The 72,089-nt window shown below is 33.3% G+C and overlaps 3 protein-coding genes across 7 annotated transcripts; 1 reads left to right on the top strand and 2 right to left on the bottom strand.

Annotated features, from left to right (window-relative positions):
* Positions 1-1,512: 1,512 nt before the first annotated feature.
* On the bottom strand, positions 1,513-3,471 carry CIPK03 (CBL-interacting protein kinase 03). The gene has a single exon (NM_001281283.2). It carries the CDS (start codon positions 3,196-3,198, stop codon positions 1,918-1,920), a length of 1,281 nt encoding a protein of 426 aa, NP_001268212.1. The 5' UTR covers positions 3,199-3,471; the 3' UTR covers positions 1,513-1,917.
* Positions 3,472-38,582: 35,111 nt separating this feature from the next.
* Positions 38,583-42,721, top strand: LOC100253620 (protein MAIN-LIKE 2). 4 transcript variants are annotated; one of them, XM_010647081.3, is made up of 7 exons: positions 38,592-38,780; positions 39,977-40,091; positions 40,205-40,849; positions 41,136-41,303; positions 41,392-41,781; positions 41,866-42,130; positions 42,230-42,721. In XM_010647081.3, the coding sequence occupies exons 2-7, from the start codon at positions 39,999-40,001 to the stop codon at positions 42,460-42,462; spliced, it is 1,794 nt and encodes a 597-aa protein (XP_010645383.2). In that variant the 5' UTR covers positions 38,592-38,780; positions 39,977-39,998; the 3' UTR covers positions 42,463-42,721. The 4 variants fall into 4 exon arrangements, with proteins under 4 accessions (XP_002262668.2, XP_010645383.2, XP_059596862.1 ...); XM_059740879.1 differs by having other exon boundaries at positions 38,600-39,138; XM_002262632.5 differs by having other exon boundaries at positions 38,583-38,780; positions 41,866-42,721.
* Positions 42,722-43,445: 724 nt separating this feature from the next.
* LOC100852833 (RNA polymerase II C-terminal domain phosphatase-like 4) lies at positions 43,446-66,265 on the bottom strand. Of its 2 annotated transcripts, none has more exons than XM_059740881.1 (10): positions 66,135-66,265; positions 65,268-65,625; positions 64,597-64,739; positions 64,413-64,498; positions 57,659-57,774; positions 57,058-57,238; positions 47,742-48,031; positions 44,582-44,770; positions 44,457-44,495; positions 43,446-43,932 (listed from the first exon to the last, which is right to left on the bottom strand). In XM_059740881.1, exons 3-10 carry the CDS (start codon positions 64,737-64,739, stop codon positions 43,621-43,623), a joined length of 1,356 nt encoding a protein of 451 aa, XP_059596864.1. In that variant the 5' UTR covers positions 65,268-65,625; positions 66,135-66,265; the 3' UTR covers positions 43,446-43,620. The 2 variants fall into 2 exon arrangements, with proteins under 2 accessions (XP_059596864.1, XP_059596863.1); XM_059740880.1 differs by having other exon boundaries at positions 65,268-65,726; positions 66,135-66,263.
* Positions 66,266-72,089: the final 5,824 nt, after the last annotated feature.

Genomic DNA, 72,089 nt, shown 5'->3' with positions numbered 1-72,089 from the left:
GATAAAAAAGAAAAAGAGAAAAAGAATCCTAGAATGGAGGGTGTTGTTTTAACTTTTTATAGGCAATTTATTTCATTATCTAAACAAATTATATTAAAGTCTTCTTATAAATACCAATGAAAATAGGAGCGTCTATTTTCATTATTAATAAAGATAATAGTAATATATAAGCCTCCATTTTTCTCACTTTATTTAATTTATTTAAATAAATAAATAAATTTTTTTCCTGAGTTTTTGGAAAATATGTCCTATTAATGAGTGTTCCTAATCAAAATTTTAACTTTTTTTAAAATGAAATTATTCTTTTAAAGAGGGTAAAATAATTTTATTATAAATAATTCATTTGTCTCATTAATTGTACAAAGATTATCAAAGATCTCTAATAATTATTGTTAAACAAAAAGGTGAAAAATATTAAAAGATTTTCTTCTATATTTTAAGTAAAAAAAATTGATTTTTTTTAAAATATTTTTTTTAATAATTTAGTTATTTTCTTCAATAGTCAAATGAAATAAAAAAATCTAAAGGGATAAAATTGTTTATCCTAAAATGTCAGGTATATTGAAACCAAATAAAAAAAGAAAATATTAATTTCATTTACCTCTTTTAAAGTTTCAATTAAATACAATTAGTTTCTATTAGTTTAAAAATTCATCATCCCTTTTATTTTAAATTACAAGAGAGATGAGTGAAAATATCAAATGAGAAGAGAAACATGAGATGAAATTTCAAACCAAGGAATTAGGTGTATTTAATTAAAATTTCAAACCAAGGCCAATTAAAAAAAAAAAAAGGGAAAAAAGAAAAGAAAAGTAGAATAAAAAGGCATTCTAGCTTTAAGATGAGCACCAACCATTGATGAATGATGAAGTCTATAAAAGAGATGGTAAACTCAAATGAGCAATGCTTATCTATCCACGATGCAACACTCATCATTCCATTAATATTAAAGAATTTTAACCACATACCTTTTTCCATTAGGAGAGCCTAAGGTTTTCCTCCCTGCCATGATTTGAGTCTTCTCAGATAATAATAAAAATAAAAAGAAGCTCAAACTCACTCATTCAAGCCACTTTTGACGCATCCTGCCTTTTCAAAACAAAAACCAAGCCAGGCCTCAAGGATGGAAATAAATAATATTTTATAGGCACTTGAAATTTTGGAAGTATCCAATTTCTCCCTATTTACAAATTACAACTGCAAGATTTGTTTTTACTTTCTTTTAAGGCAAATTTTGTCTTCAATCTTGAAGATTGAAGATAAACACGTCACAGAAAGTTGTTGGATAACAAAATTTAGGAACAGTTCAAGTTAGAATTATGATTAATCATAGAAATTTTATAAAGAAAACCTGTCTCCAAACATACTCTCTAATTTTGGGGGGAATTCTACCATGGGAAGTGGTTGAAGAAGAGTCATCATGTCATGTACTAAACGGAATGGTTGGCCGTAGTGGGCCCGTGAAAAGGTTTTGGGCAGTTTGGACGAGCTCTACATCATGTTACACCAAAATAATTGAACCCCTCATAGTTCATTTCATTTTCAATGACAGTGGAAAATGATTTTTATTTTATGGAACAAACAAACAAACAAACAAACATAGTTTCCCCATTCAATCCATTTGCAAATTACATAAAAAAACATTATGCACATTTAACATTGAAACAGTGATGTCTTGAAACTGTTCCTGAATCACTCAGCACACACCATGATTCATAGAACCACACACAATCAAAATTATTCACAGCATCACCCCATGGGCATGGAATATGACTAAAAGGCAGACCCCAAAAAGAGTTTCTCCATACTCTAAATTCAAATAAACAACAAAGGATCGATGGGAAATGAAGAGGAATGATTAATATTTAAGGATTGACACAAACACTACCCACCCTTCATGTCATTTGGTTGAATGGTTCAGGCTGGGGTGGACGTCCAAACTATGTCCTTGAGAGCCGGCCGGAGCTCCTTGTTGCAGAACTGGTCGTACTCCAGGCTATCACCATGGTGCTTCTTCACCTCCACCACCAGGAAAGACGGCGCCACTGCGAATATCTCCGCTCCTATCGCTAATTTCCCTTTTCTTCCTCTTTCCTGCCCCTGCAGCCTCACTATCGTTTCGCTCTTCTTCACGCTGAATTTCCCTGCCTTCGCTACCTCCTCCAGTTTCGATATCACGCTGCTCGCTGGCTGCGTCGTCGCGAACCTCAGTTCCTCCTTTTGCTCTCTCTTCTTCTCTTCGAACAAAGGTGACAGATCGAACCCCTCCGATAGGGAGATGATGTGGAACGCGTTCAGGGTCTCCGGCTGCTTTGCTTTTCCGCAATTGAATGACTCGAATTCTTGTTCCTCTTTGGTTAGTATCGTTTTGGGCACCGACTTTTTGAACCAGGAGGATTCCACGATCTTGGCTATGGTGATTCGAGTGTTGGGGGTTGGATCGAGGAGTTTCGTGACGAGTCTGCGAGATTCGGGTGAAAACCAAGGCGGACACTTAAAGTCTCCTCTGTAGATCTTCCTATACATGGCCACAATGTTGTCGTCCTGAAACGGCAAGAATCCGGCGAGAAGAACGTACAGAATCACACCGCACGACCACAGATCGGCCTTTGCCCCATCATACCCATTCTTTCCAATCACCTCGGGCGCGACGTAGGCTGGAGTCCCACATGTCGTGTGCAAAAGCCCATCTTGCTTCAAGTGCTCTGACAGCGCGCTCAGCCCAAAATCGGTGACTTTCAAGTTGCCAGACTCGTCGAGGAGTAGATTCTCCGGCTTCAGATCCCGGTGGTAGACTCCGCGGCTGTGGCAAAAGTCCACCGCCGAGATCAGCTGCTGGAAGTACACTCTAGCAACGTCCTCCCTCAACCGCCCTTTGGAGATCTTGGAGAAAAGCTCGCCGCCGCGGACGAGCTCCATGGCGAAGTAGATCTTGGACTTGCTGGCCATGACTTCGTGAAGCTCAACAATATTGGGATGCTGTACCATCTTCATAACTGATATCTCCCTCTTCACCTGCTCCGTCATCCCCACTTTTATCACCTTATCCTTACCCACCACTTTCATCGCTACACTCTTCCCTGTCTGCAAGTTCCGGGCATGATACACCTTGGCGAAGGTGCCGTGACCCAGAAGCCGTCCCAGCTCGTATTTACCGTGAAGCAAAGACGGGCACGAATCTTTACCCGAATCCGCCATTGTTTATACACAAGAAACAACTAAATCAAACAAAATGAAATTGACAATATTACAATACTATCGACTCTAGCCGGAGCGATGCAACTACCCGTCTTCAACGTGTTTCCGATGACAGTTCCTACCGCCGACGGGCCTTTTGGCCCATCGCTCAGGATTTGATAGCGTAACTCTCCTCATCTCTCAGCATTCCCAGAGAGACTCAAGGCTCTCTTCACAAAATATAACTTGATTAAATTTCTAGGCTTCTGCAGATTCAGTTGCCGCAGTTTGGCCTCTTCCCCTCTAGTCTTCAGTGCTAGGGCCTCTCCTTTATATACTACTTTCATCGTTCGAAATTACACTTCCGTCCCTGCTCTGTTTAGACACATGTCAAGATCTTGACGTCAGGCTCTTCATCGCGCTGTCTGCAAATCACACGCGTCCACCTCGGAGGTGCTTCGTATGAAACTGCCACTGCGGATGATGCGGTATGGCTTCACCCATTACGGTTCTTACGATTCACTCCCGGTTTGCCACGTTACCCAGGTTCCCAATAATTCCGTGGACCCCAGATGAGACTGCAACTAGCTTTAGGGGCAGCCATGGAAATAAAACTTCAAATATCTAGGGCAGTAAAAGCAATAAGGAAAGAAAATGGGCAGATTAGATAAGATGAAAAGGAATATTCCAGCATCAGGAGTTCTGGGGGAGAATGTGGTAGTGTGAATTAACAACGGAATTACACTAGGATAGGGAGAGTGGGGCCCAGTGGTTGAAGTTTTGTCGGATTATAGAGCCGGCTGCAAGTGATACATACGTCAGCCAAAGAAAGCCTCTGCAAAGCCTGACCACCTTATCAGGTGTGGACGGTCCCACCCTAACATCATGCTAAAAACTTCTCATCAAGCACTTGGTTATTTGATATTTCACATTTACAAATAATTAATTAATTTTCATTTTTCGAAATTAAAAAAAAAAAAAAAAAAAAAAACCCTGGTTTTCTTTTCTTTTTTATCCTTATCCTACTCCACTCCAGTCTGAATTTGACAAAAGCAGTAATCTCATCTTATATGACATGTAATCCTTATCCTGCTTTTAATTAATGGTGAGAGGAGTAGTACATTTCTGCCAATATTCATGACTAGTGTGAGTACAGCGACAGGTGGATTACTCTTGTGCTTCGTCAGTAAATGCCCCAATCCCAATTAAAAATAATAGATTAAATAATAAATATTAAATTTTATTAAATACCGGTTAAAAGGTGTTTAATAAATCAATTTATTAAATATATTCGTAAAATAACTTAATAATTTTATCAAAACAAATCTAAATCAAATTCTAAAAACGTTTTCAAAATGTAAAAATAAAAATAACAAAGCATGTGCTTAGTCAGAGATGCTGCATACCAATCATCTGAACTTTTAGAGAGAAAATAATTTTAAAACTATGAACACATGTTTAGCACTGAATGGATCATGGATCATCTGCCACATTCAGAAAAAATATTAATAAATTTAATAACTTAAATTGGGACATTGTGACAAGCAAATAATATAGACAGTAAACATACCAAAATAATATGTCAGAGTAGCTGTGCTGCAAACATTGATTTTATTAATAAAGAATTTCAACCGCAAGCCCATAATTATTGAACAGATGGACTTTAAAATAATAATAATAAAATAAATAAATATTGAATTCTGATTTAATCCTACCCCATCAAACACAGGGAATAAAATAAGATAAAGGTAAGATTCATGCACAATCCTCATCAGCAGGACAAATAAATTAAAATATAAATAAAATATAAATTTTCACTAAACTCCTATGATTACGTAATCTACCATTAATATCAATCATATGACTTAATTATCGGTCCAAATTTTTGGGTCTAGAGCTGATCAACCTCGTTCTATTCAACACCTTTTTCTCTATACTTGTGTTTTTATACTTATTATTTATATTTTCTAGTCATATAATCTGTGGGGGGAACTGGAGATTGGAGGGCTGTGGGGAGAGGATGAAATCAGCCAAACCCGCCCACCTCCTTTTTGGCGGCCGCCGCAGCACAAAAGAAATTGCACATAATCACGTTAAGTGTGATTTAATTTCAAAACCTAATTATGCATGTTGTATTGTGAAAAAACAAAAAAGAGGAAAATGAAAGCCAAAAGATACCTATATGATGATAGGGTCTTTCTGGTTCAGGCTGCATCATCGAGACATCAACTGTTTTCTTTTTTCTTACGGGCGTGTGGTGGGCGTGGGTTCCACATTTTGTCCCCTCTGCTAAATTTGTGTCCATGGATTGATTTGTCGTCTAGTAGATTTATATTCTCAAAGGTTCGAACCATGAGATGAAATATAGATGCTCAATGTAATACCCCACATTGGATTGGAAAAAAGTTACTAGTAGATTTAAACCATGCTTTATTTTCTAATTTGGCTTTGGATTCACATTTTCCTCCTTAATATTAGATGTGGAAGGTCATTTGTGGCAGTGATTGTTGGTAGAGTCTCTTATCCATCCTTGAACGCCCTTATTAGTTAAAGGTTAGCTTTTTTGAAAGTTGAAATTCATAGTAACCAATGGTGTTTTTGAGAGCGGGTGCCATCGAGACTTTGATGTTCCAATTTGTGTTTGGACATGCACCCACGTCTCTTCTTGTAATCTTGTGTGGCACGCACTTGAAGTCAACTTTTGTGTGTGTATGTGTGCGCACGCTTTAAAAATGTACTGAAAACTTATCGTCAATGCTGCGTCTGGATTGACTTATCCATCTAAGGTTTTACTGCATATAGAGAAGAAGAAGAAGAAGATGAAAGGAAAGGCGGGTTTTGAGTGAATGGTTGGTATGAATTGAGGTTGGGGAAGGAGATGATAAGATAGATGGAGTATTTACTGATCACATGGGTGGGAATAGTGTAATGAAACTTCAACATCTGGATTCTCAATCTGAGACATAGAGCCTCTGTCACTCCTCAGGGGTCGCGCACAGTGGGACAAATAATGCTCACTAGCTGTTTCTTTTATTGTCTTGGGTCAGTGACTTCACGCCAATATGCCACCACCCCTACATGTGCTACATTTTTCATCCACATGCACGGTCCACAGGTACGGCTGATCAATTAATGAGACCCTGTCCTGCTTTCCCTGAAATCAACATATTCTATCTCCCACTATATAATTTTATTTTTTAATCGCATCAACTCTTTTATTGTTATTTTTTTAGTCAATAATTAGATATCACCCCACTATTAAATTGAATAAATAGACAACACTTTTTGTCCTTTTCAATTTTCATCACCCTTTTACCCTTTCTAAGTATAAGAAGTTGGCAAAGATAATAGTAAAAGTGATGGTAGGGATGGTAAAATCCATTTTATAAATTGATGTTGATTGAGGATCACATTGACAAAACATTCCCCTTTATCTTGTAAAATATAATAGGGGGGTGAGTCATTGGGTCTATTTCCAAATGAATGATATGAATCATCAAACTAGAATCATGTAATGATAGATAATGCTTCTTCATTTTTTTTTTATTTTTTTTAAGTTTAACAAGAACTTTTGAACCTATTTTGGTAATTTTGTTAAAAAGACAAATTATTTTATTTTATTTTTAAAATTAGGTTTTGTTTGAATTGGTTTCTGTGAATGTAAAAATTATATTTTACTTGATAGGGTTTAGTTATAGTATCAAATGATACCTTTGGGTACCTTACCGAAAAGGTACCACCAATTAAGTCGTATACAAATTTTTGTTCCATTGTTTGTATTTCAATTTTATTTGTTTATTCTTTTATACATTTGTTTTATTTATTTATATTTTTATTTAATAATTTAAATCTCATCATAAATATTTTAATGGTCTAAATCTCTTATTTTGTAGGTATCACTTTGGTACCATAACATTTTCCTACTTGATAAAGAGTTTTTTCTTTTTTCTTTTTGAATAATTTATTAAAAAAGATTATATTTTAAAAAAGATTTAATAGGAAAATCTATGAAATGTTATATTTTATAAAGTTTTATTTTAGTTTATATAGAAATTAAACTATTTTATAAGTTTCCCGTGCAAGTTATATTTTGACTTATAAAAGAAGTTATTTCATATTTTATATAATATTAATATTATGTTTTAAATTAATTTGACATCAAGTTTAGCTTTAGCTTCTAATTCAAGAGAACAAGAGGAGGAAAAAAATATTGAAGAAATTTGCCTCAAAATTAACCAATTTTGTAGGTTATTCTTTCAAGGAGAAATGGGTTTGTATCTTACTCTGAGCAATAATTGAAGAGAAAATCCCTTAACTTCATAAAAGTTTGTAAAAGCTACTCTTGAGCATGAAAGAAATAAACAAAAAGTCTATCAAATGCTCTTCCATGATCATCTCAAATTCTAGTAACTTTCGTGTTCAAATTTAGATTTTACATAATAATAAGGTTTTGTTTATAAAGTGTTTTAAAAAATAGTTTTGAAAAATAATTTTTAGAAATAACTTTTTTTTTTAATCTTTTGTAAATTAAAAGTCTCTTTAAGAACCCAAAATATTTTTAACTTATTTTTTATGATTTTAAATATGTTTTAAAAATAACTAGTAGACAACAAGGGGAAACAACTATAAGATGTTTTTTAAAAATATTTTATTTTCTATTTTTAAGAATAAAAAATTATGTGTTTTCTTTTTTTTTTTTTAAACAAAAATTGGTAGCGACTAAGCAAGACGGGCTCGTTTGATTATATTCCCTATTTTCTATTTTTTAAAGAAAAAATAATAATACATTTTATATAAAATATAAAAAATTCTTATAAAAAAATAATGGTTTTAAAATTTGATTAAAAAATTTGAGGTATCAAAACATTTCATACATCTTAAATTTTAAAATTTCTAAAATCCATTTTTAAAGATATAAAGCAGATCTATACATTTTATAGAAGATATTCTATTTTTATATAAAAAATATTTTAAAAATAAAAAATAAATTTGGACATTGAACAATTTCAAATGAATTTGAATTTGAAATTTGGAGACATGCCAATTATTTAATTTCTTCTTTAATGATGAAACAAGTCTATTTCAGAGAAGAAGGGGGGAGACATTGACTCATGCAAGTCTTTAAGTAGGAGATGACCCACTCCTTCATTATTTCTTTGGGTGTGGGGTAGGGGCTAAACTCAAAAGCCTTACAAGAGGACGTTCCTCATTGCTTTATTTCCTACCCACCCATACATACAATACATTATACATGCAGCACATTCATGGATCCTGCTCCTCTCCTTTTCCCTTTCATCTTCATCCCCTCCAAATTGCTTCTACCCAAAAAGGGTTGGAGCCCACCTCCTTCATTCCATCAATTGCTTTTTATAGGGCACCCTATCTCCATATATTATATGCATATTATTGGAAGCTAAAGACCTCACTGTGGGCTCCCTAGATTCATTTATACTTCATAAAAAACCTTAATTATTGGAAGCATAAGGCCAACCAGTGGGGTCCCCAGATATTGCTGATATAACATTTGTAATTATTGGCCCAAAATATAATTGCCATTGTTGTGTTGCTTTTTTCTGTTTGACCCTAAGAACACTTGAGTGATGTCATATTCCCATAAACAAAAGTTATCATTGTTATTATTATTTTTGAATCAGAGCAGAAGGGGTTGGATGGTCTGTGACTGTTGGGTTTTATCAACAGACAGGAGCATCCCAAGTGGAAGAAGAAAATATAGGAAGCCAAATGCATGTGCCCAAATACCTAATTAATATACTAGAAGTACTCTTGCTTGTCAAATCTAATGGTATATTCAATTATGATATTCCTTTTGTTCACGTAATTAGTGAAAAGAAAAGAAAAAAAAAAAGGGCCATAATGATCATGGCCAGTCTGTCAAATAGAATCCAAAATGGGAATGGCTTGTTTTTGCAAACAATCTCCAGTTTCAGCAGGGTCCCTTGGATCATGGGTGGAGGGGTTGCTAGGCTGAAAAATGAGACTTGTTTTTGTAGTTTCCTCAAAGGCCAAAAAAGGATAACGGAAACAACACTCAATGTATATTCCACAGCCTAGCTAGTTTTGAAAACTACTTAAAAAAATAAATTATTTTTAGAAAATATCAAAGATATCATTTGTGTATTGGGGATGGCATGATTAAAGATAGATACACTGGAACATCACCCACAGACAAATGAAATAAGACATTAGCTACTTAATTGACAGGTGAATAAGTAACCATATTGCATATATACTCTTGCAAAAATGGCATTAGGGACTGAATCCATGAATGCAAATATTGGAGCTAGCATGAGGATTCACCATGTGAAGAGATTCTTAAAGCTTTTGATGATACTCAGTGTGCCCCATGTTTCATGGCTACCAGCTTCACTGTACTCATCCAATGTATATATATGTATATGTATATGTATGTATGTATACACACATCAGTTGCTATATGATCATATATGTTGGTGTTATTCTCTACTTTCGTCAGTCACTATGATCCACCCATGTGCCCATAGAAGAGTCTCTTTCCACAATAATGCTTTAAGAGTAGATCTTCACTTGCATGCATGTGAACCCAAATGGGACCAGACTAACATGCTCAGTTCTCTCCATGCAACATCTAGGTTGTACGTCTAAACATGGTTTATTGGGGCACTAAAGTGTCACTCACTGCAAAAGTTTCCCTATAATAATTTTTATGATCTTGTTGTGTACTTCTATAAATAGAAAGAATAATCAGACCCTAGGTCAACAATGCTTGCTGATCTGGAGTACTGATGTGTGAGAAAGATCTTAATGAAATTAGTAGTATCTTCTTCCTACAATCTTTCTAATTTAGTACATTACGTATGACTTAATTTTATGAAAGAAAAATTAATTGGATGTGACATATGTGATTAAGAATTAGTCAAATGAAGTAACTTAATGAAACATATGTACCTTGAAAAATTATCATTTTCCTATTTGTCTCCAGAATTAAGTTCTAACCTTGATAGTCATACCAACTCTTGCTTATGGCCTGAACAAAGTAGCAATTAGTTAAGAGTGGGGATATGGGTTGGTCATGCACAAGTTAGTCATAGGTCACCAAGGGGTTCAAATAGATAAAAGGAGTCAGTAATAATGCAATTTCTTGCTCTGACCCATATATCCCTAGGTGGCACTTTTAATTTATCATCGGGTCACTTCAATTTGATAGGTTTAGTTACAAGCATATCAAATATATCAATTAATATTTTAACGTAAAATATTGATAACATAAAAAATTAATGAAAATTCTACAAATATTGAGAAAAATTCTAAAAAATTATATAAGAAGTAAAAATAGATATTTTAATTTTAATTTTTAAATTGATATATATATATATATATATATATATATATATATATATATATATATATAAATAATTTGTCATATTTGATAATAATATCTCTATGTCGATAAAAAATATAAATTTTATAAATATATATTTATTATTAAGTTTTATTATATATTATTTTACAATAATATTATGATAACATGTTTAATTTTATAATATATTTAATATTAAAATTATGATCAATTTTAATTTAAATATATTCAACGATATCAAATAAATAATAATATACGTATAATTTTTTAATAATATTTATATTTTTTATATTTAATAAATATATAGATTATATAAAAAAGACTTATTAAGAAAATTATGTTTTTATATTTTTGGTAATAAATTAAATCAAATGTAAAAATAAAATAATTAGAATTAATTTATTTAATAATAAAAAATCGATAAAATATATGAAAATATCAATGAAATATGAAAAAAATTGGTAAAATATCATTAAAATATCTGAAAATATCAATTGATGGATATATCTTCCCTCGAAATCCACGAATATTGAAAATATGGAAGATATATTGGCGATATATCTGGACATTTTAAACCTTGGTTACACTAGTTACTAAGTAGTCTATGCTATTTTGTAGCTAATTGATTGTCAAATCTCGTCCTTGATTATTGAGTCGTGGGGTGATTATTCTATAGCTAATGATCATGGTTGTTCAATGACCAAAATTCTACGAAATACCAAGATAGCCTTAAATATTCTGCAACTTTGATTAAGAAAATAAATTAGAGAAGTTAAGAATCGTTACAACTTTTATAATACTTCAGATATTGTCCTCAAGAAATGACTTATAAAAAGAGTCAAAATTAGGTCAAAATAATTTGCTTGTTATCTAATTGTCTAAGTTAAAATGTTTAAATTAAATTGATTTAAATGAATTAGGATTAACTTAAATAAACAAAATTAAATTGTAGAAGAATTATGGATTTTTAATTCAAATGACTCGGGATTAAAATCCAACATTGGGTAAAAGGCTTAGTACTAAACAAGGGTATCAATTTTAATCAATCTTAGAATATTCAAAATGTAAGGTTAAATGAGATAAATCTAAGTTTCATAACTTAAAGTTGCATCTATATCCTTACTTTCAGTATTTAATTGTATAATTGAAATACCATCTGATGAATAGATTTAAAATTTAAGATTGAAAAGTGACACTAATAGTAACATATCATGTATACAATTTGGTTTCATTATCTTTTACTTTATTTATGTCTTATTTATTTATTTATACCTTAGTCTTATTATTTGTATTTGATCATATTTATATCATTGTACAATATCATCTAATTATTGGGATTATAAATTTGATAAGTATCGAATCTTATCCCAACATTTTTTGGTGATTATATTGTGGGCATGCAGTCTTGTTTGACCATTTAGAATTCATGGGTCTTGATGTCAAGCTTCAATCAGGGACAAGTGCATGCACCGCCAACTTTGGATGGTCATGTGATCTTTTATCTTTTGTGGCAAACTTTTAATAATGATCTTCCATTACAATGATGTTTTTGGTTAATATATGACTATTCTAAATCTGGAGTTTGGACGATCTTTGGAAGTGTTGTAGTAAAGGCACATGAAAATTGGTCCTTGTCTCATAATAATACATTTGAATGGAAAAAAAAAAAGAATTTAGAGAATGTACGTGATGACACATTTTATAATGAAAATTCTTTCATCAAATTATTTTTATACCTTTGGAACATGAAACAAGAATCATTTCTATATATTTCTACATATTAAATATTTATAATATATATATATATATATATTTGCATGTTGACTCAAAATTCTTAAAGCTCGATGTTCTCTCAAAGTCGTCATCAACAATATTTCACATGCAATTGAAAAAATGTCTTTATTTAAGAAAAATTTTAATCTCAAATTTTATTTATTTTAAAATGTTTTACTATATCACAAGTATAATATAAACAAAGTATGTATTTAGTAAAACTTAATACTTATTTTTTAATAACTTAAATTGATTTTAAGTTAAATTGTTCTTTAGTTTTTTTATTTAAAACTTATTATAAATGTGATTATAGTTAACTTTACATTCCAACAAATGTACGCACTTGCTCGGTTTTAATCTCTTTAAAGAGTCAGTGAAACAGGGAAAAACCAAACCACAAGTATTAAGGTTACTGATAAAATTAACTTAAGATTTATTTTAAGTTATCACATTCATATATTTACTTTTATTATTTGTAATTAATATTTATTATTATTAATTTTAATTCATCTTAAACAATAAATTTATTTTAATAAGCATCGTATTTAAAGTATTGTAGATTTATAAGCTATCCTAAAAATGTTTACTATAAAAAATGAATCAGAAGTCATAATTGTTAAATATATTTTTGTGTATAAATAAGATAAAAAAATTTAAATTAGGAATAAGTTAACTATTTTGACTTAATCTTAAAGTCATTTTTAACTTTAACTTATAATATTAAGTTATTTTAATAAAATAACCTAATTTACTTAATAATTTAAATTAAATTAGCAAATTACTTTAAATCATTAAAGTCAACCCAAGTTAAATTCCGAGCAATGTAAGGCATGAATAGTTTCTATTGTCCCATGAAGAAATGTTTATTACAACGTGGGACCCTTAAGAAAAGTTGAATAAAAGACGCTAAAAATGAGAAAATAGTAGCCACATGGTTGTCATCAAGAAGATTAAATGCACCCACCAATACTTCTCAAACGTCACCCTCTTAGCCTCTTATATAGTTGAGGCAAATATTTTTTTCAATTATTTTAAGCATCTTCTTTTTGTTTTCTTTTTGGGTTTTTTTAGTTTAAAATGAAAGTTAAAATGGTTATTATTCCATGAAGAAATGTTTAGTATATCGTGGGACCGTTATGAAAAGTTGAATCGAAGACAAGAATATGGTGGCCACATATATGGTTGTGATCAAGAGGATTAAATGCACCCACCAATATTTCTCAATCTCTCTTGGCCTTTTGTAGATGAGACAAATTTTTTAATTAGTTCAAACATTTTCTTTTTGTTTCTTTGGAGGGTTTTTTTTTTTTTTTTTGGTGAAATGAATCTCACCCTTTCCATCAATCTTGTATGATGTATTGCATGATCTAAATTCAATCTATTTCATGTGGTGGTGGATGACCACCACATTAAAGATATTTTAAGGATTTTCATTACTAATATTGTTAAATACTAATATTAAATGGAAGCTTATTAATATTATTTAATGGGCCTTCCTATCCTTCGTATGAAACACATCTTTCAAAACAATTTTTTTTTTTTTTTTTTAACATTTCAAAACAATTTTCTTAACCTTAATTTTGGGTTATTAACATAGGTTAAATTTTACATATTTTTATTAATGTTTATTTTCTTCATCTAAATCATATATAAACAAAAACTATAGACAATTTTTTTTTTTTTTATTTACCAAAATCAAATGATATGTATGAGTATCATTTAATTTTGTAGTAAACAATTGTTATTTGTAAACTATTATATAATTAGAAACTATGTGAGTAAATTATTTTTATAACTAAAAGTTATTTGCAAATTATTTATAGTGCTATTGTAACTAGAAGTATATGAAAATTATTTTAAATTTTCTTATAGTAAAAAAGTTATATAAAAGTAATTTTATATTTGATTATATAAAAGTCACCTAGAAATGATGCAAAATTTAATGTATATTGAAAAGCGAATTTTTATTAATTTTTGTTTGTTAAATGTAACTAATCATGATATAATTTTTTTTTCATTTTAAATTTTTGTCATTAATTCTAATAATATTATTTTGTCAAACATGAAAAATTATCTAACAATGTCGAATCTTACAAAACTTTAGTTTGTATCACTTAACACTCTAAGAAAGAATTGTCTATCTAGGATTCTTGATGTTAAAATACACATTGATACAATGAAGGAAATTAAGGGTTTATTTGGTTGTGTTTTTTAAAATTTGTTTTTAAGAGAACAAACAATAACTTTTTACTATTTTTTGAAAACAAGAGTGTTTGACCAATTGTTTTTTGAAAAAATAAATAAATAACAAATAACTTGTTTGGATTAAAGAATTGACTTTATTTTTAAAAAACAATTTTATATAAAATCACATTCAAGTTATATCTCATTAAAAATAGATAAATGAATTTTGAATTATATATAAATTAAAGATAAATAATTGTATGAATTATCAAATATTTTTTTATTCTAATGAAACAAAAAATTATTATAAAATTGAAAATAATTTTAATTTCATTTTTAATGATAGTTAAATAAGTAGTTGGATTGATTTTTTTAATAGGAAAAAAATATTCTAAATTAAAAGTGCCTAGAAAAAGTAATTGCAAACCAAGTACATACAAAGTACTTCTAGTCAACTAGTGAAACAATTTTCATACTTCATATCTTTACTCCAATATTAATACAACTATTTAACGACTAATATTTACAAACTATTAATATAAGTATTCCACATTTATTGTGAAATATGATCTCGATAAGCTGTCATAGCTGCTATTACTTCATTTGATAAATTCATTACATGACTTGTTTCAGTTATAGTGTTGTTCTTATCTTCAAATTCAAGTTCTTTTTCTACTCATTGTCTAAACATAACATTATTGAGAGTCCACTTCTAATGAAATTATGAAGAGTAAACCAAGCTATAACTATTAATGGTTGTTTACTTGGTTTGTAAGATAGCATCATTTTTAAAATAGGAAAACATACTTTCAATGCACCAAAATAACGTTCAATTATATTTCTAAGTGGTGAATGCACGCCTATAATTGAAAAATTCTTTATAAGTCTGTGGTTGGCAACCTCTACCATGATAATCTTGTAAATGATAACTTTCATCTCAATATAGAGGAACAAAACCCATAGGAACAGGATATCCAAAATCAGCAACATAGTATTAACTTGTTATAAAAATAATAATCATACGATTATGCAAGTAATAAAATAGTAATTGAAATGAGTTTGTCATTTACCTTCTTTTGACCATGGAAATTTATTTTCAGGCCTTGTAGTGTCTTCCCAACTCACATAAATAAATATAAACATCATATCAAAATTGCATGCATATAAAACATTTTGAGTTACTATAATATTTTTTCCTTTGTAGGTAACTTGTTTTTCATTAGGAACCAATGCACTTCCATGTGTGCATCAATTGCACCAATGTATTTTTGTTAAGAACGGAACACAATGACTTTAGTTTTAAAAGTGTGATATAATGTAATTAAAAATTATATTATTTACATTGTCTTACCTAGAACCATGGATAATACTTTGAGTTGTTGACAACATGAGAAGGTAATGGAGAGTTAGTATGAAAAATTAAATCATTTGCAATTTCACATATTGCCCTCAAAGTTAAAGTGAAATATCTATCCATAGTCTCAAGGAAATGCTAAAAACAGTCCACTATAACTCTCATTCTCACCTTATGATCAACAATTATAAGAAACATAGCAAGTGTTTTTTTAATCATGACTTTTCTAGTTTCGTTTAAATACACTTTTTTTTTTCCAAAGAAGCACAAATGAGAAGAAATATTGTTTTATCAATTCGAAACAATTCATAACTGTTGGGACGTCATTTGTTTGTTTGGCCCTGGTGCCTAGGCTTGAGCCTGCGCGGCGCCCAGAGTGGCATCCCCAGGATTCGAACTCAAGACCTTAAGGTCGTTGAGGAAGCCCTCCTGGTACCATCTGTGCTAGTAGCGCAGATGGTACCAGGAGGGCTTCCTCAAGCACCTTAAGGCTTGGTCTTGAGTTCGAATCCTAGGGAGGCCACTCTGGGCGCCGCGTAGGCTCAAGCCTAGGCACCAGGGCCAAATAAACAATTGACGTCCCAACAATAACATGTCTTTTCATGACCATTCAATACCATCACAAAATCTTCACCTCTCAAACTAAATGTCCTTTGAGACGTCTTGTCCAAAAATATCTCATCATATTCACATACATGGAGTAGCACTATAAAATCTTTAAAGTCATCACTACTTGAAGAAGATGAGGAAGACAAATTGATAACACAACATGAGTTATCCTCCATCTATAAAATTATTATTTTTATCTTGCATATATTATATATTACCAAACATATTATCAATAACAGCATAATAATCAATTATCAAGATTAAACCTAAAAAGTTAAAATCCAAGTGCATCTGTTGTGATCCGTGCAACGATTTAATGGCGAAAAATAAGAAAAGCGAGAAAGAAGAACACACAGATTTAACATGGTTTGACTAATTGCCTACGATCCACAGGAATAGGAAAAGAGGATTTTCACTATGTATCAAATTAGAGTTACATAAAAGGGTATTTATACTAACCCTTAAGAATGAAATCCCAAAAATATCCCTAAACCATACCGTGGGGGGCGTTGCCCCCCCAACCTATCGTTCACCCACAACAATGTCCAATATAAGCCACATACTACAACAACATCCAACTAATAAAAGTATCAAATGTGTTATATTAAGTAAATAAACTTTTCCATTAATGTTTTCATATAAGTATCATCATCGACTTGTTTAATCTCTTCAAGGAGGCGCACACATTTAGCAAAGGAGAAATCTAAGTCAACAATTAAATTGTCTTCCTCCAAACTTTTAACTTTTTTGTATGCTTTGGATAAAGAAGCTTTTGGTTTTATCTGTGTTGTCTCAACCCATGCTTGAAGTGCATCACTCATCTACTGTGATCTTTTTTTTTCTTCTAATTCTATACTTTGCACTTGTTGTAGTTTGTTTTCTATTATCACTATAGCTAGTGCTATTAACATCCAAATCCACATGGGTGCTTGAATGTAGAAATTGATTTTCCAATTCTATCTTGTCATTTGTATTAGGTGGTCTCGAGTGGATGCATAGTGAAACACTCTAATGGTAGTTGACTTATTAAATATAAGTCTTAATAACTTGTAATGCTTACATCCTCTCTTTTGAAATTGCGAAGCCTTTGGTGTACCTAACAATATTATATATATATATATATATATTTCAAAGTTTTAGAATATTTACCCTTAAATAGTTTTGCCACGTTTCCTCTGTAATATTCACAGTATTTGTTTCAACATCCCAACCAAATCTTGTTTGTTTTAATAGCTCACTAAACTCATGATACTTGGTCTGAAACCTATTGAATTTCTGTTTAACTTGTTTCATGAAGTAGTTTTTATTGCCTTTTCTTTTCAGATCTCCATGGATTTTAGTCCATATTTTTTGTAAAAATATTCCACCTCTCGTGTTTTCATCATTTACTTCCTCTATCATGATATCTATAAAAAAAATTTCTATGGTAGAACTCCAAAAAGTTGTATCATCAATATCCGTTAATTCACTAAATGTTGCTAGCATAAATTGAGTCATTAGATGTTGTCTCATAAAAAAGAAAACCAATGATACTTATAAATACAATTCATGTACAAATTATAAGAACTCTAATTGCATCTTTAAAGAGTTTGGAAAATAAACAATACTGTAACCATGTCATATGTAGTAATAAATAACCTTGATATGGTATAATAGCAAAAGTTCATAGTGATTTAATTATAACCATGTTCTATGTAGTAATGAATAGGCTTATCCATGATCATAGACTATAGTTAATGACAATTACTTATAAATGTCGAAATTATATGTACATAGCTACTGTCTGAAAATACGGATATACACAACAAAAACAGTTGTCTAGAGCACCGAACTTTTATCAATTTGTAAATAATGGGCTTGAATTATATCAAACCCTCCCAAAAGAAAAATTAAAGGCTATCTTTTGAGTTAATTTTCTCCATGTATATTCTAGAATAAAAAAGGTGTGCAATTGTGTGTTTAGTGCTCAAGCCAATATTATGGTTGTCATTGTATCCTAACACTGATGTATCCATGTAGGGACAGTAGCAGCAGTGCATGGATTATAAAAATCTGATAGAAATCCATCCCATTGGTACACATTTAAAGTAAACATGAAAAATGCCAAGCTATGCCAGCTTTCTCTTAGGGTCTAGATTGGTTTCTCTGATTTTCTAGATGATTAGAATCTAAGGAAGAGAAGGTCAAGGAATATATATAATTAGGGCTGTAAATTGTAGTTTTATGATCTATCTTTGAAAAAAAATATTATTCTTTTGCTTTTGGAAAAAGAATGAGAATTGGAGGATAAAAGAGATTATGGGCTTTAATTGGTAACTCAAAATACTTGGGATTTAGATGGGAGAAAACCCAAACAGACCCTATACAGGAAGTTAAAAATCCCTTGTAGTAGTAGAGCAAATCAGATAGTGATTTGCTATTTCACCACATGAAGGAATAAATGTTGAGCAACTATTACACTTTTTTCTCAAAGTGAAAAAAAAGTTAAAATCTTCTTTGCATGAAGTTGTGTGTGGCAAATTTAGAAGATGAATTCTTTGTCTTATAATTTGACAGACACAGAAATAGAGTGTGCAAAAGGCTTAGAGCTTTCCTATTATGCTGACCATTGTACACTATACATTTTTTCCACTCGAAAGAAAAATTGAATTCCCTTGAATGCCTCTAATCCTCTCAATTACTTCTTTTTCCTTTTTTCCCCTTTATTGAAATTCACTTTTAGGAACTCAATTCTTAGGTCTTGGTGGGTGTCAATGATCATTGCACTATTGAATTGTATGAAAAAAAGGTCATAGCAATCACATTCTATCCAGGTTCTTTTTTTTCTTTCACTCATTTACATGAACACAAGTCAACCAGGAGGAATGGCAAATTACCATTTTTTTAAAGTTTTATGAAGTGATGGATGATACAATATAAGGTGAATCCCAAAAAATATACATAATGATTAATTGTCTAAGCAAAAGTTTGAGCAGCTTTGACATGTTAATAAGGCAAGTAAGTTCCTCATAAGCATTTTTCATAATATATGCTAAAACCAAACAAGAGAAAAGAGAAGTAAAAATCATAGCTACTCCTCTATGAATCACATCCATTATTGATAAGGTAAACATGAAATGGTCCCACCTTGAAAAGAGCAGGAGTTCCTTCTTCTCTTTATGATAGTCCTAACACAGTAAAAAAAATCCCTTTGTACTGGTCTGCAAACCCTTGCAAGATTATTCTTCATGTATTAAAAAGCATAAAAGAAATATAAAAATTAAGAGAGAGAGAAATATTTTTAATTATTGTTTATAACATTTTGTAAAATAAAACTAAAAATACCTTAAATTTATTCTAAAATATAGCTATTTTCAAAATAAATTGTCCAAAAACTACTTTTTATAAAAAATTTACTTGAAGTGCTTTAAATCAAAAAACTATTTTCTATCCTTAAAAACGCTTTTTTAATAAGATTTTCCAATTGATTGTACAGTATCTTGATGAATTTAGTTAATATTGAAGTTTGGTGAGTGCTCAAATTGGGTTAACCGAACTCAATCCAACCAAACAAAATATCAAGGGAAAGCAGTTTCTGGAAGTTGTAACCATATAAATTGTATAGGAACCAACCCAATAAATAAATAAAAAAAGAAGAAGAGATCTCTCTCTCATTTTTACTTTTCTGTGGAAAAAGAAAGATCGAGAGAATTTGGAAAAGAAAAAATCTAAAAAAAGGGTGAAAGACTTTTATTCTATGAAATGAAGTGGTTCTTATGGTTTCATTCATGACTTTGGACGAAAAATTGAATAATGAAATAATTATTTTTTTAGATTTTGTGCATTTCAAGAAAATAATATGAAGTTTTCTTACTGTTAAAATTAACCCGCCCCTCCTTTAATATTTTTATCTTTGGGTACCATTATAATTCCCTTGTGTAAATAATCAAGGCATGGGATAAAGAATAGAAAAGGTGATCACGTAAAATCAAATTTATACAATTTAATATCTACTCAAATATCAGAAAATGGGAAGAAAGCCAAGTTGGAGATTGAGATATAAACAATCCAATGGTCCCACTGGTGAGACCAAGTTGGCTATGGTAGGATGACTTTTATCCTTTGAGGCCCCACATGAAAGAAAGGAGTGCATGGAATTCTAGATATGTATTATTTTGATTCTGCTGCTTCCAAGGAACTAGGTTGCACTATTTCCATGTAACATCAATTAAGATTTGGAAGCCTTTCTAGATTTATCGATATATTCATTTCCAGTGAGACTCACAAATAGAAACAACATAGCCAATCGGCTTGGGGGATGTTGGTGAACCAGGGAAATAACTGAATTAATTTGCTACCACATCATTATATCTTTTCCAAGCTTGATTTGGTATTAGTTTGCTTGATGAGAAAAAAATTAATGTAAATATCCTATATCCTATATCAATTTGTTTGGCCAGAAAAATAACTCATTAAGGAACATTAATGCTCCATCTTTGCCCCCTTTCTTCCTAAATGCTAGACTAGAACTGCTCTCCATATTGCTTTCAGTTGGCTCTCAACCACCATTGCATCCTTCCAAGCCAACCTGATGATAACTCCTTCATGGTCTAGAATAGCATTTCCAATAAGGACTATTAAGTCAACTAGAGTATAATATTTGTTTATGAAATTTTTTAAACATGAATTAAGTATACAAAGTGTATTATTTGATTTTATTGTCCTTAATTTTTCAAAGAAAGCCAATTTAATTAAATTAAACGAGCTCATCTACTGAATGAATTTTATAAGGATGTGTTATCTTTTAGAATTTAATTATGTATTATACTTAATCCTCCTTATTAAATTTTTTTTTTCTTTATTAAGTTGTCGAACTCTTCCTTCTCTATTATTCCACTTTTTCAAGTTCAAGTGTTATCTTAGAAGGATCAAGATAAGAAAAAATGTTTATATTATAAGCAACTTTAAAATTGATTTTCTTTTTTGGATTGTTTACTTAACACCAAATTCGATTATAATGTCTAGAATTTTTATTTAAGTGTTTAAGAGAATCATTAAATTTATTATTGAAATATTTTAAATAGTTTTGGATTTATAGATTTATAACCTTCTAATTTTACTCTAATTATTGTTTTGAATCAATTTGAGGCAGATGACCGTTAAACCATATGATGAATTTGTTAGTCAAGGTCTGTTAGAATTCTCGAATTTGAGGTATATATATTGTAAGAGGAAGAAGAATAACTTTGTTAATGTGGATACAAAATTTGTGATTGTAGGTACAATTATTTGAAACCAGTTCAACTCACAAAGGACATGAAAAGAAAGAAATGTAATTAAAGAAGCCATTTCTATCTAATGTGACACATAATATGATCTTTTTCATAGGAAAAAGATGAGACCCACAAGAATAAATAAGGAACAAGTTGTAGTCTCACATTACCTGCGATTCAGGGTAGTGTCTTAATGGCGATAGTGAAGTCTAATTTTCAAAGGATGCATTAGGGTTTTATGCTTTAAATATGAAACCCAACTGCAGTTAGGCAGGTATGGAAGAAAAGAAAAAGGTATCTTTTCATACCTTCATTTGAAAAAACAATGCATTGGGTTGTACGTGGGAATGGCCTCTCCTACATCTCTCTATTAATTCTATGACTACGACTACACTTTTCTCAAGCCAATTATTGCGTTTTAGGTACCAACTTGTCGTCCCACGAGCTGGCTCCTTTCTGCACAGCACTGGAACATCCATATCAGTCTCTAGCGATTCATGGAAATTAAGCGCACTAGCTGCTAAACAAGTAACAGTTTGTTCAGTTACCTAGTCTCACTTTTCCTTCACTTTTTCCTGAGTTTGACAACACGGGTTTGGTTCGCAGAAGATGGGGTTCTACAACTGAGAGAACTATTCTAAACAAAGGTTGAAGCCAAGGAAATATTCTCTTTCAAAAGCACAATTCATTTGGTCCATGTTCATACCACAACATTAATTCAAGAAAACAAATCATAGCTATTTGCAACAAGTATTATCATCATCATGTTGGTTGTTTTGTTCATAATCACAGGCACGCCTGCACTTCTCTACATTTATGCCTCCTTTGCCCTCTTGAAATATAGGGTCTTTAAGCTCTTTCTCTAGCTCTTTTTCTCCTTGGTTTGAGGCTAAAATGTACTGGTCCTCACTCCTCAAGAGTCTCAGACACAGCCTCAGGTCACCAGAAGTTGGATGGTCCCAAAAGTAGGAGAAGTTTTCGTTACTGATGATCCTGAAGTGACACCAGAGAAAATTGCTTCAAGAAAATTTCCCAGCTGACAGGTGGTTCTGAGAGAGAAAAGTGAAGTAACCTCCTCCATATACCTTATCTTATTCTTTAAGATAAGCTATCAATTGACCACTCAAATCAACCCCCGGCCCCATTCAACAATGTATGCTCAATAATTCAACTTAAGAAGGTTATTGAATTGATTGGCATACGTCACCTCAATTAACCACATAACCAACTATGATTACCTAGACTGATTATCACTAAAGCATCCACGTAGCCGAAACGGATCTGACACGTAGCGGCTAAATAGATGTGTGTGTACACATGTATTAACAAGGTGGTCGACACTAGAGACAGATGGGTCTTCAATGTTAAGTTTGAATTAGTATAAAAACTTGTCTGAACTTAAAAAATGATCAAATGACAAGAGGATAGTTCTTATATTTCTTTCCAAGCTACTGATGCAAAGGTGGGCACTCGGGCTCCGGACAAAATAAGACGGATGCGTGTCAAGTTTTCATGGCCGGGTTTCAACTTTAATTTGAACTATGTGATTCACCATTTTTTATGGATCTTCTTCATGATATAAAATAATTTTGTCCAAATTAATCATACCAATATTGGAGCGATATGGTGATCTTTTTTAATATCATGTTCCGGAGAATTCTAAAGCATTTTTAAAGCCATGCCAAGTCTCCTTCCCAACAATTTATAAGCTATGAGACTGTTAGTTGAAAGTAGCAATCAAGGCATGCTGGGTAAGACTACCGAGCAGTACTCATCTTGGCCACTTAAGAAGGGGCACGCTTCCCTTTTTAACTCAATCATGTTTTGTCTTCTAACTAAACTGCATTATAAATTAGGCCCCACAATATATATATATTAGGATTGTTTGGAGTTCATTCATGCGCGTGCTGAATGATGTATCCATTTGATTGTAAGGGGCAGGTGTTTGAATCTAAATTAACTTTAGGGGAAGAGGCGACAATGTACAAACCCTGAAAGCATTTACCTAGTAAAATCATTGTCAAACAGTAGGCATAGTTTACAAAACTTCTCACATGATTCAATATGAATGTAAATTGAGGTGGCAATCTACAAACCCTGAAAACATTTACCTTGTAAAACCATTGCCAAACAATACGCATGATCTACAAAACTTCTCACATGATTCAATGTGAATGTCGATATGTATTTTTCATTTGCGTTTTTAGTCGATGGTTAAACTCATGTTCATTTGAAGAATTTCTTTTATTTTTTATTTTTTTTTATGAAGATTTTAGAGTTGTCATTTAATTTATTTTAGCTTTTTTAGATGGAAAAATTAAATAAAAAAATTATAATTTTGCAAACTCCAATAAAAATAAAATAGGATAAGATAATGACTATAAATTTAATCAAATTTGAGGATCAAATGATTTATTGGGAAGCTTTAAAGACACCTGAGTTCAACTCAATCTCTATCGGTGGTTGGGAAAACAAACTAATGTTCAGTGACAAACTAATGGATCCATCGTAAATAAATGATAATATACCGTATATATATAATAGGTCATGATAGATAGAATTCAAATGATGATAAAGATACCAAAAGTATGTACACATCAATTAGCATGGATGAGTGGCCAACAAATGGCAAAAACTTCTTCATTTCAAATATTAAATCGAGCATTTTTTGAATTGGGTTATATGATACATTCAAATCAAGTCACAAAGTCATGATGATCCTTTCTCAATATTGAAGAGGATTTTTCCAAGTTGCCATTAAAAATAAAAGATTTGAAGCAACCCATACTTGATTACAATCAATTCAAACTTTTAGCAAAATTCATTGTAAGAGGACTACAAATTCAATCACTAGACAAACATGAGTAGCATCAAGCATGTTTTGAACAACAATTCATACTCAACAAGTCCTAAAAATCAGTCCACATTCTCATTCAAATCAGTTTGTATTTTAATTTAAAGTCAATCTAAATTTAAAGCCTAAATCAAAAGTTGGATTTTAAAGTTCAAAACCGTCCAGATTATCAAAGCCAAAACAGCCCCGTTGTTCACCCAAAATTAGCCCGAGTTTTAGGGACTGTACAGGCCATATTTTTAATAAAAAATTAGCCCAAATTTCCAAGCCCAAAACAGTCAGGATTTTCACTCGAAAGTGGCCCAAAATTTTAGAACCAAAACAGCCCACATATTCCTTCCAATTCAGTCCACGTTTTAATCTAAAATCAGTCCATATTTAAGGCCAAAATCGAAGTCAGCCCAGATTTTGAGGCCAAAACAGTCCGGGCTTTCACCAAAAATCAGTCCACATTTCAGATTTTCACTCAAAAATTAGTAAAAGTTTTCAAGCCCAAAACAGCCCGAATTTTCAGTCAACAAGGGCCCAAATTTCAGGGTAAATGCATTCCAGATTCAGTTTAAATTTCGAAACTAAAAGCAGTCTAAATTTACATCCAAATTTTAGGACTAGATTTGCAGTCCAAACTTTAGCTGAATTAAATCAGATTTCTCAACCATACACGACTTGAATCTCATCGATGAAAATCAAAGTATTCAAGTCCAATGCATCTCATCGTTCATCCAAATACAAACTGAATTTAATATGAAAACAGAGAATAAAACAAAAACAAAAACAAATAAAAGTAAAACAAGTGAAGGAAGATTATAAAAAATTTCTATCTTTTCTTTTAAATTTTGGTTTTCTCTCTTCTTTTTTTTTAATCCCAATTAAAAGCACACATTCCTTCTCTTCCTCTCTTTTTTCACACGTGATTCCTTATTCCAAATTCATATCTTTTCTTCACTTCAAAACCAACCATCCAAAATTTGAAAATTAAAACCAAAAGTAAAATAAAAGAAGTAAAAACAAACATAGAAATCAAATTAAAATTAATAAAAATGAACGAGTGAGTGAGTTTATCTTACTTATTCAAAGTGAATAGGCTTACTTTGGGCCAAGAGTGAATGGGTTGGGGTCTACAATGAACAAAGAAAAGGCAGTTTAAAAATGAATTATATTTTTCTCCACATGTAATTTCTTTGTTGTAAACTTCATTATGGGAAAAGTATTGTGAAAATGATCAAATAAATGGGTTGGTGGTGATAATTAACCTAAAGTGTTAAAGGCGACCAAACTTTTGAGAAAACTATCTTACCCTTTTTTATTACCTTTTTTCTATATTCCTCTACCTATATATTAATAAAGAAAGAAAAATATATGAGATAGGGTTTTATTAGGAGAGAAAGAGAGAGTTGTAGAAGGAAAGATGAAAGACAGTCCAAGAAGTGGAGTGTTAGGCATAGAGGTCAAGCTTAAGATGAGAATGAAGGACTTGTGGAATGAGCAAAATTACAATTGACTTCTACAAAGAAGTTCAATCTATGCTGTGAGAGTGTCCTCTTTTTATTTTTTTCATCAACTTCTTAAAATACCATCAAGAATGAACCCCCTTTGCTATTTTTCTTTTTCTTTGAGAACCTTATATGAATTTGTACAAGGGTAAAGTCTGATGAGACCTCAAACTTAGCAATTTAATAGGGTCGATTTAACCTATTTTGATGAGTAAAAAGTCTGAAAACTGATCCCTAGTTAAAGTTTGATGTTAAGAACCTATTTTACTCATCAAAATAGGTTCAACTATTTTCCTGGTTATATATATATATATATATAAAGAAAGAAAAATAGTTGAATCATAGAAGGAAAACACCTAAAGCCCTCTAGATTGTTCATTAAGACAAGGGGTTAGCTCCAAAATAAAGGCACTGATGGATCATTGGCTTTATTTTTTATCAACAAGAGAGCTCTCTCAAAGGTCATGACTACGAACTGTTCAAAGAAAGCGGAGGTTTTTATGGAACTTCATCTTAATCAAACGAAATTCAAATTCATTCAATAAAATACAAAAAACGAGAGGAGATGATGACTTGTATATAGCTTTGTATAACTTTCTCTACTAGTACCCTTTTCTCTTGTTCTATTCATACCTATTGATTATTGCTCCTGAAGAATCCCATGTCCTATAATGACAAAAATCTATCAACACTAAACATGGAGCATAAATAATTTTACAGAGAATACAACATTACTTTGAATAGGCTAATGTCATTCCCAAAGGACACTAGCATAGTCCCCAATTTCAGCAAGAAATAGGAGCCCATCTATTTTTTTATTCACGCTATCACGAGTCAAATGAAACAAATGCCCATGATCTTTGGAAACAAGTCGCTGGAGTGAATGTTTGAATAACAAACCATTAGGAATAAGTTTTCTTCTTTTCTTTTTTCCATTTATTTTATTTTTATTTATTTTTGAAGAAATTAGTCCATATGAAGCTAGTTGTTTTTGTTGAAAAAATAACTAACTAATGGATACAACAACAAAGAATAAAATGCATTGCAAATATATCAACATACCATGGTAGGATACATAAGCATGAGAATAAAGTTACATGTGTTTTGCACGAATGAGATTTAAATGTCCATGATATATTTATTTTTATTTCAACTAAAGGATTCAAAGTTTCCACTCGTATAGCGACTAGCAAGTGAATTGGTCGAGTTGCTTTGGTAGCCTTTGTGGCCATGATGAGTGTTTGAGCCTTGAATTATGTAGTCAAAGTTTCCATCCTGTCTTTCTTGGTAGAGGCCTTTTGGTTGAAGTGTGCAGTTATTGGCAGAATGCCCTTTTTGCTTCTTCACACTTTAGATAGGCCTCATGGTTAGAAGTTTTTCATGCAACTCTTCAAAGGATATAGGCAAGTCATGAGCTCGAATAGCAACATCTAATTCTTTATATTCATACCCAAGACCATTGAGAGTGTGGATCACTATTTCACCGTCATTAAGTGGATGGCCCATCAATTATGGTCTTGATGCCATGCATATATTCAACAACAGATTTTCCTTCCTTGTTGAATTTCATCAGGGTTTCGAGGAGACCAAACATACATATATTGGATTTGTTCGCATATGTGGCCTCAAAGTTTTGACCATGCTTCAGCAGCAACATTACATCTTGACACAAGGGTGGAGATATTGGCAGAAACTAATGTTTTAAGAGCATGTAAGAGAAGGTGGTCTTGTCGCAACCAAAGTTTATAAGTTGGGTTGGCAGTCAACGTCGTAGCTCCTACAACCTCAATTAACTCAGGTGGACGAAGGGATCCATCTAGATACCCCATGAGGTCATAGCCGAACAACAGATTTGCAAACTGAGAATGCCAAGCAGCATAGTTGCTGCTCTTCGTTAGTTTGAACGGAATCTAAGTGGCTGTATTTATAGAGATAATGATTGGTTTGTGATGGTATTACCTGATGCAATAGCAACAAGTGTTTGATTAGTTTCAGCAGAGGATGGGGTTTCAGACATGGTTTCACTCGTTCAAGAGAAGAAGAAAGAGAGTATGGAGGGAGATGGGGATCAGGATCAAACGAGGTTGCTTAGAGCAAGTTGAGCTCTGATACCATAACAAAAATTGGTTTTGGAGAAGAAATATTCACCATTTTCCATTACTGCTGTACATAATATTTATTCAGAGTACAAAGTGAGAAGTTTATTCTACTAATCCTAAAATTAAGTCATGATACATGGAAAGTATGTGAGAGATACAGTTGATTATCAGTCTATCATGTCCTAAACTTAAGCCTAAGTTGCATTCTATCAATATAGATAGAAAATAGTTCAAAAGATAAAGTATAATAATAAAAAAAATTCAAGATTAATCTAAATGCATATGCATAAAAGTATGAATGAATATAAGGTGAAATCCAAATCCAATCAAGTAAGCTAGGATGACTAAACCCAAAGGCCCTCATCTCCAAAATTTATCAAAATCCTCAACCATATAAATCAAGCTTCTATGCCCTAACGTCACAAGTCTAACAAGGAGATTATGACCCAGAGTAAAATGAACGACTATGCGTTAGCATAAAAGAATAGATATAACCTAGTGTAAAATAGCTGAATAATCCTCATATCACTTGCCATGTCCAATGTATGTAAATTTGATCAACTTCAGGAGATGACTACTATGCTCTAATATGACACAGTCTCATGGCACCTCATCCAACGCACTCTACATGAATGAATCTATAGTGTGGCTATGCCCCAATGACGGGGAATCAAACAAAATGGTTATGCCCTAGTATAAATCTACCCAATAGCTCTTAATCTATACATTAGACTTCACAAGGAATCCTCATAATCTCTAAGCCTCCAAGGGACAAATTTGATCATTTTCGTACTCCAAATTACCTAAAATACTACCCATCCGGGGTTATAAAACATAATATATGACATCATGGTTGTAAAGTAGTCTCAAGACTCAAGACAAAATGCCAGCTAGGTAATAGGTAAAGGAATTGAAAGGAAAATAGGCTTAAGAACCCAATGACAAATCTTCATACCTCTAGTATACAAAAATGTAAAACGATAAGGAGAAATAATGTAGGTTTGCATAATCGTCTTCTTCCAATAAAAAAAAAAATGTGTAAGTGCAAAAAGGAATAAAGGTCATCACAACAACACTTTGGTGAAGCATTTTTACCCTAACATAGCACTTTGCTGAAGCAGACAAGAAAAAACCTACTACACATACTTGGTAATAGTAGAACAATTATGCAAAATCTATTAAGACATGTAATCGAACCATAACTTAATAAGCAACAATGCTTTATACTGATGAACACACAACCTTGGAGTTTTGTACATGCAGTAAAGAGAAGAAGCCAAATGTTCAAGAGAACAACCCAAGATGTATAAGCAATTACTTCAAGCTAAGTGCAAAGTGATCACTGGAAAGCTCAACTAAGCATACATGTACTGCAGACTTCTCAAGTGACTTAATAATCACTTAATACTTGAAGAACAATCAAGCAAACCTATAGAACCTTAGTCATTTTCCACCTCAAGTGCTCTCACATGAAGATCCCATTCTATTGTAGCCTCTATTTGTAGCAACTAAGCATTGCCAAGTGAGGAACTCAGTTATGGGTTGCTTGAAATTCAAAATGAAATAGATAGATCTATTGACATATTTGGGAAATTTTCAAAAATTGAAAGATTCTCATCAGGTGGGATCCGTTTTAAAAGTAGTTTAGATCCTCTTCATATATAGCAGGATTCAATTCAACCAATTTTACTCCTGGTAATTTTAAAGTACGTCATCTATTCTCAAGAGTTGGGAATTCTATGTAATAACAGGATGTTTACTTTTCTACAACTAGGAGTAGACTTGATATGGTTTTTTATTTGACAGTAGTGTTTCATCACATTGTTATTTTCCTAGTTTTTATTTTAATTTTAATTTTCAACACTGCATTTCAATTTATTTATCTAATTTTTGGTGTTACTTCAATTTCTAGTCTTTTTTTGTAATCTATAGTTTCCGATTTTAAAAATATTTCTCTTTAATCTTTTAATCTTGTCTAGTTAAGTTTCTAAGCACCACAAAGGTGAGTGAAATTGAGGTTCATCCATATCTTACTCTACTCCTCCAATATTCTCAATGATCTACATTGTTTAAGACTAGGCCATAGAAAATATATGCTATAGGGGTATAAGGGCCAAAAGTCAAGTACCCTTGGGAGCATCTTCCTGCATAACTTGGATGGCTTCATCTTTGATTGAGCATGATTGGTTTGGTGTAGATTCAAGAATGATCCATCGGCCAAAAACAACTGGATCATTGCTTGATGTCTCTCTTAACATTAGGCCAAATGCAACTAGTTACGGAGGAGGTTTGAATCGAGAGTGGCGATCTAGTATTAGTACTTGTTCCCATTTTTGTTTTCATTATTAGACTATTTTTATTTACTAAATTAACCAATTTCAAACCACTCGATATTATCAGCACTACCCTTAATTTGGGTGATCCATTGATTGTGTCTACCAATACATTTCAATGTAATTTGATGGTATGATTTATGGTACAACATGAAACATTAATCTCACATCATCATCGTATTTAATTGATAATTATATATAAATAATGCTCTCACTTCTAATTTGTAGAAGAATTGAATTATTATAACGTACCCATTTTCGATTGGTATGAGAATTAGATGTCGAAATATAATAGATAACTTGGTATGTGTAGAATCAATCGATATGACATGATATAATTTTTCCTTTAAGGCAGTAAATTTTATCATATTACTCGATAAAACACTTTTTTTAGAAGACAATTGTGACATATTTAACCATTCTTATAAGTTTATGACACACTATTGTAATAAATCGATTCATTTATATACCTAAAAATAATTAAATAAAAAATATATGAGATTAAAGTAATAATATATGAGATAATGTTGTTGGTGTTGCTATACTAAAAAAGATAAACATCTATTCCCTCTCAAAACTTGTAAAATAATCAATAGTTATTGCACATATGGATGATAAACAAGCATAACGATCATAGGAGAAAGAAATAACCAAAAAGAAAATTCTTACTTGAGAGTCACCAGATGGAACAAATGGAATTAGTATACCTTTATCAAATGTCACGGCTAAAACAATCCCACCTTATAAAACTTTAAAAATACCACCCAAAAATGTATTAGTTAAAAGTCCCTAGTGTCTCTATTAGTATATCAATCTAAAACAAATATTTAAAAGGTGAAATGTCATAGTTAAAATGTAAATTTTTTCTTTATTATACCCCATTTACCAAGAATGAAATTTTACATTACAAAAGTTAAATAGTCTTGGTTGATAATTTTAATCATCTTTCAATATTAATTAGTTTCATGCATGGACAAATATATCGTGATTTATCGAGGAAATATCATTGATAAATCGTGTATGGGGGTGTTGATATAAATTTTGGGTGGATATATCAATGACCCATTTTTTTTCATCTTTTTTCGACATTTATCACTGATATATCAACAATACACTAATATTTTTGACTTATTCGCCGATTTTTTGGTTTGTTTCGATCTAGTCAATGCAGGTTACTATTGGTCAAAGACAGTCAAATCTCTTCAAAAATCAATATATGCTATTATTGAGGTCGCAACCACTATAGCAAGTTGTTCCTTGATAAGATATATGCACCAAAATGTTATATAAGAATACTAAAGATTATTTTATTAAATAAATTAATTCTAATTATTTTATTTTTACATTTGATTTAATTTATTACAAAAATATAAAAACGTAATTTTTTATCTTTTCATATAATTTATTTATTTGTTAAATATAAAAAATATAAATATTAAAAAAAAATTATACATATTTTATTTTTATTTTTTATATCATTAAATAAATTTAAATTAAAATGGATCATAATTTTAATATTAAACATATTTTAGAATTAAATATGTTATCATAATACTATTGTAAAATAATATAGTGTAACTTAATAATAAACGTACACTTATAAAATTTATATTTTTTAAAAAATAACTTTAAAATATTTATTTTTATTTTTTATACAATTTTTTTAGAGTATTTCTAATATTCTTAGAATTTTTATTAATTTTTATATCACTAATATTTTATGTCAAAATATTCATCTATATATCCTTAATATATCTATAAAATCAAAGTATCGATATATCCGTGATTGCTAATATTTTCATCATTAATTTCATGTTTTCTAAAATAGAAAAATAAACGTATAAACTAAAATAAAATTAAAAAATATATTTTTTTTACATAGTAAATAATTTTTTGATAATTTACAAAGATTTTATTTTAAAGATCAAGTTCATAAAGAATATTTTTATTTTTATTTTATTTTTTAATCATTAGTCCACCTAGCTACTTCATTAAGTCAAATGTGTATCTATATACTTGGTTTCACATACTTATGTAATTTTAGGTTGTAAAGTAGGCCATCCATCTATAACTTTTCTTTATTGCCTCAATGACAAAAATGTTAGTAACTACCATGAGGAATGTTAGTAACCAAATTCTATCAAAATTTAAATATAATAACCTATCTAAAAAGCCATCAAAATGAGAAAAACCAAAAATAAAAAGAAAACTTATATCTAAAATTTTCTCAAGATTGGTTTCCTTTAAGCCATGAGAAAATATTTTTTTTCATATTTGTTTTGTATTAAAAAATAAATAAATTGTATTGAATCAATGTCACATTCAAGATTACCCTAACAAGGAATATCAATAGCAAATTCAAACTGAATTTGGTGATTGTCACCACTTCAACCATCAATGAATTCATTATCAAAGAACTCTTACAGAATTTATTCAAAATTTTGAAAGTCAAAATCTTGTGCAGTTGGTAGAAGGGTCATAATACCAACTTCAGTCCAATTTCAAAGGGGAGTTTAATTAAAGACAATACTCACTATTTTCATCAATAATAGAAGAAAAGGTGTTCATCTTAGGCTTAATTTCTGCCAAAACTTGAGTTACTTGGTAAGTGGACTTGGTTTTGGCACAAGGGACTTCCATCCCAACATAGATTGCATCTAATGTAGTTGTTGCTATTGGGCGATCTAATACCCATTTGGGCATTGGATTGCATGCATCTTAAATCCTAACCATTAATGAAGAAAATGAAAAAACAAAAAAATAAAAATAAAAATAAAAAAAACAACCAAAATCTTTAGCCCCATAAGGGGCATTGGAAATCATACCTAGGGTTTGATTATTCTCAAACCCAAATCCTTTCACTGAAGGGTTCTCAAAAGCTAGCAATCTTCCACTTGATAACTCCTTTGGTCCTAGGCACATGTGTAGAGTGGCTATGCACCTCGAGATGAGAGAAATGAGAAGGGTAGATGTCTTAGAAGACTAATAGTCTAACTTTGCTCCAAGTTAGGCTTTTGTCACTTAATCAACCTCACTAAGCCCTAATTAATTAAATAACCTAATAAATTCCAATTAATTAATTATCCAAATCCAAAAAAATAAAAATAATTAATCATAAAATCATATGTAACTTTTCGTTTTATCAAAACACCCTTATATACACATAAATAATTAATTCTCCATAAATCCTCAAAAACCTTTTTCCAACAAATTAAGCATATGAACTCGAGTAAGGACCATTATTACTTATAAAAAAATATAGGTTCCCTTAGAATCTAATTCTAAAAGTAACTCAACTTTCCACTAAAAATACTCAATTACACTTCAATATCTTATGTCTTATATTGAGATAAGAATTGATTAAATGCAATTACACTCCAATATCTTATGTCATTATATCGAGATAAGAATTGATTAAATCCAATTTAATCAATTCCTTTGGTCTTTGATCTATTATCCACTACATGCAAACTTTCCATGAATTAATGTTTACAATCTAACAAGGTAGATTCTATCAACATCTCAATATTACCACTACAATCCTTAAGTCTTAGATTCTCATATTATATGATCAACTAGCATACTCTATCTCACCAAGTGCATATGTCAAATTTTAATATAAAAAAAATTACTATAACGTTATAGATTTCATGATCGCAAGTTCTTAAGATCGTTCATGAGAACATACTATTTCAAATCTATAAGATATCATGGTGTCTATTTTGAAAATACCTATTATCACTTATCTTAATTATTAATAGTTTAATCTCTAACGAATATATGACCACTTTAGTGTCTCACTCGTAGATCAAAACTACTAAAAACCTCAACACTATCTTAGTATTCTCTCAAGGTTGAGAATTAATGCAACATAGTAGCTTGGTGAAATCATAACTACCTAATAGTCAATGTCATGATTCACAATTGATTTTATCTAATGTGTAACCATACACACTAGTATACTCACTATGGGAAACTCACTTCGATGATTAAGACAAGTCATTCTTTCAATTAAGAGGTAGTATACTATAGCCTTAAATAGATTGTACAAGTTTATGAATTGATTATGAACAACTTATCAACTTGCAAGGAGCTTATGACTTAGATATTTAGTTTAATTTTTAATACACCTAAGTCTTGTACAATGTAAGCGATGCATACCTGAATGCTTAAATAAATCTTAATTGCAATTAATGGATAGAATAGTAAAAACTCAAGTCAAACTTTGTTACGTTGTGTCTTACTTTTAAGGACTTTATCTCAAGAGTTGCATCTAATAAGCTTTATATACAACTATTATACTCAACCTCCATGAATTGTTGACCATTTGGAACCCTTGTATAATTTACGGATGATAATGCAATAGAAGAAGGTTAAAAGCAATGGTGTAGCCAAAAAATGGTTGGAGGGGGGAGCAAATCTAGCTATTAATTTCAAGGGGCAACAAAAAGTGAATAAAATGTATGTGTAGTCTAATGGTAACAAAGGGTTTTTGAATATTCACGAAAAGGGATTCAAATCTTTCAATGTTGATTTAAAAAAAATAATAATAAAAAAGAAATCAGGAAGGACATATGTCTCCCAGGCATGCATCGGATCTGCCCCTAGTTAAAAGTCTTCCTTTTAACTAGAGTTAACATTATTCTTTGAAATTAAAATCATAGTGCTCTTCCTTACTAAGGCCATGATGTATTGTGATGCAATATACTTACGTTCATAGCCTCGATTGGTTCCACATCAACAAAACTCCCTCCGCACATCATGTTGAAAACTTGGCAAGTTTCACTAATTAAGCCATTGTTAAGGTTAACAACTACTTGCCAAAGTTGAAATCTATGTGGGAAGAGTTTCATCAATTAATACCTTTCCCAACATTGGTCAATGTTTTCTTTTTCAATTTGTTTAAAATAAGTTAATGTTTTCAATGGAAAGGAAAGCCTATGTGAGGAAATATATCTTGAGTAAGAAGAAAACCATGCATATTACATTCAACAACTAAATTAGATTGAAGTTGGAGATTACATGAAGACTTAGCACAATAAGATGAAGGAGTAAATGGAGGATTAAAATATTTTCTCATTGATTTGAAACTTGTGCAAATGTGTGATTGAATTCGGTGAGATAATCCTTCATTGATTTACAATCTAGGGAGAATCATAAATACAAGTAGTCTCTTATGGATTTGTGCTCTAGTATATGTTTGGATGATGCTCCATCACAATGCCCTATTGCAATCCTTAATCCAAGTTAACTTTAAAAAAATTTCAACACCAAAATAAGTGAAATCCAATAAAAGAAAATAATAAACAAAAAAAAGTTAAAATAAAAACCTAACTACCTAACCCTACGACAACACATAATGAATTCAACAAAGAAAAATAACATCAAAACAACACTGAATCATCATAAATGATGCCAATTTTTTTTTATGTGAATTAGGTTTTAATGTTTTTAATAAAAACTTGAATTTGGTGACCCATCATAGGCTTTTGTCTTTGAAACCAATAAAAAATATAAAAAAAAAAAGAAAAGAAATAAACATCTATAAATACAATGGTTTGGTTGATAGAGATTCAGGGCTTTGATAATTCAATTTCTTATGCTAAACCAATTAATTCATACTAAAACCTAACAAAATAAAAACTAAAACTAATTTAATGATAGAGAATATAACAAAAGACTAGACATCCAGAGATAGGTATGTTCCTAAATTTAGATCTCAATTGAAATAAAATCTTATTTTTCTAAGAATGTGACTCACTTTTTTGTATTCAATTCCCAAAAACTGTGAAAACCCTAATTCATCTCAAGATCTAGTTGAGGGGTTTGCATATAAATGATCAAATCAGTCACCACTAAATCAAACCCTTATGATAAGTATTCAATAAGCCAATAGGCATCAAACATGCCTTATTTTGGGAGACTAGCATAGAATTTTTTTGTTCTTAAAAACATTGAAAATCTCAATCTAGGAATAGGGACAAAACTACATAACCTAATGATGCACTTGTTCCCTTAGGATACAATCCCCCCGGCCCTCTAGATTAAAAGAACTCAATCAACATGGGGGAGAATATCTCATCACAGCTCATAATTGGCTGATGAGAAAATTAAATAGAAATTGAAGGTAAAATCAAAACTTTATGAAATTTGAAAATGAGAACAAATGAAGGTGTTACATCCTTCATCATCTTTCTCCTCTATCAATCCATATCTCAATGATAAAAACAAAAGATCTATACATGAGTTCTTTCTAAAACCTAATTAGAAAGCCCTAAAATTACATAAAACTTATAGAGAATCTCATAAAATCTATTCTTGAAAGGATCCAAGTGAAAACAGCTCAATATTGTGTTGAATTGAATACTATAGAGATTCGGTGTTGGAATTTTGATATTGAAATGACCTTATTATCGAAAATTTGATAATCAATGTACTACTCTAGGTGGTGTCAAAATGTTGCCTCCTTAATTTATTGAAAATGGTATCAGAATTGAGTCCTTTGGTATCGACATTATTCTTTCAAAATCTAAAAATTTTAGTTACTTTGGCCTTGGGCAAGTCCCAAATTGCATGTTCTTCCATTCCAAACCAAGTTCTTCATCAATCTAAGCTCAAAAAGCATTTTTTTCCAACGTTTTCTTGAAATCTAGAGCTAGTATTGGATGTGTGTTGGGATTGATTCGATAAAGGCATCTCAAATCTCGAACTCACTGACATAAATTAATACTTAGGACCAATTGTCGAGTTTAGTATCAAAATTTCCATACTAAGCTTTGGTATTATTGATTTGCATATCTAAATGACTTCGATACCTGAATGTAAGCTTGGTTCTCCTTTGTATGCGTTGTATCAGATTTTCAATACTACAATCACTTATCATAAAAGGTTCCCCTTTGCATATTGCAGACACCCAATATGTGCCCATTATAACTCCTCTCATTGTCCCTGTAACCTCTCCACATAGTCCCTCAATATAAAGTGGAAAAAGAATGAGAAGGGAATAAGAATACTGAATATTAACAATAGCAACATTAGGGCAATGATTGAGTGCGAGAAGCTGAGAATCAGGTTTGCAAGAAATACGCTCACAAAGGAATGAAGGGTTGTGGAAGAATAACAACTTTGTGGGGGATGATACAGAAGAGCAGCACTCATTAACAGTGAAGAGGAAGAAACAGGCAGAAGTAGAAATTATTTAGGGCTTGCTAGGGTTATAAAATGCAAAATGCAAAACTTATGCTAATAAATATTCAACTAAAAATAAACAAGTAAAATCATGGATTGAAATTTCGGTTTTTAACGGTGATGTTTCGGTTTTTATCGGCAATATTTTGCCGATATATTGAATATCGGACGACCCCAAAACGATTTTGAGCACTCATTATCGAACGAAAGAAATATCGGAAAAATATCAAGAAGATATATCAGTCTGGAATTGATAAATTAGCGATAAAATTTCGAGTGGAGCGACACCCAGAGCAGTCGGGAAGAACAAAAAAAAATCATTCTATAAAGGAATAATTTTTTATAGAAAATTTTTGGATAGTTTAAGAAACTTTTTTTTTTTTTTTTTAATATAAAGGCATTATAAAAAGTAAAAAATTATAAGATAAAGAGTAAAAAAAAGGCAACAAGTATCCAAAATACCCATTTCCTAAAAAGGGGAATCAATCTCTTGCTGTTCCTCCATTCAATTCCGAGTGTGAACTAAACGCTTCAAATCTCATAAAGGAAATGTCTCATTTTCCTCTCATTCTTGGGGAATTGAAATAGACATGTTATTAGAAAGTCCAATGGCGCCAACAAATATATTGCTTGGCCTTAAAGCTCAGTAAAGGCCCAATTTTAATTTTAATTTTTAATTTTTTTAATCTAAATTAAATGCTTCTTTTCAAGCCCATTAAAAAGTTTAATAATAGGAAAATGCAAAAATTGTCACAAATAAGGACCTAAAATGAAATTATGGTAAGGCTCAAAAGTCACTTGGACCAAACTATACGAATGCTTAAGGCTCGGCCCATCAATGCCACTGAAAAATTGAGCCCAGCCCAAATTAGGGATATAAAATTTTCTTCCACTTCTGGTAAGATACCAAAGTAGGAAAAGAAAAACATAAATAAAAGCTAGCTTGGCCGTCGGTTACTACCTCCGCAGCATTATTAGAGCGAGAGGTAAAAAACAAAACCCAGCCCCAAAAATTCGAAACAAAAAAAGGGGAAAAATCAAACCCTAGGTGCCGGATCGGAGGGAGAGAAGAGGGTACGTTCTCACCTGTAACTGGAATTCCCCAAGGCAAGTTTCTCCACCATAAAACGGCCTCGTTTCATTAAAACGACGTCGTAGCTCTTAAACAACGGCGTTCTATCAAAACGACGTCGTTCTTCTCCCTAGACGGCGTCGTTTTCCTGCTGCAACGTCGGTTTTTTTTTTTTTTTTTTTACTTTTTTTCTCTCAAAAATTTTAAATTAATTTTAGATCTCGTCCCCCCCTTTGCTTTGTTTCGAATTCAATGTTCGAAGAAAATTCGTGAATTTTTTTTAATGGATTGTACGATTTGTGGAAGAAGATGATAGAATCGAGTTATGTGAAGAAGGCTATGGCATTTGAAGAGGAAACGAGGAGTTTTGCTTGCTCTTCCATTTGTGTTTGTGTGGGTGTCTTCTCATAGAAAAATATATATATATGTATTATTCATGGATTTTTCTGGGAAATTTTTCAAGGGTTTCTACGTTGTGGATGGAATAGTGGATGAAATTGTGTATGAATACCTTGCATTGCTTTTATTAATTTTCAATTCGTCATCTGATGAATACAATTTAGATGGTAATTTGTATGAACTTAGAACCCTAAACAGGCTACAGTCGTAACAATCTGGTCTGGGGTTGACACATGGGTTAAATGTGCTAAACTTTACATATTTACTAAATGTGGCACTCAGTGGGGGTGTCATTGTCCTTCCTGTTGAAGGACCTTATTAAACAGGTTAACTAAATTTTCATAGTACTCTTACTTTTATAGGACTAGGAATTTCCAATTTCTTAGAAATCTAACATTTGATTTTTTTTTATTTTTTACTTTTTAAATCTGTCTCTCGTCCTATTTATTTAAATGGGTTGCAATTTTTTTGTCTGCTTTTCGATGCAATTAATTTGTTTATTTTTATATTAAAAATTCTCTCTTAATTCATCTTTATCATTGTAGATATGAAAATGGAATGAAGTATAAGACTATTCTGTTATTGCTCATTTTGTTCTTGTTTGTCAATACATACTTGTGTGATCTATTCTGGATTCAAAGGAGAAAACCCAAATCTTCTGTTTTGTTCAATGTTTTTTATTTTGCATTTTGTTCCAATTCATTCACCTATATAATTTTGCTCTAGCCAGTTGTTTCAACTGACTTCTCGGTATTTGGCAAAATGAATTTTGTTTGCATTAGCTTAAAGTTGCTCAAGTTGATGTGTTGGGTTTAATGTTTCTTGTTTGTAGTTTAGAGAACTTCATCAGTAAAATGGACCTCTATGTGACCAGTCCTGGGCCAATTGACCAATCTGTACTTTATGATCAAGATAAGCACGTGTCATCAGCAGTGTGGGAGGGGCAGGTACAGACTGTATTTCTGCTATACATGTTTCATTTTGTTTTATTTTTTCTTCCCTGCTTATTTAAACTTTACAGTCAATATCCTTTTGAAGAATTTCATTAACATGTGTACAGGAGCGTGGTGCCCTTAGATGTCATGAACACACTTCAAAACTTGATCAATGGGCACTCACTCAAAATCAGCTGGAGCTAGTACATAAGGCTGGATTTGGGTACTTAAGATTGATCCCTGCTATTAGTTTGGACAATCCACTCATCTCTGCACTAGTTGAGAGGTGGAGGAGAGAAACTAATACATTTCACTTGAATGTTGGAGAAATGACGGTAACCCTTGAAGATGTTGCATACTTGCTTGGACTAGCAATTGATGGAGAACCTGTTATGGGTGTAACCTATACCATGTGTGACACAATATGTGAAAAACTTTTAGGAAAAGCACCAGACTCTGGTTCTACTAGTGGGGGAATGGTGAAGTTAAGTTGGTTAAAAGAGTCGTTTTCTCAGTGTCCTGAAGATGCACCAATGGAAGAGATAGAGCGCCGTACACGGGCTTACCTGCTTTATCTTGTTGGTAGTACGATTTTTTCCACGACCACTGGCAATAAAGTCCCTGTCATGTACCTTCCATTGTTTGAGAATTTTGACCAAGCTAGTAATTATGCCTGGGGTGCAGCAGCATTGTCATTCTTGTATAGAGCACTTGGCAATGCCTCTCTGAAATCTCAAAGTACCGTTAGCGGCTGTTTAACACTACTACAGGTTACATATTGTTGTTTATCTCTTGTTTCACTCTATTTCATGTGGTGTGTAACTTTGGTTGCATGAGAAGAAAGAAAGAAATATTAAGAAGGGGGGATTCTTTTTTTTTTTTTTCCTTTTTTTTGTCCCTTTTTTTTCAGGAGTTGTTGGGTTTGATTGGAAAGAAGCAGGGAAAGGGAGTGGGTCTGATAGGTGGATGATATAAGGCAGTGTTAACTTCTTTTCTTTTTTTTTTTGTAATCTTAGTTTTAAATATTAGCTATGTTGACTTATTTTTATTTTGTAGTGTTGGAGTTACTATCATCTGGATATTGGTCGACCAAGGCTCAATCAAGATTCAATCCATGTTTCTTTTCCACTTGTACTTAAATGGAAAGGAAAACAAAGTGGTCCAACGGCAAACCGTGATTTAATCTTCTATCGCAAGGCATTGGACTCCCTCAAGTCAAGTGATGTAAGTTTTTTAATATATTTTATGCAATTTAATGCTAACACTTTGTCTAGAAAGTGACATTGCAATTTCTATGGCTTTTATGTACCAGGTTGAGTGGCTTCCTTATATGAACATTGACAGTAGAATTATACCAGAAGATATCAAGAGTAGTTTGATTGTAGGGAGATCAAAAACAATGTTGATATGTTTTGACAAGGCAGAAAGACACCTCCCTGATCGTTGCTTAAGGCAATATGGCTTGCGCCAGTCAATCCCAGAAGAAGTGCAGCGGTGGGAAAGAAAGAGTCGTGGAGTTGATGGTGGGGTAGACTTGTCAGGGAAAATGGAACTAGAGCTTAACGAATGGTTGGACCGTCAACTCAATATTGTGGAAGATGATGGGGGTGTAGAAGAAAGTGAATACATGCAGTGGTACCTGAAAATTACGCGTAGATTTGTAGGAAGGCTTATACCTTTATCATCAGAATTTCAGAGAATGGTAAGGTTCTGTTTGATTGACTAATGATATTATTTGTATTACAAAGTAACTTGCCATTATTGATTGCCTTCAATTTTTTTGTAGCATGCTGCATTAAGGGATATTGCACACTTGGCTGATACAGTCTCCACACAAGGGATGGATTCTCAGCAAACAGAATCAGTGACGAGGATCAGGTACATTGTGCATGAATGTCTAAGGGATCAAGTTGGAACTTCAATGCTAGCGCCGAGCATCCCACAGGTTGAACATGGGAAAAGGATAAGGGGAAAGGAAATGATAAGAAGGAAGAGTAATGGGAAACGTAGGCGGAAGGATGATCCAGTTCAGTGTCATGCAGCTAGCGAAGGTGATCAATCACAGCTGTGTAGTGCAGCTGGTGAGATTGATTATTCCCAGCTATGTCTCACAGATGCTGAGGTTGATGATTTGCACCTATGTCATGCAGGTGGTGATGGTGTTGATGCACAGCTGCACACAACTATTGAGGTTGATGGCACTCTGCTCTGTCATCCAACTGATGAGATTGATGATACGGAGACTTGTATTGCAGTTACTGGGGTTGATGACTCTCAGGTTTGTCATGCCATTATCAAGGGTGAAGCACAAGCTGTTCCACAGTCATCTCTTAGAACTAGTGAGGATGTTGGGCAACATAATGACTGTAGCATTGTAGTTTAAGAATATTTAGCATGTGGCCACTGGGATTACATTATTTCACAATCACTCAGCGAGGCGCTTATATTATTCTATTTTTATAGTCTCTGCATTTGTGTTGGAGGCCTTGCACTGCCATACAGAGCTATTGATTTTAAATTTTTCCTTGTTTTTTTCTTGATTTTTTAGCTTTGAAATGCAGCCCGACATCACCTGTGCGTGCTCTGTGGCTGAAACAACCAGGATTTGAATTAGAACAGATCAAGTCTTGTTCTCTAGTTTATTGTGTAATCATGTACTGTTTGATGTTACAGAAGGATTTGGTCTCCTAATTTCATTTGACTTATCAAATTGGCGCTAACCACTTAGACAAAGTCGCAGAACATATACCATAGATTGTTTCTTTTTTTTACCTCAAGTTGGTTTGATTGGAATAATAAAACACAAATGTCTCATTACTCCTTGTCCTTTTGGCTCTGGAATGAGAAAAGAAGAGGGGTAAGCATTTTCGTTTTTGGTCTGAATGCCTATCTAAGTTTTATCCAAAAGGAAATTTTCATAGCACCTAGAAGATATGTGTGCCCCTATTTACCTTAATAAATCGAAAAAAGAATGAACCTTGAAAGCAAAAGTTGTATATTCGTAACAAAATAAAATAAAAAACTTTAGGACAATCGCGGGGCAAAGTGGAGAAGCTCATAGAGAATTTAGAGCTTTTTAATTTACTTCCTGTCCAACACTTCATCTGTTTAGACGAATGTTCTAGGCTTATGTTAACACTTGTCATACATTAACAAACTGCCCATCGATTTAAACCAAACGATGGCTGCAAAACTAATTCTGAACCGATCAATTTTCTCATGAATGTCGTCGAATTCATCTTTCACATCAAATTTTAAAGGCTTGCGGTTCACACGGGAACTGCGATCTCTGAATAGAAATAGTTTCAGCAGGTTGGAGAAAAAAGCTAACACTAATCATAAAACATTCTTTACCAAAGATTGAGCTGATACTAAAATGCTGACTGGCATCCAATCTGGATAATTTCTGGCATTAACTTTGATATATTTAGTGTCAATGTAAGTACTGGAATTTACTAGAATTAACTTTGTTGGAAAGACTCAAAGCCCTCCAGATTGTTAGTTACGAGAAAGGGTTAACTCCAAAAGAGGAAGGCAAAGATTATTGGTTCTTCTTTTGGTTGACGGGAAAGTTCTCTTCAGGTTGCTTTTGCCAAAAATAGTTGGAAGCTTCTATCCAGCCAGGATGGACCAGAAACTTCTTCTCCTGCAGTGCCCAACGTGACTTCTCCGTTCCCGCATCTGTTGAGACCACGTGTGTGACTGATGGATCAAGTTCTGTTGCACATGTGGCTCCCAACTGCTCTGCCATCCTCCAGAGATGGTGATTCTCAGCCTGGAATCTGGTGGGAAAAACCCGACTGAATACTATTTTACACCCCTTCAAAACTTCCTTCCGAACTCTTTTCACCACCTGATCAGGAAAGATAGTTTAATACTATTAAATTTCATTTCTGGGACATTAATTTGTGGCTTCACTACCGAAATCAACAAATTTTATTCATAAAGCTTATTTAGGCACACTAGGACAAAGAGAAACCCAAACTGCAAACAATTTTAGTGCTCAAATAAATGACACAAATTACAGCGTTCAGGTCACTCCAGCATTGAACTCTGATTTGGAGCCACCAACAGTCTTAAGACCAGAAAAAGACTTAATGACATATAAAAATAGATGTTTTTAACATACAAAAATAAATAGATTTAACACTTGACAGTATTCAAACATTAATAAAAACAAACAACAGTTAACAGCATTTGGACACTAATAAAAAAACAAACTTAAACACTTAATGACATTCAGCTCCATTAAGATTTAAGCCAAATTCAGGTTTATTCTGATTTTAGACAAAAAACAAAGACCACCTTAGTTTCAAAAATAATAGAAAAGAAAGGGTCAGCATAAGAGTTAGTTCAGTTGCTGTAAGAATTTCTTACCTGTCTCACATCTCTGCCAGAAAAGTCATCCCCAAGTTCCTATAAGAAGGTTCCCAAATAACTAAGCAAGAAAACAAAACAAGTACTAAAAATTGAATCAGTAAAGATTCAGGACCAAGACCCACCGGATCAAAGAACATACTGTGTATCCGCTGGAGAACTTTAAGAACGGTTGCAAGCGCCCCATCAGGCTCACTTTCGTCACTCTTCAACTCAGAAAGAGATTTACAATTGAAGCCAAATTGACGGCAACTTGAAGCAAAGAAATGGTATCTTTCCATCAGTATCAAGTTGTCTTTGTGCTTCTGCCATACCTAGAATAATAGAAAGTAACAAATGTAGCTGGCTTTATTAATTACCACAACAATGTGACAGCTCATGCATTCCCTGATTAAGTAATTTGCAGGTTCAAATATCGTGTATACAGCATATGGAGTCGTAGTATAATTTACTAATATGATATATAAAAAAACATATATTAGGTAAATATATGCTCCAGAGTCTAGACATTAATAACAAACATATCTAGCTTTTCTTTTTCCTTTCCCTTTTTTTGTAGGCAAGCATGAATCACATAATCCTACTAAGAAGCGCATAGCAAAAAGTTGAAGCAGCTCTAGTACAGAAGAAGTATACAAAAAGCAAGTATATCTAGTTTTATGAATGTTAAAAATTGATGCCACAGCTCTGAAACACTCGAGAGTTTTACATCTCTTTTAACCCCACATGTTTCTATCCATGTGTTTCTATCACACCATAAAAAGGGGGTTCTTTTCAAACAAAACTCTCTTCAAGATCAACAGAAAATAACATAATTTGGAAAAGAAGATTCTGATGGAACAAAAATGAAAGAAGTTTCAGGCATTATGATTCCACCCAAAACAAATAATAGCAATTTTTAAATGGAAATAAGTGCCAAACAACTTTGCTGATTTGCATAATATCCACCTACACCATTGGGAAGCTGTATTATACAAATTAGTGGAAATATTTGTTAAAACCATAAGTGTTCCTGAATCTCCTTGTCATGGTGTGGTCAAATTTTTTAAGTCAAATTAAAATTTAGAAGCAAAAATGTAGGTTTCTCACCTAGCTTCTCTATTCCATCCCTAAAAGAACTCCAAATTAGAGATATTAAATGCACCTGCAGGAATTTCTGTAGTTCCTTATCAGATTTGCGAAGCCAGAATATTCTTGGATGCAAAATATGGAGCTTCTTCATGTAGTTACTTTGTTCCATATCCAATCTTAAAAAGAACTCCAAAATTGAATTGTATAATCTAAGAGGATGTGAATGAAGCCCTCAATCAGACAAAACAAATTCTAGTTCTCTATCACGATTGTAGAAAGTGCAAACAAATAACCAAAGTGCAAGTTACTAAAACGCAAAAACCTAGAATACACGCATCCAAGTTTAACAAGGTGATATCTCTCTGATGTTGAGTGACTACAAATGGAATATCTATCTTTACCAATAACATGATCTTTGACTATTACAGTTCCGAACATCTGAAATGACCCTTCAAAACAGATCACATATAGCTGGTATAACTACTTGAGTTTAAAGCCAAGCAACATCTTCTCTTTTCCAAAATTTCAAGAATTCCCTTCAGGTTCCAGCTCAACCTATTTGAACTTCACGGTCCATAAGTTTAAATGTTAATTCTCCAAGAAATGCCACATGTCCTTCCAGAAGACATGTAGAGTAATAAATGCTACTGACTTTAGAGAGCGCAAACTGCTTGCATCTTTGCAAGTAGAATATTAACTTCTTACTATGGCTTGTATCCCAGTGCATTAGCCTTCACTACCAACTTCACAAATATTGTAAGATCAAATTTGAAATTAAAAGAGGCTGGACCAGAAGCATAGGACCATCATGGGCAAGAAAAACACCTGCTTCAGAAATGAAAAGTGGCATGCAGTGAGTGGGTGACCAAGGCCAGCTGGCCATAAACTCAAAAAGTTAATTTGATAGGAAAATCTCAGCAAAAAAACTGCTAAAACGCTCCTCAATTTCAAAAAGGGAAGTTCTATTCCCTAAAGATTAAGATTTATCTCCACTTCTTGTGTAGCTTTAGTGACTATCATCCAACTAGGGTTTTGATCCCTTCTCAGCACCCCCCTCTATCTATATCATATTACTCTTTTCTTATTAAAGGAAATCCTCTTTTATCCTTATTTTCTGTCTAATTTGATAAATTTATAATTAACATAATTCTGGACGAACAATTCAACTTTTCATCTGTTGAATAATTCAAGCATCGACCAAGAGTTGTATGCACCCGTCATTTTGAAGAGTACAATTAAACATTGAAAAATAGATACAGAATATTATTTCCATCTAATAGATTTTACTTTGAAATTCACTTGACATTGTAAACTTCTACAGCATGTGTACAGTAGGTTCTACGTACAGAGGAGCTCAGTCACATGCATGGTGAGTTGTCTAAGATTCTAGTCTCAGGAGAAAGTGGGAGAGCTTCAGAGGAGATAGGGTGGATTTGGAGAATCTAACAGTGATCAAAGAAGAATCTTGCAAGGAGCTTGAGATTTAATCTCTAATGATTTCTCAATTATGCAAATGAAGAAAGGACTCTCTTTTGTAGATACTCAAAGTGTACTTGCCGTTGTCTTTACAGAAACATTAAACCGACTAGCATTGACATGTACACCATGAAAATCAGAAGGCTGCTCTTTATTATCCTCTCTTCATGAGAGAGGATAACTGAAGCAAAGGATCCCCTCCTACTTTAACCTCCTAGAATCTATGTCCCAAAGTCATCCTAGTCAACTCAGAGGAGTGATGTGAATGTATCCTTTATTCAACATCCATCCTAGTTTCCATGTCTCAAGGGCAACTGAGAACCTTGAGTTCTCACCAAAGAGGTGGGCATCTAAAGCCCCCACACCACCTTCTCATGGTGTAAGATGAAGATGAAAACATGGAGATGTAGGACAAAGTCTCATATGTCATAATTCTATCAATCTCAAGATGATAGAGCTCAGTAACTCATGATTAATCCATGTGTTTAGGACTTAATGCCATGCTAGTTGATAAGGATATATTAGTTGATGTGGGGAGGCAAAATGAGAAGAAGCCAACAAGGTTAAACACAATGGCTTCAACAAAAAAAAAGGTGATGAAAAATAAAGGATGACATTTTACACAAGGAAAAAGAAGACTTTCATTTTAAAATAACAATTAGTATCATATAGATGTAAACCATATAGAGCATCAGCAAAAGAAAGATACTAGGGTCAGAAGACCGCAGATGTACTAACCGATTCTGTATCATCAAGGATCAAAACAGCACTTTCTTGCCCCAACACCACATCAAGACCCTTTTGATGTCTCTGGGTACAATCAGCTTGTGAAATCACTCTAGAACTGAAGTACACTCTCTCAGGGTCAAGCAGCTTTGCCATTTCCAAAGCATAGGAGCGTTCACCCATCGTATAAATGTACATCTCAAACATTTTACTTGCCTCTTTCAGAAAAGTGTGTACATAGGGCCTCAACTTTGTCAGCATGTGCATGGTATTCAACATGAATAGGTTGCCTTTCAAACCACCTATTCATGTCAAGATTTAGTATCCCATAAAGGATAAAAAGTACATAAAGTCAATAAAATGTACAGCACATCGAAGAAAATTAAATAATGCAAACAAACTTAAGGGATTATAAGCGACAGCAATAACATGACCAAGGAAGACAAAAGATTACACATTTTCCACATCAAGATGAAATCTAAAACATGTTTGGTGGCTAATCAATTTGATGAGGGCCTTTAACAGATACATAGGATTCAATGAAACAAAGAAACAATCCAAAGAACTATGTAAAGAAGCATGAAGAATCAAGAGAATCAAATTGAACTACAGTAAACAGAAAAAAATAAAAAAAAATAAAAAAGAAGAGGGGGGGGAGGTTGCAACAGAATACAGTGGCATCAGGGCATACTATGTAAATGATATGATTTCATTTCATTTTTTATTTTATTAATTGTTTATTTTAATTAGCACTAGAAACCATTGATCAGTTTCTTTATAGCATTTGAAGTGAGTTTGACATAGTTGGTAGTTTAAGGTAAACTTTTGTTATAGACAATTTTTCCAAATTTTGTCCTTGCTCAAGACTCAAACCTGAAATCTCCACATCCTTGCACCGACCCCTTGCCACTAGAGTCAGGCCACAAGTTTGTATGTATAGAAATAAACATTTGACTACTAAAGTACAAAAGTGAACCCAGGGAAGGATGAGATATCCTTGAGAAGCTTTTTAAATTTTCCTGAAAGAAAGTAAAAGTAAGATGTATGAATCTATTAAGGATGAAAAGTCCTTCAAAAAGGATAATTCACATAAGCATATAAACAACAGGAATACAGAACAGAAATCAGTTGCCAACCCTAAGGTTAACTGCACCAAAAGTGAAGAGGGCATAAGATCCTGAATAAAGTCAACGAATGAAGAAGCCTCTCTCTTGGCCTGCTAATCTGGTTACTAATTTGTCAGTATAGACTTTCATGAGAAGAAGCAACCAGACACCCTAGTGAGGACCACAATATTATGCATACAATGATCATATATTCATGATTCTCTCCAACCACAGGCCACCTAAGATACCCCTGTCACCACATCCTCCTCCACCGAGATATTGGAGACACCAAACCTTTTGCAATTGTTAAACCCTCAAGTAAAGCAAATATCTCTTTTCAAAAGATGGTCCAATACTGGCTCCTTTGATCACAGTGCATAGTGTTGTCTATGCAAATTCATAGAGGAATTAGCCAATCACATTCTAATCCATCGCATGAAGGTAGTTATAGCTTGTGGAGCCTATTTCCCATGTTTGACATTTCTGGAGTCCTCCAATAGATGATGAAGGATTTAATGCTTGAATAACATGGAGGTTTCATGGGCAAGAGCCACTGGTATGTTATACAATATGGAAAGGTTGGAATTGAAGAAGTTTCTAAGGCTGAGAGAAATTAAGAGTTGGCAGAAAAGAACATTTCCCTTAAAACTTGGTATTCTGGCCTGTGATCCTAAATGAGTTTGAAGACATACAGTTTTGAAGTATCAGCAAGTGGAAAAGCCAACTTGGCTTGTACATCCACCACCAATTTCCAATCCTACAAATAATGTTATAATGAACACCCAGAAATTCTTTGGCAACTAACATCCAAAAGAGATGTGAGAGTGGATTTTTTTTCCCACAATTAAATTATCAATCTAAACAATCCACAAGATCACTAGTAGATGCAACCTCCCCCACCCGCCAATAGGGCCCTCCATTTGGGATTCCTACAACAATTGCAAAAAGAAATAACTAGCATATCCAACTCCACTTTTGGAAACACCTTTTTTTTTTCCTTTTTTTTTTTTCTTTTTTTTTTTTTGAGGCAAGTAGAATATTATAAAAGCACCTAAAAAAATGGGCCACCCACATACACAAGGAATATGCAAAGTGCACCAGAGTGGTATATAAAACAGAAATAAACAATGTCATAATTCAGCCTAGCTCATATCCAAACAATAAATGAAATCCAAAAAGGAGGAATGAGAATCCTCCCTCCCATCTCAGTTGGCAAAGAAAAAGGTTTAGGGAAGTGGTCTTTGAACGGTAACTTCAAATGCTCGATGCCTTCATAAGTCATATTCCTCTCTTTCTATATACATCAAAATAAGCATAAAAGAACCATCCTCCACTTCTTTCTGCGTCTCTTTCCCACATAACTACCATGATACCCAAGCAAGAGATCCACAACTGCTTTAGGGAGAAGTGAAAACGCACCTCAAATAGAATAGAGAGAGAGAACAATAAAGACCACAATGTACTTTCCCACTTAGAATGAATGAGGATGTGATTGGTTGTTTCCTCTTTCTGTTTGGACATACATTCACTAGAGAATGCCCCCTTAGTCATAAGTTGATTAATAGTAAGAATTTTCCCCCATGTAGCCTCTCACCCAAAGAAACACACTTTAGAAGGAGTTGAAACCTAAATTTCATTGAAGGGGAAAGAAATAGAGTTTCCCAAGCATAGAGAAAGATAAAAGGAATTCATAGAGAAAATACCCTTCTTGGCTGCTATCCTTCAAAATCATTCTCAAGGGACCTAATACTCAAACTTAGGAGCCTCAAAATCCATGGGAATCATTGGATCATCCTCCTTCTCCCTTACTGACAAAAGGAGGAGAAGGAGAAGAGGCCATCCCCAACCAAAATTGAAGAGTTATCAAAAACAACCATACATATGATACACTAACAGTCACTACTGCTGTCTGCAAGCTTTCATTTTGAAACACCACAGACACTTCCTTCACTGTAGTGATCTCCTTCCCCAAGGTTCCATATTTCACCAATAAGGAGTCTCCACCTTGGCCTGAATTTAGAGGACCCCCAGAAGAAGTCTTTAAAGAAGCCCCATCAATCTCACCACCAAAACGAAAAGCCCTCCTCTTAAGGCCACTCAGCTCACCCATACAAACAATTAGGGAGTCTCTCCACCTAGTAGGCCAAAAGTCTTTAATCTGGTCCTTTAATGAGATGTTAACTGGGAGAGGCCCAATGCTAGGTTTGGCTGAGGCCTTGCCTTCACAGGATCCACAAATTTCACTCACCAACCCATGAGAGGAATGGGTTGGACAACACTAGGTTGGGTCCCTTTTCCTTTCAAAGGCTCATTCTTCGAAAAGAATTTGAAAATGGATAGGACAGGACTCTAAGGTAGCTGCAGGTTCCACATGTTTTTCCTTTACAACTGTGTCAGAAAAGGCCATGCTTCTCTGATCCTCCTCCCTACACTCACACCAACAGGTGAGCCCCCCTCTTTTATCTTACTAAAAACAGTACTATTATATTGGATGTTGGATGCTCAACACAACATACCAGAGTTTATACAGTACACATACCATCTTCGTCTATCAGCTACAAATAACTCTTCACTATGCCTCGTGCCTTAAGGAACATGATTGTTCATGGTAATATTATACATTATAGTTACATAGTTTTTACTGAATATGTTAGAAAGTTGTTGGGATTGATGAGGAGAGGAAGATGCGAGGAGGCAGAAGTTCGTTGGCAGTGGACTCCAAGTCCTTTGAAATCTCTGTGGATGTGTTTGGGGAGAAGCTTAAGGGGATCATTGTGGAAAGAAGCAGAGGTTTTACATCGTGGATCAGGTTTGGGAGCCTTAGTTTGTGTTGTCTGCTGAAAGGAGTGGAGGCTTGTTGTAGGGGTGAGTTCGCTAAGAGGTTTGTTAAAAGTTGGGAGGATGGAGGTAGGAAGTTTAAACTGGAACGTCGTGCAAATGAGGAAGGCAGGTTCTTATTGTGCTATGTGGTTGACTCAGAAGCAAAGAAATATTGTTTAGTGTTCCCTGAGGGGAAAGGCATTATGGGAGGTTGGGCCTTGTTGACTGAAAAGCTCCGCTCTCTTGGAGTATTGACACGTGATGAGCCCAGAGGAGTCTTTGATTTCTTTAGGACAGAGAGTAGAGTTGGGGCTCCTGAGGGGAAGGCGAAAAATTCCTATGCTGATGCAGTGAAATCAAGAGCGAGAAGATTAGGGAAAGCAATGTAGCTATAGTTGGGGGAAAAAGATGTGCTAAGCGGAAGGGAGTTGTTGGACCGGTGTCTAGTTGGGAGATAGGGAGAGTCTCCCGTGTTGGCTCCAGACTTGTCCGCTTTGGGCAGTCGGGGAAGGTTTCACTGGAACCTTAAAGAAGGGGTGATGTTTGAGAGGCTGGGGGGTCCTTTCATACTTATCGAGTTTGAGAATAAAGCAGAGTCAGAAAAAGTGTTATTAAAAGGGCTTCGTTGTTTTAAGGAAACGTTTTTGCACTTGGAAAGGTGGGACCCAAAAGTGGGGTGTTTTCAAAATTGTGAGTGAGTTTTTTTTTTTTTTTTTGGTGAGAGTAGTGGGTTTACCGCTGCACTTTTGGAGTCGAGAAGTGTTTAGAAGGATTGGGGAAGGCTGTGGGGGGTTTGCTACAGTGGATGAAGACACTGCTGCTTTTAAGGAGCTTCAATGGGCTAGAATATTAGTGAAATCTGAGGGATTAAAGTGGCCAATCTCTTTGCAAGTGGTAGTTGGCTCTTCTTGTTTTTCTATTCAACTGTGGTGAGAGGTGCAACCAAGGGTGTCGAAAGTTGCTCTAGTGTTCAAAAGTGGGATGGGAAAGGAGCAGGAGGTTAGGGATGATGGAGGGGGTGGCTCATGTGCCGATTGTAATGTGGAGCAGGTACAGACTCAATGGTAGTCTGCAAAGGTTGTTGTGACGTGCGAAGTTGGAGAAGCTTGTTGCAGAAAGGACAGGGAGGTTGTTACCTTTGACTTTGTGTCGGCAAGAGGGGCAGAGGACGAAGGGGTCAAAGGAAGGGTGTCTTCTAATTGGGAGGAGGTCTCAGTTGAAGGGCCTTTAGCCCAAGGTAGTAGTTTTTTGGGCCGAGTAATGGAGTTGGATGTGGAGAGGAGGCCCAACTGTTCTGAGGAGGGCCAAACTAGCGGCGCTTCAAAAGACCCATTGGAAGTGGGTCGGCCCATGTCTGAGTTTTTAAAAGGTCCAACGATGGTGGGCCGATCCTCTGCTAAAGCCTTAAAAAGGGCTAGGGCTCGCGGGGGCCTTCGAGACGCTAACTGCAGGAGGCCAGACGGGGATGATTTTGGCATCCAGATGGGGTCGCCTCCACCGGTGCCAAATCATGCAGAGATTACCGACGAAGCTTTGTTGGAGGAGGCCTCCAGGTACACAAATTATCCTCCTTGTTCTCTATTCTCTTTGGGGAAGTTGGATTTCTCTTCTTCTTCTACTCCTTCTGGGCAAGATGGGGCAATCATCACCACTGATGGGGGATCCGAACGGGGTTGTGTTTCAGAAGCAGTTGGGGTAGCAGGTTTGGGCCCTTTAAGGGTGATTTTGGCGGATAAGAGGGAGGCAGAGATTTCTCGTTTATCGAGTAAGGCTCAAGGGGCTGTCGAGGAGGTGACAGAGGATGTTTCAGAAAAGGTAATACAAGAGGTTGTGGAGGAGAGGGACGAAGCGGGTGATCCTAGCTAGTATTCCAGTTGCTTGGCTAAGTCTAGTCGCTGCTTAGGAATGCCAACGGAGGGATTCGAAGGGGAGATTTTGATATTGCTGAAAAGGATGAAAGAGAGGAAAGATCAGAAGGGGAAGTTGGATGGTAGGAAAAGGAAAAAATTGGAGTCATCAAAGTTTGAAAGGGAGTTGAGAAAGCTGGAATATACTGTGAATTATTTTGGAGGAGAATGAGAAGGGAGGGGTAGTTTTTGCAAGTCTAGATGAAGATTCGTTTGCTTTCCTGGAATGTAAGAGGGGCTAATAACAATGACAAGAGTAAGGTGATTAAAGCCTTGATAAAGAAAAATAAGGTAGATTTGGTTTGCTAGAAGAGATAACTTGGAGCCAAAAATCTAGGGAAGTGTGGCTGAAAGAGGGTGACAGAAATACGAGTTTCTTTCACAAGATGGTCAATGCTCATAGAAGAAGGAATAATGTGGACGAAATTAGGATTAATGGTGTTTGGCTTTTGGAGGAGAATGAAATCAAGGAAGGGGTGGTGGTCAATGCTTTTCGGTCTTTGCTGTCCAATCCGGGAGACTCGCGTCCTTCTTTATCCGGGTTGCAGTGTGAGACTTTGGAGAATTTGGATGTTTTTGCTTTGGAGGTGTCATTCACGGAAGAGGAGGTGCTTGGTGTGCAGTTGGGATGTAATGGGGACAAAGCTCCAGGGCCTGATGGCTTCTCTATGGCTTTCTGGCAATTTGCTTAGGACTTTGTGAAGGATGATGTGATAAGTTTTTTCAGGGAATTCTATGAACACGGTAAATTTGTTAAAAGTCTAAATGCAACTTCTCTAGTTTTAATCCCAAAAAAAGCGAGGGCTGAAGATTTAAGGGATTTTAGGCCTATAAGTTTGTTGGAAAGTCTGTACAAGTGGCTGGCCAAGTTTTTAGCCAATAGGCTAAAAAAAGGTGATTGGAAAGGTGGTCTCTAAGGCCCAAAGGGCTTTTGTGGAGAGAAGACAAATCCTAGATGCAGTGCTAATAGCTAATAAAGCCATTGATTCAATCCTGAAGATTAATGAGAATGGTATTTTGTGCAAACTTGACATAGAGAAGACATACGACAATGTGGACTGGTCTTTTCTTCTCAGTTATGCAGAAAATGGGTTTTGGGGAGAATGGATTGGGTGGATCAAGTGGTGCATTTCCAGTGCAAGCTTCTCTGTGTTGGTTAATGGCACCTCTATTGGTTTCTTTCAAAGCTCAAGGGGATTGAGGCAGGGCGATCCACTTTCGCCTTATTTATTTGTGATTGCTATGGAGGTGTTTAGATGTTTTCTTAAAGGGCTGTGGATGGAGGTTTTTTGTCGGGTTGTAGGGTGAAGGGTTGGAGTGAAGAAGGGGTTCAGATTTCTCATTTGTTGTTTGCTGATGATACCTTGGTGATCTGCCAAGCTTCTCAAGATCATTTGACCTATCTTAGTTGATTACTTATGTGGTTTGAGGTCATGTCGGGGTTGAGAATAAACCTGGAAAAGAGTGAACTAATTCCAGTAGGTAGGGTGAAGAATATTGATGATCTTGCTTTGGATTTTGGTTGTAGACTGGGTAGTCTACCGTCCACTTATTTGGGCCGTCCTTTGGGTGCTCCGTTTAAGTCGGTGACAGTGTGGGATGGAGTGAAACAGCGATTCCGTAGAAGGTTGGCTATGTGAAAGAGACAATACATATCCAAGGGAGGGAGGTCGACTCTAATTCGAAGCACTTTGTCGAATTTACCCATTTATTTTATGTCCTTGTTGCACTTGCCAAGCTCAGTTAGATAGAGACTAGAACAAATTCAAAAGGATTTCCTTTGGGGAGATGGTAATTTGGAGCGAAAGCCACATTTAGTAAGAAGGGAGTTGGTGTGCTTAAGGAGAAAGGGGGTTTGAGGGTCAAATGTCTATCCAATCTCAATAAGGCTCTTTTTTGTAAATGGAATTGGCATTTCGCAAATGAGAGAGAGGCCTTGTGGAATCAAGTGATTAGAGGGAAGTATGGGGAAGAAAGAGGGGGATGGTGCTCTCGGGAAGTGAGAGAGGCGCATGGTGTGGGGCTTTGAAAAGGAATAAGGATGAACTAGGATTTTGTGGGCTCTAGGATTTTATTCATTGTAGGTAATGGGCGGAGGGTGAGATTTTGGAAGGATAGATGGTGCGGGGATTCCCCTTTGTGTGTGTCATTCCCTTCCTTGTTTGCTTTATCTGTTGATAAGGAAGCGTGGGTAGCGGATATTTGGGACTCCTTGGCTGAGGAGGGTTGGGGGGGTTGGAATCCCTATTTTTCAAGAGCCTTCAATGATTGAGAGGTGGAAGAGGCGAAAAGATTCTTGGAGTGGCTTCATGGGAAGAGAGTGCATGGAGATGTGGATGATATGGTGCTTTGGACTGAAACAAAGAGTGAAAATTTCTTGGTCAAGTCCCTCTACCTTGTTCTAGAAGAAGGTTGCCCTTCTTTGTTTCCTTCTAGCTGCATTTGGAATGTGTGGGTGCAGCCCAAGATTAGCTTTTTTGCGTGGGAGGCTATGTGGGGCAAAGCCTTAACCCTGGATCTTATTCAGAAAAGAGGATGGGCCTTGGCAACTAGATTTTTTATGTGCCTTGAGAAAGAGGAGATCATAGACCATCTTTTTCTACATTGTACAAAAACAAGAGTCTTATGGGATCTGCCCTTTAATTTGTTTGGGGTGTCATGGGTGCTGCCTTCATCAATTAGAGAAACTCTCCTTAGTTGGCATGGTTCTTTTGTGGGCAAAAAGCGCAAGAAGGCGTGTAGAGCAGCTCCTCTCTTCATTTTTTGGACGGTTTCAAAGGCGAGAAATAAATTGGCCTTCAAGGATGATATGTTGTCAATCCAGAGACTCAAATACTCTTTTGTTCTTTCTCTTTGGTCAGAGGCCAAGTTGTTTACAGTTGATTACCCTCTAACTATAGTTAATTTTATTGATTGGTTGGGTTCTAACTAAGGTTGTTTGTTGGGCCAGCTGGGTGTTTTTCTTCTTTTTTGGCCGTTTTGGCGGTGGGTGTATAGGTATTGTATACCTTGAGTCGCTTTTTTGACGCCTCTTTTTATATTAGATTTTTTCTTACCTATCAAAAAAAAAAATTACACATTATAATTGTATATGATATGGTCTCTACAAGCATAAGTAACAAATTTCAACTTCCCCACAACAGATATATCCTAAATTTGATAGAGCATGCAATATGCCATCAACAAATCCTAAGCATTTCCTTATAACCTCAAAAGAAAAATAAGGAATAAAAAGAAAAAATTGGAATCTTATCTATCGAACATCTCCCAAAGATATGAAACTATAACTAGGTAGTTGGGCTTTACTCATGCTAAAAAAGTTCTAGTTGCTCTACAAAGATTTTTTTTGTTAGCTCCCTTCCACATATAGAATTAAGTTATGGGCCCCATGGCATGAACAAGAAACGGTAGACTCTGGAGAAACATAAACAATTGAAATTGGAAAATTGGTTATTCTATGAGGCATAATGACATAAACTGGTAAACAGATCATACCTTGCAAAGGATCCGTTTGGTTCTTTAAATACAGCTCCTCTGGTGTTATATCTAAAAGCCGAGTTGAGTTAAGAAGTGTGTGATCTAAATCAAGAACCAAGTAAAGCTTTTTATGGCGTAACAAATTCTTCAAGTCTGTGTCACGTAATCGAGCAATTTCATCACTTCCAAGCCTCAAATCCTGAAAACGAAGATTAGTCTCCACACATTACCAATTCAATAAAAACAAGTAGAGAACCAACTATATACAAGATTTTGTGAATAGAAGCGACAGCAAAAGCTCTTACAAATTCTTCATATATCTCAATGGATGCCATAGAATTTCCAAAATGGTTCATATCTCTCGTCTACCACAAGGAAAATTGACAGTTTTTTCTCCATGTGTGTGTGTGTAGCTAGAAAATCTAAGTTCAGTATTTTATTTAGGGTAGATTCAACAGAAATGAAATATTGCCACAAAATACTGATTCCCTCTCTCTCTTGCTCATTTTAAGAAAATATCTGATTGCTCCTTTCAGATATTAGGGGAAGAAAAAAAATATGGACAATGAACTCAAATTCCCACTTCCACTGTTTCAAAATAGTTCAGAGAAAAATATACCTTATGTATGTACCCAAATGCTACACCAGAACCACCTTCCATCTTCTGCCCACAACGTATACACAATTCTCTAAAAACGCCAGGATGTGTGCATGTATCCTTTGTGAGGGTTACTTCTGCACGTAATGTAAGTTAAGACAACTGATTCCATCCAAAGTACAAAAAACCTTAGTTAAAAGATCTGCAGTGGTGGACAGTACAGATGTTAGATTAACACCCTAGTTATTGCTTTAGAAGATTTAAAATTGGTTTGTACTTGAGATGACACAGGAATATTGTGTTTTCTAGTATGCAGAAAAAAGTGCACGCCTACCATTTAGAAAATAAACAAAAAATGTGTGTATTGATAAGTAAAAGTGTGTGCATGTGTCTGAACACATGTCCTTTTCTCTATGTTTTCATCTACTTGACACATTATTATTTTCTTTTATTAGAGACTTAACACATTATTTTGCAAGTAATAAATTAATTTTTATCAAGAAAATCTAACTATGTTAAGATTAAATCCTTGTATCACTATATAGATGTGACTATTATACAAGATGCCTAAAGAAAATCTTTAAATCAAGAAAAATTCCCAAACCATCTGAAATGTTTGTGCAAGCATTTGGACTCAAGGAGAACAAGAGATCTAGATACAGAATTAATCAGGAAAACTGATTCCATGAAGGATTTATGCATTATTCAGCTTAGCCTCCATTTCTTTGGGTGTAAATTGAAGGCCAAAAATTCAATCAAGTATAATATTATACTCCTTTCAAGTTGGGTTATGATGGAAAATTGCTTAGTGTGGCTTTGCCTCAACTATGAATTAATTGGGAGAAAAGGCTTTCCCTTCTTGCCCTAAGTCATTTTTTGTTTATTCTTCACAGGCTGCCCATAAAGGCTAATGCAGCCAGCATTTTCTCTATCATCATTTGTTTCCTTCATTCAACCTACTACCACCCAAGCAGATCAAACCAACAGCCAAAACCAACATCACCATTTTTCTACACGAATCACCACTATCTCCACTTTATCACCATTACCACCAGCATCACCATCAACTTCTACTTCATCACCCTCAGCACCAAATCTAATCAATAAGCACCCACCAAATCAAATTCGATGCCACCTCTAAAATCCTAATCAACTAGGCAGCTGGGAAAAGGAAAAGAAGAAAGATTTTATTTTCTAGAAGGTCCTATCCTTGTCTAAGAAGCAAGAACAGGACAAGAAGATGCATGTGATTTGCTAGAAGGTGGTGCACTCACCTAAAAAGCAAGAGGCACAGGTATTAGAAGCTTGGTATTTGGGTGGAGAGTAATGCTGTGGAAGTTCAACAAGATGCAAGGGGTGGTATTTAGGTGAGGCAAGGGGGCTCTTTGGATGGGGAATCATAGGAAGCTATTAGGAGGGAATGGGATGTTTTTGCCAAAGTAAACCCTTGAGGCCTAGCGCAAGTAGTAAACGATTGGGGTTGGCTTATGGGAGGTTCTAGGTTCAAGTTCTAATTGGGACAAATTGAAAAAAGATAATAATAATAATAATACCTATCAAAAAGAAATGTTTTCACTAAGTACAATAGCTATTATCAAGAGGATGGTAAGACAGTGAAGTTTTGACATGATGCATAGTGGTAGTGATCAAATGGTTGAGAATTCACTTCATAGAGTTGTTTCCCAAATGATAGAGAGGGCATGGAACCTCAATTGATAGATGTTGTTGGAACTGGCTATAATTGGTTTAAAAATATTGTAATTAATTTGTATGGTTGAATATTTTATTTCTTTCCTCCATTTCCTCACTAGAAATCTGCCTATAATTGGGATCCTTATCTAGTCCTAAAATAGCTATAACCTAGTCAACCGTGTATCTACATAATTTGTACTCACCCCTTTTGGGAATTAGCACAGTGAGAAATTATTCATTCCTTCATGGTATCAAAGCAAGTAATAATTCCACTCTATGTCATCATAGGCCTTCATTACCATTCTTTTTCTTTAGCCTTTTTTGCCAATTGTTGTACTTACCCTTCATTGTTGAGCCTTATATTAGTCCCGTTTTCCTCCAGTTTGAATCCACCATCTTCTCTTCTCAAATCATAGAAATTCCCAACAATGATTAGATATCTCCAAAACTATGTATTGGAAACTTTCATGGAAAGCCCCAATATGGGAACAAGGGAATCAATACAAGAGGAGGAAATCAAGCAACAAAAACTAGACAAGCACATCATAGCACAGTTGTGGAAGAATCCCAAGAAATAGGTTTTCTTAGTAAGAGCGATGTAGAAAAACTAAAAAGAATGTTGAATTGCTTGAAAATCACAATCCAAGTTCTACACCAACTTCAGATTGTTCCTCAAAGGCTCAATCGGGTAATATTCATAAAATCAATGTCTTTGATTGTTTTTCCAACACCTGAATCAGATTATTTTCCACTTGCTCCACATGTTTTGAAGAACAAAAAATAAAGATTTGTCGATGAATCTTTTTCCTCTATAGTTGATCAAGGCACAATCAAAATCAACCCCACATTGTCTCTAAAATCCGTGTTGCATGTTCCCCATCTTTCCTATAACCTTTTGTCTATAGCAAAAATTACTAAAGCTTTGAATTTTTCCGTCACATTCGCTTCTTCTAGTTGTAATTTTCAACACTCTATAATAGAAAGGACAATTGGACATGTTAAAGAAAAGATAGATTATACCACATCGATGCTAATTAGAAGATTGGTGTTTTAAGAGCTCAAGATTTGATCTCTACCCCTTCTCCAAAAGTTGATTAGGTTTTGTTTTGGCATAAACATCTAGGACATCCTCCATTTCCATGGTTGAAAAAGGTGTTTCCGTCTTTGTTTGAAAAAATGATTGTCTTGATTTTCATGGTGGAGCGTGTGTTCTTGCTAAGCACCATCAAGTCTCATTTCCAATAAAAAAATCCTAAATGCCTTTCTATATTTAATTTGATTCATTCAAATGTTAGGGATCCTTCTCGTGTTCCAAATAATTCAGGTTCTGATCCACTTGGGTTTATCTCTTGAAATCAAAATCTTAGACCTTATTTGGCAACTATTTTTGGAGACAATTTTTTGTTCTCCAAAATAAATAAATAAAAAACCATGTTTGACAACTACAAAACATAAAACAATTTTTTGCTCTTAAAAATAGAAAACAAGATGTTTTCAGATAACAAATTTTAGTTATTTTCAATTGCGTTCACTTATTCTTTGAGAGTTATTTAAAAATAACAATTATACAAATATAGAGAATGATTAAAGATAAAGCACTACAAATAAAAGTTACTTTTAAAACATAAAAAACAAGTTAAGAATATTTCAAGTTCCCAAACAAACTTTTATTCTACAAAACATAAGAGAATAGTTATCAAAAGTTATTTTTTACAACTATTTTCGAAAATGCTTCCCAAGAAGAGCCTTAGGTCTCCACTATCTTTCCTATCTTTCATAAACTCATTTGTACGCAATTTGAAGTCAATATACAAACACTCAATTCCAACAACGGGAAAGAATAATTTAATAATGACTTGATCGCATATCTTCAAAATGAAGACCTTGTTTATCAATCATCATGTGTTGATACTCCTCAACAAAATGGAATTGTTAAGAGGAAAAAATAGGCATTTAGTAGAGGTTGTCAGGTCCATTCTATTCCAAATGAAAGTTCCAAAAATCTATTGGGGCGAAGCCATCCTAACAACCACCTAGTTGATAAATTCCAAGTTTTCAAGGCATTGGTTCTCTTCCCCCAAAAATATTTGGGTATGTTTCCTTTGTTCATGTTTTTTTATAGGTAAACAAAGCAAATATATTAAAAGCGCTTGGAAAAGGCGCATAGAGGTTTCCTTTGTTCATGTTCATAACCACTTAAGAAGCAAACTTGATCCAAAGGCCTTCAAATGCATTTTCTTAGGGTATTCTCACGCACAAAAGGGATATGAATGTTACCATCCTCCCACCAAAAAGAAATACATCACAATGGATGTTACCTTCATTGAAAACAAGCCTTATTTCTCTAAAACCGATCTTTAGGAGGAGAGTAACAAGATTATGGAAGATAGATGGTGAGATTCTAATCATGTTTTAGAGGAGTATTCTGATTCTAGTTAGGTTCTAGAGCAGGATTTTAGTCACATTTTAGATCGAGTTTTACCTATTACCATTTATTATCATTTGTCTAACCTTCCTAATCATTCTCCCTCTCATCCTACTCCTTTTGAGAGTGAACCAATCCAAAAAAAGAAAAATCAACCTAAAATTTTGTCCATTGAAACTGAATAGAGCCCAAGTTCCTCAAGTCCTGACAAAAGCATGAATTCCTCAAAACCCACATTGCAGATTCAATCACTTAAGACTGAGTGCAAGAGACTTTAAGCACCTAATTTCAATGTGTATTTCAAGAGTAAAAAACCAGCAATACCCACATATGTTCCAATCTATAAAGCTGTGACAAGTAATGGACATGTTAATCCTAGTCTTGATACTAATAGTGATTTATATTTGCCTATTGCTCTAAGGAAAGGAATTAGAACATGCACCCAACATCCTATCTCAAATTTTGTGTCCTTAAAAAGACTTTTATCGAAATACTGTGCCTTTGTCACTCATTTGTCCTCTAATGAAACTCCCAAAACAATCCAAGAGACCTTAAATAGTAAACCATGGAAATATGCTATGAGTGAAGAACTACAAGCCTTGGAAAAAAATAAAACTTAGGAAGTTGTGGAATTGCCTAAAGGGAAGGAAACAATAGATGTAGGTGGATCTATAACTTCAAATACAAGGCTGATGGAACCACATAGAGGTACAAAGCAAAGCTAGTTGCTAAAGGCCACACTCAAACATATGATATAGATTACCAAGAAACCTTCGCACTAGTAGCAAAGATAAACACTATCATAATTTTATTATCTTTGGCTACTAACTTTGATTGGCCTCTGCAATAATTTGATGTAAAGAATGTCTTGCTCCATGGAGATCTAGAGGAGGAGGCATGGATGTTCCCCCTGGATTCATACACAAATCTTGGACTAACAAAGTGTGTAGACTTGAAAATGGGCCCCAACAATCCCCAAGAACTTAGTATGAAAGATTCGCGAAGTCAATGGTATAGAGGGGTTATTGTCAAAGAGAAGGTCATCACACACTATTCTTCAAAACATTCCTCTCTTGATATCATTGTTACCGATAATAATTTGGAACAGATTGGAGAATCAAAGTCACATCTAGCAAAGGAATTCGAGATCAAGACTTGGGTAGTCTAAAGTACCATTTGGAAATCGAAGTTGCTAGATCAAAAAAGGAAACTTTTATTTTTCAACAAAAGTATATGCAAGATCTACTCAAAGAAACTAGCACACTGAGGTGCAAATTACTAATACCCCAATCAAACCATAAGTCAGGGGAAAAGAATGAAGAACCTAGGGTTGAACAAGGCATTTACCAAAGAATGCTAGGAAAACTAATTTATTTATCACACACTAGACCTAATATAGCAAATATTGCAAGTGTGGTGAGTCAATTTATGCATTCTCTACTTAAGTCTCATATGGAGGCTATGTATAGAATTGTCAGGTATTTGAAGAGAACCTAGGCAGCATAATAAAGTTTCAAAAGAATGATGATTTCAAGTTGGAGACCTATATTAATGCAGATTGGCCAGATTGAACAGTGGATAGAAGATCAACTACAGGGTATTGCACATTTCGAAGAGGAACTTTAGTCACTTAGAGAAGCAAAAAACAACCTGTTGTGACCAAATCTAGTGTAGAAGTTGAGTTTAGAGTTATGGCTCAACATATTTGTAAGCAACCATGGCTGAACATTACACTCACAGATCTTAAGATGAAGATAAAAGGGTCGATAATGATGTATTGTAACAAGAAGGTAGATATAAATATAGTTTATAACCTAGTCCATCATGATCACACCAAACATGTGGAAGTGGATTAACACTTCATAAAAGAGAAAGTGGATGTGAGACAAATTTATATACCATAAGTCTCCCTAAATAGACAGCTAGCAAACATCCTCACCAAAGGTTTACCAAATCTGGTTTTCCATCAAATCTTAAAAAAGCTAGGAATGCATGACATCTTTGCACCTACTTGAGGCGGAGTATTGGAAAATTGGACGAATTACGTCCATATCTTATTTGCACCTGTTTCATATGCTCTCACTCTCATATGAGAGGTCTTAGCTAAAGAAGAAAAAAAATTATTAAAGAAAAAGGACAAGGATGCAATGAATGATAGTTATCCTTGAGAAGAAAATAAAATAAAATAAAAAGGAAAACAAGACCCTAATTTTAAATGTACCTCAGCTAAAGTCCAACATAGCCAGCTACAAAGCCACCACCCCTAATTAGGGCAAGCAGGCTGCCCTTCGTCCAAAGAGATGGAGGTATAGTGAATTCTTGCAAATTTATTGGTCACTATGAAGCTGAAGGGGTATTCACTTTCTTAGAAACCATCCTTTTTCTATGGGTACTTATCAGAAACCGTAGATAATGTTGTTAGTGTTGTAAACAAATAACATATTGTACTTCTAAGAAAATGTTGTACTAAAGCTTAAAAATGATGCACTCCACATATTACTACCAATTAGGGAAGGTTGTACAAGAAATAAATTATAAATTACTAAGTTTGAAAAGTACATAACAACCATCAGTAAGCTACTGTATTGCTTATGCTCTCTACATATAATCCTACAAGGAGAGGAGAAATCAAAGAAGGGACAAACAATAAAATTTCACCTAGATTTTGCTCTAGGGATCCATCTGAAGTTGACCCTGGATGCTCCTCTATGCTTTCAAACTCCTCTACCTTCTGCCTTTTAACCCTGCAAATCAATTCGCAATTTGAAGATCAAAAGCAACGATAATATCTTAAGTGAAACAATAATATTTTAATAACAGGTCTATACACCCAACACTGAACCTCTTGTACTCAGAATCAGATTCATCCTCAGCTTCCTGCTCCGGTGAAACGTCAGAAGAATCAGAATCTAGTTCTGCATCAAGATATGCAGCAAATCCATCGCTGCTTGATGAGTGTACAGGAGAATCAGTCACAAGACTCATCTGAAAAACAGGAAAGAACTAAAGACTCAATAATAGAGCACTTCTCATAAAAAATAGCATTACAATATAAAAATATATATATAAATTTATAGCAAAAGCACAATGATTTTCCATCCAACAAGAAACCCTCGTGACTACTTGAACCACTGAGGCAGTGAAGAAAAGAGCTCCGGTACAGGGTTCAAAGTATCGGCGAGTCTTGCTGCGACGAGTGCTATACCAGATACGAACTTATGCACAAACTCGGCACTGAATAGGTGAAACTCGGTTGAATGGCCGAGATTCCGACTTAACTCGGTCGACTCGATTAAGTTTCAGAAAATTTTCGACTCAATACGGAGATTCCCTCTTTCTTTCCGATCACAACAAAAAATCAGAAAATTTTCAGAAAAATCAGAGATTCCCTTCAAAAGCAAACACATTTCAACCCATCAATCCCATCATATCAAACCCAACCCGTGACCCTTTTGGAATTCTATATGAGGAGAAACCACCAAAGGACGAGGGCACGATTTAGGGTTTACTTACCTCATCACAAATCGAGCATCGCCGGAATGTAGGAGCTTTGGTGCCGAGGTGGTGACTCGTCAAGTGGACAGATTCCGTCACCGGCGACGTCAGCAACCCCACAGATGGATTGCTCTCCCTCCCCGGCGTATGTCTTGCACAGTTGCAACCGCAGGTGATGTCGTGGGCGCGGGTGGGACCGTGGGAACTCAAATTGGTAAGGTATAAACAAGGAAGAAAGTTTCCATTTTTTTCGCGGAAATTTCGCCGAAATTTCGGGTTTCGGTGGCCGGCGATACGAAAGAGGGGGGCGAAATGTCGACGGGAGAAATTTCGCCAAATTTCTGTTAAAATCGGCGAAAAAATCACCGAAACATGGCTGCAAGCAAAAAATCGGTGAAATTTCGGTTTGTATCGCCGATTTTTCGGGAAATTTCCCGATATTTCCTATCAGTCCAGCCCGCGCACAGGATACAAAATCTGTCCAATTTTTATTTTTTAAAAAAAAAAAAAACATAAGATGTTCCTTAGTAATCTGATCATGACTTGCAGGCAAAGGTTGTTTTTCAGCCTGGCTCAAAAATCGCGGATTTAGGGTTCGTGAAATTTAAATCCAATGGCACAAAAGCAAAGCGACCCTAGAACAGATCAGAAAACACAGGGAGAAAAAAAAAAAAAGCAATTTTTTTGGTTTTCCTTGAGGGTTTTGCATGGATTTTCTCGGAAATCAAACGATGATGAATTTTCTCGGAAATCAAACGAGGATGAATTTTCCCGGAAATCGAATGGGGGATGGATTTTCCCGGAAATTGAATGGGGGATGGATTTTCTTGGGAATCAAACAGGGGTTGCAAAAAAAAAAAAAGTAATAAATGATTCGATTAGAACCTGCGAGGATTGAGAGTGAAAGAGCAAATTGGGGCCGATTCTCTCGTCCGGAGGGCAGCTTCAGCCAAGGGCTTTTTGATGCCTGAGTGAGAGAAGCGGGTCGTCAGCAAAAGGCTTTTCGGATGGGTGGCCTTTTGATTTTTTTAAAATTTAGTAGAGATAAAAAAAAAAAAAAAAAATGGAAACAAATCATGACTCGATGGTGATGGTCCAAACTGAATTTGGATGTGATCCAACGATACAAAGTGAACCCCAACAGCTATGCGATAATATATACAAATTATTGGTATTTAATAAAATCAAGTTAATATATATAAATTATTTGTATTTAATAAAATCAAATTTTTTATGAAGCTTGATAATGAATGCGTAATTATAAAATTCATATTTTTTATTGACCCATATAATATAATTGCATATAATATCGCAAATCATATAATATATATATCAAATTATTCAACAAAATAAATTTAAATTATCTATTATACTTCTAATTATATTGTTATGAGGTTTTTTTTTTACATTTTTATGAGTTTTGATCAATTTTTTGCCTATCAAAATTTTTTTTCCAAAGTATCGATCGATATTTCTCCGATATATCCGATATATCCGTAAAATCAAGTTACCGATATATCCGTGATTACCGATATTTTCATCTTTGGGTATAAAATTGCATTTATATGGATTTATAGGGATGGTATGAGATGGGATTTAATTTCCTATATTATGTAATTTATTTTATTTTATAATATTGAATTGGTTTACAATAAAATAATAATTTTATATGTAGCATAAGATTTAATGGTAATAATTCGAATAATGTAAAATACATTTATATGGTATATTTTATAATATGAATAATATTACAGCATTAGAAAATCAATAATTATTTAAAATAAAACTTTTTTTATAAAAAAGAATCGTGATTTTAAAAGTAACAATTTGATGACATGTTTATATTAAGAGATCAATAATTATGTTTGTATGATATAGAGATTATTCTTATATTGAATCATTTTTAATTTATTATGTCATGTTATGTTTTTATCTTATAATATTATAGAATTAAATTACATTAAAAAAATCGATAATTAATTAAATAAAAATCAACAATTATTTAAAACAAACTTTTTTGAAGAATGATAATTATAAAAGTAATGATTTAATAATATTTAAGAGTTGAATACTAATTTTGGAATTCTCCATGATAATTGTGATAATGTGTGGGATTTAATATATGGTATAAATTAACGATTTAATAACATATTTAGGCATGGAATAAATGATTCAGATGGTGGAATTGTGATTGTATATGACATTAGTGGTAATATATGAAATTTAATAATATGGGCCAATTTAAAAATACAAATTGATGATTTAATAATATGTTTAGAAATTGAATAATTGATTTATTAAAGTTGATATGAATTTATTTTTGATTCAATGAATTTAGGTGTGGTCATTTTTATTGCTTTTTAGTGAAATTTATTTTTATATGTTAACAATATGGATTTAATGATATTCATTTATATAGTATAGAGAAATTATATTTAAATTTGAATCACTTTTACTTCATTCTATTACGTAGATTTTTTATTTATAATATTCTAGAATTAAATTATATTAAAAAATCAATAATTAGTAAAACAAAATTTTTTAAAGAATCATAATTATAAAAATATTTATTTATTTAACTATTGTTAAACATATATTTATAGTTAATCGCTCTCTTACTACCACAAATAGGTTCTACATGCTCCCAACCTATATCATGTTTTGAAGTCATTTTGAAATTTTAATCGAATTATATATAAAGGTAAAATAATTACTTTTCAAATTAATTGTATATCTAAACATTTATACAAGAATCATAATATTTGATTTTCTACTCATTTACATGGCTTTTTAATTAAATTAAACAATAGTTAAATAAATGAATATTTTTTATAATTATGATTCTTTTAAAAAAGTTTTTTTTTAATAATTATTGATTTTCTAATGTAATTTAATTTTGGAGTATTATAAGATAAAAAATCTTCTAATGTAATTTAATTCAATAATATTATAAGATAAAAGACATAAATTTAAAATGTAATATTTATATTATATAAAAACATACCACATGAAGTTTATTGTATAAATGTATTTTATGCAATTCATATTATTACCATTAAATCTCATGTTACATATAAAATTATTATTGTACTTTACCAATTCGGTGAACCAATTCAATATTATAAAATAAAAATTTACATTTTCATTTGCAATTTAAGAGACTTTGAGATCATTTGATCGACTCTTGAAGGTTTAATACCATCAAGTTTACTCTAATTGGTCCAATTGCAAAATTTATTTATTTATTTTATCTACAACTTTAAAATTAAAGTAACTTTTTTTTAAATATATTGTTATAATTTAAATTGGAAGTCTTGTTTTATTCAAAATAAAATCTAAAAGGATTTGATCATAGAAGGATTAATATGGTAAGTCTCTATATAGCCACTCCTTATTCTTTACATTTCTCCTTTAAATCATTTAACAAAACCTTTCTCAAGCCTTCACATCTTTTGAAGTAGAGTCTCTTTAAATTTGGTTCATTCTTTTAAGTTATTTTTCATTTTTGTTTTCTATAAGCATGATTTATTTATTTTTCATTTACTTCATGTTTGGTTGATTAGATATAATAAGGAATATGATATCTATAGGGAATTCTAGATTACTTTGCTCTTTGTGTTGGGTTTAAGCCCCTAAAAACAAGACATGATGTAACAAAGTTAAACTTAATTGTCCTCTTATTATCTTTTAGTGTATTAACATTGATTTGAGCATTTAACTTATGTTTATTACATTGTACATGATTTTGGTATATTAAGAGTTGCATAGAAAATTCAAGTCATAGGCTCCTTATAAGTAGAGAAGTCGTCCACAATTGGTTCATGAATTTGGGCAATTTAGTATAGACTATAATGTACCACCTTATAATTTGAGGGATTGCTTATCTTGGCCGTCAATATATGTTTTTCATGGTGAGTATACTAGTGTATGTGATACACACTAAACAAAACTACAGTGAATCATGATGTAAAGATATCAAGTGTCATGATTCACCAAGGTACTATATTGCATGAACTTTCAATCTTGAGATGATAGTGAGTATGTGTTGAGATTAACAGGAGGCTTTGATTTATGGGTAAAACTTTAAAATTGTCATATATCCCTATGAATTTGGTCACTATTGATGGAGGTTGATGACAACAAGTATTCTCAATAGAGACAATATAATATCTCATAGGATTGAGACAGTGTGTCCCCTTGGATGATCCAAATGACATGTGATCATAAAATTTGTGGTCATAGTAATTCATTTACTAGAATTTGACATATGCTCCTTGGAACTAGAGTATGTTATTTGATCACATAATAAGTAGGATCTACAACTTAAGGATTGGAGATGTAATCTTGATGGTTAATAACACTACCTTGTAGATTACAAACATCAGTTCATGAGGAGTCTGCATGCAATAGATAATAGGTCATGGTCCCAAACTTTTTCTCGTTGTTATTTACATAGGGTACTAGAATGCAATTGATTATCTTTAGTGAAATGTCGAATCAACTTTAAAATTGGATTTTGAGGGAGCCACTACTCCTATGGGTCTCAATGGTCTCTATTTTGAGCTCATACACCATAATGACAGTTTATGAGAGTTGGATTAGCTCTAGGTTCAATATTATGCATAAGGGTGTTTTGGTAATTATGTAAGGTTGCATGGGGATAATAAATAAGGTATTTGGATTGAGCTAATTGATTAATTAGATGGTTCTATGTGGTTAATTAATCAATTAGAATATATTTTGGGTTAGATTAATTGACTCAAACCTTTGTGGGTTTAAGTCACTTAAGCCCATTAAGTAACACTATAAATACTCTCTTATGGGTTAGGGTTTCTTAATGACTTTCAGTTAGTCATCTTCCACTTTTAGAAGGAAAGAAAGAGTCAAAGTTTCCTCATTTTCATTGTCCACACTTTGGAGTGCCAAGATCATGGTTCGAGTCATCAAACGAAAGATTTTAGATGTACGAAACCTTTGGACTCTTTAGGCTTCTTCATCGAATGGATTTTGATATAGAAACATCCAAATCATAGGTATAAATATTGTATCTCTAGATCTGTAGTTAATAATGGTTTTTATAGACACTTGTTTCCACTACGATAGATTTAGAGATTGCTGTGAGTAAATGCATCATTGTTCACCTTAAAAGATTAAGTTGGTCTTAAAAGATTCTTCTAGATCAACTAGAATATAAAATGTCATTTACATGAAATCATATGTTGCTAATGACATAGTATAAACTCTTCTAAAGCTTTCAATAAGGTTTTCATTACATAATATGGTAATAACATCAATTATTACAAATATTGTATAATGAATAAGACAAACATCTTTTAATATATTTATCAAGCAATTCATATTACGTGCAAATAAAAACTCATAAACATATGCATATATTATAAACCGTAACATGCATTATGTTAAATAAAAGGATATAACATAAGAAAGTAAACATTTTCATTGTTGATCAATCGATCAATTTTACCATTAAAGTTTCAAAGAAAATTGGAATAATTCAGGGAGTTATATCAACCACTATTACCATAGGTAAAATCCATATTTGCCTTCTATCCATTTACTTTTAATAGTGTTTGGTCAAGGCAAAAAAAAATGCTTGATTACATGATTGGTATGCATTAAGCGTCCTTATCTGGTACACCTTTAACAATCATTTTTATGAACATTGGTGGGTTTATTTTGCAAATTTTCCTTTTTTTCTTTATCATTTACTACTTCATGAGATAAGGTGCAATCCTCTTTTTATGAAAATGATAAATAGTATAATGTCACAACCAATGTTTTAAAAATCAGAGCGGACCAGTTTCGGTTCAGTTGATTGCACTAAATTGTCTTAGGACCGACCATGAATTGTGTGAATCGATGGTTAGACATGAGTTGATTGGTTCTTATGAAACCAACCATGTACTGTTTTTTTGCCTAGCTTCTTTGCCACTCATTATGGTCACAAGGTATTTTTCTATACCACAATTATTTCTTCACCTACCCATGGATGTGGGATTGATTAAAGAAGAAAAGTAATATGCAATATATGAATATATGCATATGGGGAGCTATACCGCAATTATTTCATCACCTACCCATGGATGTGGGAATGATTAAAGAAGAAAAGTAATAGCATATGGGGGGATTTGAGCCTTGGATATCCAAGGTGCAAAAACATTCCTTACCACTACGTTATACAATTCTTTTATGATTATATCATATAACAAAATATATGAAAGTATGTTTTGTTTTCAAATTTTTATCATATAAAACCATTAAATAAATACAAATATTTACACTTATATCTACTTTTATAATAATTATTAAATGATAAATATGAGATAGACATATAAATAAAATTAAATATTATAATTTTTCTTTCATCTTAAATATATTTTCAAAGTTAAATATTATATATATTATATTTAATAAAATTTAAAATATTGAGATATTCATATTTATTTTTATGATTTAATTTGATATATCATATATATATATAATTATGAAAAAAAATTAAATAGATATTTTTAATTCCTTATAATTATTTTTAACATATAAATTATTTGTTTATGACATTATCAAGTCAACTACAAGTCGGACCATTAAATTATGAATTGATAACTTTTTTACTTCAATGATAAGTTTGACTTTGAAAACATTGATCACGGACATAAATCGTTGTCTTGTCCATGTCCATGTTTATTATTGATAACATTCACTTCAAAATGAGGCAAAAATGATAATACAAAATTGATGATTTTTCATTAAAGGGTCATTGTTCTTGAATACATCCACAATTATATATACATTTAAGATTATTCCACAAAATAAAAAAAA

Source organism: Vitis vinifera, chromosome 11, assembly GCF_030704535.1.
Source record: "Vitis vinifera cultivar Pinot Noir 40024 chromosome 11, ASM3070453v1".
Classification (NCBI taxonomy): Eukaryota; Viridiplantae; Streptophyta; class Magnoliopsida; order Vitales; family Vitaceae; genus Vitis; species Vitis vinifera.
Note: the sequence above shows the minus strand (reverse complement) of the source record. Positions and strands in the feature narration are given on the sequence as shown.

What these genes read in the sequence shown, in the direction of transcription:
- CIPK03 (NM_001281283.2), bottom strand. Translation starts at nt 3,198, where the DNA reads ATGGCGGATTCGGGTAAAGATTCGTGCCCGTCTTTGCTTCACGGTAAA.
- LOC100253620 (XM_002262632.5), top strand. Translation starts at nt 39,999, where the DNA reads ATGGACCTCTATGTGACCAGTCCTGGGCCAATTGACCAATCTGTACTT. An exon ending in GCTGTTTAACACTACTACAG is followed by an intron (nt 40,850 to 41,135) that starts GTTACATATTGT and finishes TTTATTTTGTAG; the next exon opens with TGTTGGAGTTACTATCATCT. An exon ending in ACTCCCTCAAGTCAAGTGAT is followed by an intron (nt 41,304 to 41,391) that starts GTAAGTTTTTTA and finishes TTTATGTACCAG; the next exon opens with GTTGAGTGGCTTCCTTATAT.
- LOC100852833 (XM_059740881.1), bottom strand. Translation starts at nt 64,739, where the DNA reads ATGAGTCTTGTGACTGATTCTCCTGTACACTCATCAAGCAGCGATGGA. An exon ending in ATCCCTAGAGCAAAATCTAG is followed by an intron (nt 57,775 to 64,412) that starts GTGAAATTTTAT and finishes CATTACGTGCAG; the next exon opens with AAGTAACCCTCACAAAGGAT. An exon ending in ACAGTATGTTCTTTGATCCG is followed by an intron (nt 44,496 to 44,581) that starts GTGGGTCTTGGT and finishes ACCTTCTTATAG; the next exon opens with GAACTTGGGGATGACTTTTC.